The 72,089-nt window shown below is 37.6% G+C and overlaps 1 protein-coding gene across 1 annotated transcript; it reads right to left on the bottom strand.

Annotated features, from left to right (window-relative positions):
• Window positions 1-30,462: 30,462 nt before the first annotated feature.
• Window positions 30,463-65,456, bottom strand: LOC122801326 (vomeronasal type-2 receptor 26-like). The gene is made up of 4 exons (XM_044070867.1): window positions 65,436-65,456; window positions 56,208-56,331; window positions 49,011-49,017; window positions 30,463-31,384 (listed from the first exon to the last, which is right to left on the bottom strand). Exons 1-4 carry the CDS (start codon window positions 65,454-65,456, stop codon window positions 30,463-30,465), a joined length of 1,074 nt encoding a protein of 357 aa, XP_043926802.1.
• Between the last annotated feature and the right edge of the window lie 6,633 nt (window positions 65,457-72,089).

The raw sequence follows: 72,089 nt of genomic DNA, 5'->3' as shown, positions 1-72,089 counted from the left end.
CAGAAAGTTCTTATTGAAGTATCACCGCATCTCTTAGTCTTTATTTTTACATCTCTGTGGTGTCTGAGGAAAATATGGATCACAGAACCTGTAATGTATTGGTAGAAAAAACACTGATAAAGCAGGTTATTATATGTTCCCTGATTTAAGGATCATAGCACAAACATTGCTTAGCATATATTTTTTAAGATAATCATTCCCCTTCTCATTGTATGGCATTTTGAATAATAACCCCATAGCTAATTTACACCTTGGCAGTTATAACCTGACTGGAAGGCATTTCTCAACAATCAAAATACAATAACTATTCATTTGTACCTTTTCTGCAACTTGGTCATGAGAGAAGATACATTAGTTACTTGGTATTTAAGATGTTTTGCAACACATGAGTTCAACATATGCTCTTACAGCTAAGTAACAGAATTTTTCTCCTCCTCTTCCTTTTCGTATCTGTCAGTCATATATCAAGTTGTAACATTAGGTCTTATCAGGGTGCCCTAAGATTTATAATTAGCACATCTCCACTGTTCTGTTGATGTTGCAGAAAAGGTTTAGATCTCTTGTCTGCATATTTTTGATGCCATTTGACTTGCTGACATGCAATGAATCCATCCGTAACGGAAGAGAGAATGCCTTGTATGCCAGAGTAAGGTCACCTCTTAGCAGTCTGTAGGATACTGAGTTTAGTGACAAGGCTTTGAGTTAGTGCATGCAGGACATGTTGTTTAGGCCTTGTATCTTTTTAGTAAGGTATCTCTGTAGGTGTTTCAATTGTTGCACGTGCCTTGACAGATATATGCCAGATGGGCCATTCTATTCAATGACTGACTTAATGATGGCTGACTAAAGGGGGGGGTGATGACATCACTAGATCTAGACACAATCCCTTTGTTTATAATCTTTAGTTGATACTCTATGGATTTGAGAAGAAAACAGTATATTATAGTCATTAATAATGTTCCCTTAATTTGTTATACAGAAGCTAATGACTTGAGGTCTTATGTAACGTAACTGCAGCAGCTGAATGAATGAGCAAGTAATGATGCAGATATATTTAATGTAAAAAGTCTTACTCAGTACCCTGATATACTATGGTACAAAGACAAACATTCACTTGCCAGCTTGGCATCTCCATTAGCATCTCAAATGCATAACAGCATTCAAGTTCTGAAGGCTTTAAAACTACAGTGGGAGGGCTACTGTGCTATTTGCCATCAATGTTGTTTCAGATAATTCCAGCAGTTCATTAAAGGGCCTAGCTGGATCTGTAACAATCATGCAAAAAAGGCTCTGTGCTTATAATGCAGAACTTTGCAGTTCCAAGACATGTTAACACAATGAGGAAAGACCTTGTTAATGGCTAATTTTCATATCTCTGAATTGTATCTAGTACTGTGACATGGTAGGTAACTGCTGCAGCTGCATTATGTAGCCATAGGCATCCTCACCTTAGTCACTCTCCCACTCGCAAACAAATACACATTCAAACATATACACATCAAAGTCCTGACCATTATGGCTTAAGAATTTACAGCACTCCCTGGAAACTAGTTCCCCCTCCTCCCCCACCCTGATCCCAGTACAAGTTGAAGCACCATTATAGCACAAGTGTAGTCTGTCCAGTGGCTGTTGTTTCCTCCCACCTCCTATCCCTGTTCTGCTTTAGGTGCCGATAATTTACAATTCTATTACCACTAGTGCCTAGGGTTTCCTCCCATGTCCGATCTCTGTTAATGCACAATTCTATTATCCCCTGATGGCTAGTGTTTCCCCACACCTCTCAATCCTCATACAGCTGTTGGTATCATTAAGACACAATTGTATTATATCTGGGAACTAGTGGATTGCCCCGCCCCTGATCCTTGTCCTACTTTCATTTTGGTCATTTTTGCCAGCTGCAACATGGTGGGGCTGGCCATGCTGATTTACAGATCCAGGTGATTTCTTGAATCATTCAGCATGTAGATGCCTTACTGTAGTCGATTTTAGGAGTGAGGGCATATAGCTAATTAGCATATGCCTCTCCCCCTGACTGCCTCATTACCATACAGCATGTGGAACCAGCTCTACTTGGTACAGCATGTCTTCATGCTTGAACACCATGTAGCACAGTATTAGGGCTGTTTTTGAATTTCAAAAGGTTGCAATGATGTGTATACAGAGGTGTACACATGGTGGTACCTTTATGAACCCCACCCCCATGTTATTTTCAACAGCAAATGCTCTTCTCTATGTTAATCTTTTCACATTGCACTCTCCTACTTTTGACATGCTTTTTTCATAGCTGCATCTGTGCATCTGTTTGAAAATGAAAACCTGCAATTCTTGACCCCTGAAATCTCATCCTCTACTCCTGTTTAAGGCAATCTGGTATTGTATTAAAATTAAAAAAAAAAAAAAAACAGAGATTACTTGGGTTATAACCCCTGTCTTTAATGCAGTCACAAGTGCTAGTAAAAGATCAGTGTCAATCAAAATCCTTTATTCATGTCAGCAAACCTCAGCTGAGGTTACAGAGCCAGTTACTGATACTGCTCAGCTCTTAAAGCTACTGTCTTTTACAGTGAGATTTGACTGTCCCTCTCTTGAAGGTAAAAATCCTGCAGCACTGCATACTGATTTGCCATTTTCTACTGTTATTTGTTATAATATTATACAAAAATAACATTTCAAAAGAAGCTCCAAGAGTCAATGAAATGGCACAAAGTTTGTACCGCATTTATTTAATAAAGTGTTAGCTGCTTAAGAGTAGCACAATTAGTAATGTTTTCTCCTGGAACTACCACAATAAATAATTTAACAAAGACTAAGAAACCATCAAAAACAGCTTCAGTCCCATGCAAAACCAAATTGCAACAACAAAGCACAGACTAACCACCACAGCTAAAAACATATACATTTAATATAAACTTGAATAAAACCATGATAAGGGCTTTTGCATATTCATGGTTATCCTGGTTTTATTCAAGTTTATATCATATTTATATGTCTTTAGCCATGGTGATCAGTCTCTATTTTTTTGTCACAATAAATAACTTCCATGGCCACAGTTATTCTGGTGTACCCATCAAAGTCACATGTGATTAGAGTAACAGTTCAGACATGCATAAGTGCATCAGTTGGCATGCATGATTGTAGACACATGAAGCTTATGGGGGAAGTGCCAAAAAAGCTTTACCTGCTTTCCTTCATTTTCTATTCTGTACAACTGCATTTCTCACCAGCACCGATATTCTTTTTGTTCAGATACACATATTCAGGCATGCACCCTCCATGCACTTACTTACAAACATACATACATAGATACATACATACACATACATACATAGACACTTGCACACACATACCACTAGCACATCCTGCATAACTGTTTGCGCAGATTGGGTAACTACCCCTACTTTTTTGTTAGGTGTCATAGAATCTTTTACACCCAACTGAGTTATCACTAGTTCAAGTAGGTGGGTCTTCAGTTTAACATCTCATCTGAAGGATGACACACTCAGATATGCAGTGTCAGCAACTGATCTACTTGGTGTGGGACTAGAAACCACAGCCTTCTTTACCAAAAGCACGTGTGCTACCAGTTGTGTCACTGACACTGTTAAATGTCTTCAAGATTCTGCTCTGGAAAGTGCTTTCCTTACTCTAGACATAGTATAAATTTTCCAAACGTTCTTCCTGATTTTTTTCTACTCAAAACCAAGAATCTGACTGGGAATTTCTCAGGATTCTGGGGCACATGGTTTCCATAATTCTTATGCTTCACCTAACCAGACTTCACATGAAAAGAATTCAGTGGTACCTTAGATCAGTTTGTACTCGGCACCTGAATTCTTTATCTATTTGGATCCCTATTTTGGGGTTTGTAAGGAGTTAGAGTTCTGTGGTGGGTAGATCATTTTTCTCAGAATCCAGATCTCCCATTCACTCATCTGCCTCCTATTCAGTCCGGTACAACAAATGTTTCAGACATGGCGTGGGAAGCAGTTTCAAAAGAAGCAAAAGTGCAAGATATGTAGAGCAAACAAGACAGACAAAAAATATAAACGTTTGCTGTAATAAGTGCTTTGAGATACCTAATCTTCTCTGGTCTCCAGGGCTACTGCAAGTTTTTACAGACAATACCACAGTGATGTGGTGCATAAATAAACATTAGAGTACCAGATCTTACCCCTTTGCAAACTTGCTATGATATTCTGGGAGGTAGGAATTCTGCTCACTTTGACCATTCAGGCAACATACATTTCATCAGAACAAACTCAGGCTTAGAGAAACTAAGAAGGATCAATACAGATCTTCAGAAATAGGAACTGCACCCTGGGGTCTTCCAAGAATTTATCCAACTATGGGAAACACCTCAAATAGATTGTTTCTCTCCACTCAGAACAGACAGAAAAACTCTGCTTCAAGATTCCTTCCAAACATGCCCAGAAGAGAGGTGCTGTCTCATTCTCATTGGCAATGATATTCTATGTTTTTCCACCCTTTCCACTGATATCTAGGGTTCTTAAAATATTCCAGAAAGGCTTTCCAGAGATTCTGGTAGTAACTTCTTTTGGGCCGGGCAACAATGGTTCTCCTTTCTTCTGAAACTGGTCATGAGAAATTACTACAGATGTCCCTACATCTTGATTTACTCATACAAGAGAGAGGTTGTTTGATACACCCCAACATGAAAACTCTTCAACTGATTGCCTACAATATAGAATCATGATGTTTTTTAGGCACTTTTTTCCTGTGGATGTAGTGCAGATATTGAAAAACTTTAAAAAGGATACTGGGAAATCATTCATTAGCTAGTGGAAAATATTTTATAGTCAGTGCCATTCAAAAAAACAAAACCTTCTTAAGGCTTGTTTGCCTGTTCTTGATTATTTGTATGAGTTACTGTTCTCTGGCCCTTTTTCTCCTCTGTCAAGGTTCATTTGTCAGCCATCTGCACTTGTTTGCCATTGGATACCCCTGTTCCAACATCTGCAAATCAAACAGTTTTTGAAAGGGGTTTTACATATCGTTCCACTAGGAAAATATGTGGTTCCTCCTTAGGATCTTAACTATCTGCTTGAAAAGCTCATCAAGCTGAGCTGAGGATCTTAGCATGAAATACAGTTGTACTCATTGTTCTGACTTCAGCCAGGAGGGTATCTGAGTCATAAGCTCTTATGGTGAGTCAACCATACCTCAGTTTTCATAATGACAAGGTTTATTTGAGTACTAACTCTTCTTTTATGCCTAAAGTGGTCTCAGAGTTTACCTTGAGCCAGTCTACTACTATACTCTGGATGGCTGCAGGCAGCTCAGATACTACCTTGACAAAACTCAGAAAAGCTGATCAGCTATTTTCCCCTTGTGAAGGAAAGCGTAAATGATGACCAGTCTCAAAGCAGACTGTGTTTATGCAGTTTTCTTGTTATTTGCACCATAATAACCCACTTTAAGGCAGGGTCAGGGCCCTTTCCACTAAAGCTTTCGCTTCTTCTGTGGCTTTCTGGAAAGGGGTGTCCTCTAGAAGTATTTTAGAAGCAGCACTTTACATACATACATACAAATATTTCAAGCATGGGCAGTAATGCCCTTCTAGCTTGCCAATATGCCAAAACATTTGTTCCCATAATAATTGTCCAGGCTGTTTTTAAAAATATCTAAACTAGTACTTGTTTTAATGTAATTTGTTAGTCAGCTCCATGCATCATCTACTGTGTCAGAGAACCAATTAGTACACTGTTCATTCCTATAAAATCTTCTACATAGGTTGTCTGATGATTCAGTAGTACTGTTTGATAACCCCAAACATTCCCAGAGGCAGTTATCTTTAAATGCCCTTTATACTTGAGTAAGATCTCCTTTTGGATATCTATAAGAGACACTGTACAACTTCAGATATTTTAGTCTTTCATAATAACTTAATTTTTCACATCCATGGATACCCTTGGTATATTTCTGCTGTACTCTTTCCAGTTTACTCATGCTTGTTTTCTTTTAAGATTTCCATATTGTTATTCCATACTCAAGTTTGGGTCTAATGTAGCTAACAAGCAATGATGTCATCATTTTTGATTTCCTAGACTTTATAAATCTTTTTATATAACCTATAGTTCTATAACTATTATTAACCGATTAATTGATATGATTAGAGAAACTCATAGCTGAATCTACCCATATACCCAGGTCCTTAAATGAGTCTACAGTTTCAATCACTGTGTGCTGTATTAAATATTCACCTTTTGATTTATGTCTCCCAAATCACATATGCTTATTTTTTGATGTATTTATTAGCATGTTATTCTCCTGTGCCCAAATGGTTAATTTAGTCAAGTTATTTTGTAGACATACCTTATCTCTATCACATGTAACCCAATTTCAGATCATCTGAATATAGATAGGAGAACAGCTCAGATGAAAGTGTTAGGTTTGGAGGACACAATCTAAACAAGTAAGGGCTTAGGACAGAGCCCTGTGGGACAATCTTACTGTAACCAAGGATTTCACCTGTCCAGTTGCTGTATGATACTTGCCATGTCCTATTTGTAAGTCATGCAACTATCCATCTTATCAAGAGTACATCAACTCAGTTGTACTAATTTATTGATCAGTGTTTTATGCATGACCCTGTCAAATGCTAAAGTTAAATCTAAATAAATTACATCACAGCACACTTTTTCATTCATAGCCATTATTATATTGTTATAGAACATCATGTTACAGGTGGTAATAGATCTATTTTCAACATATGCATGCTGATATATGTTTTCAAGTCCCAACCTATCGATTTCTGACAATAACCTATCTAGTATTACCTTCTTCATTATTTTTCCACAACATGGAAGTAGACTTAAGGGTCTATATGATTTTGGGTTTGTCCTACTTCCCTTTCCCTTAAAGACAGGTTTAATAAGTGCATGTCTCCAATCTTGAGGAATCTCCTCATATTTATATGACCTAGTGAATAATAGATATAATGGTAGTGTAAGTTCTTGCTGAGGTGTTCTCAGGTCATTGTTACTTATTCTGTCTCCTCCCTGCACTTTGTTTGGATCCAGTTTGCGCAGTTCTTTTTCAATGTAATCTAATTTGATTCTAGTATCTTGGGTTACCTGGATATCACTAGGACAGCTTACCACCCCTTTTGCAGAGCCAAACTGTTTTGCATAAGATTTTGTAAATATATCTATAATCTGTTGTGTCTGAGAATAAATTTTAGAATCTACACACAGTTTATCAGTTTGTATATCTTTACTCCTTCCACATCTTATGTATCTATAAAAAGGTTTCCTATTATGCTCAATATCTTTATATGAATTTTCTTCAAATTTTTCTTGAGCTTGTCTCACACTATGCTTAAACTGTTTGTCCAGTTTTATTTCAGTTTTCAAAGTTGTAGTTTGACCTTTGCTCCATTTTTTATATTTTTTGGCTTTCACCTTAATCAGATATCTTGTTCTTATGGAAATATATTCCCCTAACGTTGCATTCCTAGATCCTGATGTTAAACATTTTATTTGATTTTTTTGTATTCAGTTTCTCTTTCAAAACTTTTCACATTCCATCTGCATTTTTTTCCACTGAACTCCTTACTCCATTTAGTTTTGCATGCTAACTGTTTTGCTTCCATATAATCTATAATTAAGCTTCTGTGCATTTGGTTTAGATTTCAGTTTGACAGAATTATCTAGCAACAAATTAACCTTTATAACCCCATGATCACTGCACATCAATGTTGGTAAAACTTTTCTTGAAGTAGCAGTAATTTTTTAGAAACACAAACAATGTCTAGTATGTTCAGTCCCCTGGTAGTTTTTTTTTTTTTATAATTTGAAACAATTGTTGTTCCTGTATATACATCATGGATAATTTCCTTACTAACATTGTTGAATCCATATTATTCCGGTCTGTTTCTGGTAAATTTAAATCCCCAACTAATATTATTCTTCCCTCCTGTGTTTCATACAGGAAATGTATGGATTCCTCTAGGTCGTCTGCACTTGGCTTTGGTCTATACACACCATTTGTTATATGTTCCAAGGTTGTCTTTATTGTGACAGTTACACAGTCTGTAGTATTGGTGTTATCACTGAACATGTAATAATCATAGGTCTGATAATTATCTTTAATCCCTATCATAATACCTCCACTTGATTCTTTTGCTAGAATGTCTGTTACAGTAAAAACATTTATACCCTGACAGAACTAGTTTCCAGTCATTGTTTTTTAACCATATTTCACAAACAATAACAACATCAATCTTGTGGGAATGTAGTAAATTTTTCAATTTAAAAAAACTTTATTATTAACGCTCCTGGCATTGACAACAATCACAGATGCATGAAATATTATCTGTGAACTGTTAAATGTTTGACCTGGCAAAAATCCTGCCAAGTGTTTGTCAAATATTATAAAATATCTGCGGCAAAAACTCTCTTCTCTGATCTTGACAAATGCAAGCCATCCTGTCTAAACATGTGTGCACAAAACTAGGCTTGGATGCTCTACATATTTCCATTTTTTTAAAACAGAACATTTTTCCATGTAGGTATTTACCCAAAAAATCTTTTCATTGACACTAATCTGACTATCCTTTCTATAGGTTATTTGTGAAAAATACGTCCTAACACCAGTATAAGCTCTACTATTTAAGACGGCTGTCAATTCCCTACTAGCAGTCAAAGAATGCTTGGAGATGACATAATTTGTACCAAGAGGAATAAAAACGGCCTCGTACTTCCTTACATTAAGGCATTCCAAGGCTTGTTGCACATCTTCTGTTTTTCTCCTGGCAAGCATAACACTATTCGATGTTTATTATGTTCTCTGCAAATATAAGTGTCAGTTCCTCTAATAACTGAAACTCCAATTACAAGAATATCTTTGCTGGCCAGCTCTGAAGAATCTTTAGCTTCTAATGCAGTAATATCTACTCTATCACTTGTTACGCAGGATAGATGTTCATCACCATTAGTCTTATTAATCCCACTGTTTTCATAGGTTCATAGGTTCATAGGTAGGTACTAGGCTATTGGTCCAAGGGCCTACGTAAGCCTAGCCAACAAGGTTCCCTGGCTTACGCCACCCAAGAAAGTTATTTTCCTGTGTCACTGTCGAGCAGAGACACAGAAATGATCCCCAGGGTGTATTTCCTATTTCCCTTTCACTCATCAAGATTTTTCTTGAAGAGTGCTAATGAAGAACTTTGCTTGGCATAGATGGGTAGCCTGTTCCAGAGTATGGGAAGTCTCTGGGACAGGAATCTATCCCTCCAGCATGTCCTATTTATTGTGGTGACAAGGTTTAGGTCCCTAGACCGTGTAGCTCAGAGGGATTGGTAATTCTTTAGTGTAGCATGTCCAACAGCTCTGGGTTTGACATAGCTTTATATGTTAGACAGAGATCACCTCAGAGTAGGCGATATGCTACAGAGTAAAGCTGGAGTTTTTTGAAGTGGTCAGTGCAGGGCATTTGTTTGAGGCCAGTAATCAACTTTGTGAGGTACTTCTGTGGCCTTTCCAGCTGCTGCAGATGTCTTGTGAGGTACATTCCAAAAGGAGCATTGTACTCTATAATGGGTCTAATGAGTGTCGAGTAGAGGGGAACAATGACCTCTCCTTTCCTGGATGAGAACCCTTTTATGATGAGGTGTGCACATAGAAGGACTTCCTGACTACTGTGGCGTTGTGACTATCAAAGGAGAGACTACTGTCCACCTGGGTCCCAAGGTCTCTTATCACACATTCGCTGTTAAGTAGATTGCTGTCTATGTGGCAGCTCATGGGTACAGAGTTTTTACCAAAAGGGATGACACTGCACTTTTTGGCATTGAACTTGAGGCCATGGCTCTGACACCAGGCATCTGTCTCAGCGAGGCCCTTCTGTAGGATGTCCACATCATTTGGGGACCTGACTATGGCTCCTAGTTTGCAGTCATCTGTGAACTTCATTAGCCAGAGGCCTTCTGTGTTTACCTGTACTTCAGAGAAGTAGATACCAAACAGGAGAGTTCCCAGGACGGAATAGTTACTGCTTTGAGGTCAGATTTGGAGTCTGCAACTTTTACAGTGTGGGTTCTGTCAGTGAGCCAGTTGGCAACTCATCTTGTGACGTAGGGATTTATAGCTAGTTTAATGAGTTTAGCTATAATTCCAGAATGGGGGATGGTGTCAAAAGCCTTGGCGAGGTCAAGATAGGCTGTGTGAACCACCTTACCCTCATCTACAGCTTTAGTGACTGCCTCAAATAAGTCAATCAGGTTCAGGAGGCATGATCTGCCTTTCACAAATCCAAACTGGGTGGGATCCATAGTCTGGAGGTTACCAATGTCTTTGTTTATGAGTTCAATGATGATACGTTCCATGGCCTTGCAGACCAGGCTCGTCAGGCTAATAGGTTGATAGTTCCCGGGATCAGTGGTGGCTCCAACTTTGTGGAGTGGGATAACTGTTGCTGTGTGCCATTCAGTGGGCATAAAGCCTGATGTGAGGCTATTATTGAACATTTTGCTTAAGTGGGGAGCCAGTTCATTCTGAAGTTCATGTAAAACACAGCCTGGGATGTTGTCCGGTCCCATTGATGCTGTGTTTTTGGCTTTAGAGAGTGCAGCTTTTACCTGCACAGTTGTGATTACAGGGACTCTGCATTCTTCCTGTATAGATATGGGCCCTTTAGGGGGTATGGGAGGTAGTATGTATTATTATCATTGTGCATTAAATTCTCATCCAGCTAATATTGTAAATCCACAGCTTGAGCCATGTAGTCAAAATCTATCTTTCTCTTCTTATTCTTACAGTAATGTTCTTCAATCCTTCCACATTCAGTTTTGATTTCTTCCTTTTCACCTGCCCCCTTGCCTCTTTTCTCTACCTTCTCTGCTGGAAAAATATGCCTTTTTCTGTAGACTGCAGGTTTTCTGATAGAAAAATATCATCATTCTTTGTAACCTGTGTGTTACATAACAAAGCAGTATCCTTTTTACTACGTATTCTCTTTCATTTACAATCATTAATCAGTTTCTTTTTCTTCTTTTATTTGTTGTGAACTTTTTCCTTTCTTTCTGTTTTTGTTTCCTTCTAAACAAATTGGATCCTCAGATTGCTGAGTACTTGCATCTAGAACTCCAAAGTTGTCAGGGGTATTGTCTTTTTTCATAGGGGTTGAATGATCTTTGCACACAGTAGATGCATCATTTCCTAAATGTATTCTATTTGTTGTATGCCTAACATTTAGTTCATTAATATATGAAGCAACAGTTCTCCAAGCCATGCCAATTGCACAAGTACAATCATCATCAGTAAGTCGAGATTTGCTTCTAACAATGGTAAGCAAATCATCCAACTTTTGACATGAGGAACACAGATCACCAGTGTTATCAACTGTTACCTTTAAATATGCATCGCATTTATTACACTGTACAAGATATTTGTGCATTAGCTAATCGTTAATTGCATACTCATTTAAGGAATCCATATTCAGCTTCAAACGAATAAAATATTGTAAAAGAAAAGAATAATCAAAATCAGTATCCACAGAATTCAAATAGTACTTAAATCAACTTATATGACAAAAATCACACCAGCAGTATACAACTAAATAATACAGTAAGTACAGTAACGTTTTTCTTACCATACATGTTTTGTAAGCCAGACAAAAGTTGCAATTCCTTTACGTTGAGAGCAGTAGCTTCTGCTCACTGTCGCTTCCAGTCGCACTTCTTTTTTTTTCTCAAAAATGTTTTTCTATTTTTAGTTAAGGACAATAACAGTAACAACATATTTACAAGCATAACATAGCGAAAACTATTTACAGAGTCCATAATGAGGTTAAACATTTATATACATTCAGGAAATCAATTACATTTTTTGCAATAACAAGTGTATCTTTTCCCAAGCAATTAGTTTGTGTGTTAAATTTTTTGTTCTGAGCTTTATACTAGGGATTTCTTTATCACATAGAGCTGTGGCTAGTCACACTTCTTTTTAACAGTTAAGATCAATAAAATCACAAACCAAGGTAGGATTGTTTAGATACGCTTCTATGCCATTGTCTTCTGTACATACCATTACAAAACACTATAAACAGGATTCCTTTTCCAGGTCCAGAACTGACTTTGCTAATGCAATTCTCCAGATGTTTGTGCATTTTTAATTCATTAACTCCTCCTTACTTGTTACTTGTTAAGCTACAGTAATCAAGCCATAAAGCTTAAGCTATTGCAACAGTGATCTAATGCTGAACACAATATAGCTGTGTAAGTAAACTTAGCATAACAGTAGATATTTGAATAGATCACTGTAGCATAGCTGTACACTCCATCTCCCCACCCCCATTTTTTTCTGCTTATTGTGTTGTCAGGGTATATATGTAAACACCTTTGTATATATAGTTTTCAATTTTAGTTATGTTTCTTAGCATTTTTCTTTCAGGTCTATTGCCTCCATTTTTGGGGCAAGAAAGTTCTGAGGATTTTTTTTGCCCTCTAACTGTCCTTTATATGGAGATCCTCCCAAGTTCCCGACTATTAGAGTATGCGGATGGCTCCCTTTAACTTTGAAAAGCAGGCCATTTGTAGTGGGGGTAGGATCGATATAGCTTAGGCTACTACAAAGATTTCTTGATTAGGATATCTAGAGTTACAGTAAGCTTACTCACAAAGCTGTACTTTCCTCCCCTGTTACAGTCCAACATGCTTTAAATATAAATCATTTCAATTTAGATCTACCTAAACTGGCTGGCACATTAGCCAAGAGGTTTAAAACTATGAGCTGCTAAAAAACTATGAGCTGTGAAAAAGTTTCATACTGTAGTTCAGGGATTGATTCTATCACCCTTCACTTACTTATTTTGTGACACTGAGTGAATCATTTAGCCAGACAGTACTTTCTGGTCACTCCTGAAAAGAAAAAAAAAGAAAGAAATATATCCATTTCTTGAAAAGATGCTAGGAATTCAACTTTGTTCAAATGGTTACCAGAAAAAAAATGTTTTACACAACCATAGCTTACTAGACAAGGAATTAACCATCATTATAAACTATCACCTCACTGTATACTCAACACATACTGGCCTTCAAGAAGCATCATTACTTTATTGCCTTAAATCCATGTTGATCTATATGTACCATGCTGTAGTTGCCTTTATATAGCAGTCTGGAATAGTTCCTTGCTTGCTGTGAACTTTTCAGAAATGTTTCTCTCAAGCACATTTGGTATCTTCTACAGCTTGATGAGAACTTCATTATTTATTTATAACACGTTATATTCACAGTTAGTATTTTTCAATTTTTTGATATAATTCATTAAATACATTATTACTGTTTTTAAACTTTGAAACCAGGTGGAGTTCATAGTTAGAGCTGGAAGATGTGCTATGCTCCCTTAATTATTTTACCTGATCATATTATAGCTTCCTTCACCTTCCATAGCTGCCCTTGTAAATATGACTGATGTAATCTACCACTATGGCAAGCTCTTTACTTTTTGTTTGTGCTAATTACTTTGCAGTTTGTGATTAATTATTCTGCATGTGTAAATCATCTGAATATAAAAATAATCTTATGTATGTATATATTATATTAAGCTTTTCGTCCCAGGCATCAGCTGAAAATGGGCTTTGAATAAGTCGGACTATCCCAGTAAGCAAACTAAAATATACAAATAAAACAAATAAAAAGTAAGTAGTTTCTGCGCTTTATTTAATATAGAATACTTTCACAACTAATGTAATTTTTGAGAGCTAAGTAGTACTTTTTTGCATATTTAATTATTTTTCTGATTTGTTGAACCTGCCTTTTTATTTGTCTCTTGTAGGTATGTGTTCATTAATGCAGAGGTAAATAGAGCATCATGATCAGAACTACGTGGGTCACTGAGGTTACTAGCCCAGTCTGGTTTGATAAGTATATCATTTACTTTATCATAGTTTCCATTAGTAAACATTAGGAAGGATGATTTATTTAGAACAAGTCTGATTTTACTCTTAGGCTCATGATGATGGTATGACATGTTAATAACAAAGGGTATTGCCCTGAATGGGTTGGAGTTTCCCTAAGTTTCTTAATATGATGACTAAGATACAGCCATTCCTTATTGAATTCAATACCGTTTGGTCTAAGCTGTTCTAATTAACACAGACAATACGTTGACATAGTTATTTGATATTGAAGTATTTATTCATGCAATGCTTGTAGAGTTAAAATCCCTTATAAGTGTGTTCATCAGTGAACACTGTCCTGTGTTGCACAGGTGAATCAGAGTTTCATGAAACCCCCAGAATGCATAGCTAATGTAGAACATTTATCAAAAAACTATGAATGCCCTCAAGTGATAGGCTTACGTTTAACAAGTGCCCCACTGTGTTTAGCAGGATAAATGCAAATGGTGCCCATAACATTTATTAAACTTGCATCTACCATTTCAGAAGAAAATATTCTCCCTGCATTCTAGGTGAGTTTAAAGAAATTAACAACCAAAATTCCCTGTAGATTTCAGTTTCTGTCCATTAAATAAATGTACAGAGCTAAAATCCATTAATTTCCAAACACTATATCCCTTACATAAATTACTCAAACTTTGTACATCATTATCTGTGTGGAGACTTCTATCCATCAGACTCAAAGCATCCCTATATGAAAATTTTAAAGTTACAATGATCTAAATAGTCAGAATTTTGAAGAAATATTGGTATCTCATACAAAATGATGAAGTTTTAGAAAACTTTGTAAGTTATCAGAATGCATTTGGAATGCATTTGTTTAATGCCTGAAATGTCCTTGTGAGCTACAATATATAGGTCAAAAGGAACTTCCAGTGAGAGCTCGTATTTTAGAGCACTTAAGGGACATAAGAAATGTTTCACAGGTTAATCCTGTAGCTATTTATTTTAGTGAATATAATGCTTCAAATTTTGAATTGTTTTTTTTTTTTGTTTTATATATTTGCTCCATGAGCACACATTTATTCCTTTTTTTTGTCTCTCTTCCTTCATCCTGTAGCACCTTACCCCAGTATCTCACATCCATCGTTGAGTCTACCAGCCTTCTCTGCATGCTACGACTTTCTCTATAAGAGAGCTAGGGTCAGTGCAGAGCCTGAGGACATCCTGGGGTGTCTATCCGTCATACCATCTATCTGGGGTTTTATTTTATTTATGTCATAACCAATTTCTTCCTTTCACCTGTAGTCTCTTGGTTTTGTTCAAAGGGTGGACAGGCAATGGGGATGTGCTAACATGACACCACACCACCACAGCAACTCAGCTAATGTCCACTCCTTAATGCTTTTTTGGAGTACACTCCTTTCTTCACACATCCCCAGTCTTCACCATGGATTGAGTGGAGAACAACCACCCTTCCTCCTCTGCCACTCCATCAGTCACTCAAACCAGTAATTGAACCTGAGTCTGCTGGGCTGTAGTCAGGGTTTTATCCTTCTGTGCTGCTGGTGGCTGCACATATCTATTTCTGACGTATAGCTTGATGAATAAATTGAGTATATTACAATCACTGATATATGAATACATTTTCCTATCACTATTTTTTTGGATCTTGGGCATAATTTGCTTCCATAGGTTTTTCCATGAAAGAAGAGCCCCCCCCCCCATTACACAGAAAAATATGCACTAATTTATAGGAGACATAATCTGTAACTGACTTACTAATTTGAAAGTATATTAGGAAATATTTATTTTAGAGCATGAATGAATCCTGCTGCTAAAAGAAAGATTATTAGTGGCTTCAGTTATCTGTAGAAGAACATTGTATGATAACTAGCAGAGATATTGCAGAATAAGAAATACAGTCTTCACATGGCCAGATGGAGAAGCATTATTTATTTATTTTACATTTGTTGACCTGGTTTGTCCAACTGAGCTGAGTAGCCCTTTTTCAGCAGAGGCCTGGGGAGAAAAGCTTCACAGTTTTTACAATTTTAGAAATTAAGAGTGTCAGCTGGTTACAATGTATGCATACAATGAAATACAGTTTTACAGAAAATGATAGTGGAAAATCATAAAAAGAGTAAATAAAAGAAGTTATTCAATACAAAAGTTTTTAATAAAATAGCGAAAAAGAAATTCCATAGTGTTTGTAGTTATTTCATGAGTTATGAGACATCAGAAGTGGAAATGAGAGACGGAGAAGTAGAGCGATATTTTAGGGGGGTTAAGAGCTAAACGATTTGTAGTTTTGGTGATTACATACGTTTAAGAAGCTAGAGTGAAACTGGCAGATTAAGTAAGGAAAAGAGGACAGATAGTGGAGCGACTTGTAGGACAGTAAGGTGGTTCAGGGAGGATGAGTGCAGAACAGGACCAATGAGTTTGTAGGTATGCTCTAGTGGCAGTTTTGAATTGGTTTGGATGTTTGAGGGACTTGATTTCTAGTGATAATTTGTTCCATGATATGGTAGGATTGTAGGTGTAGAGGTTGCAGCCCATTTTAGTCTTAGGTTGGTATATTTGTAGCAGGTTTAGGTCAGAGCTACGTAGAGACCTAGTGGGGGAATATTGAGAGATGAGAGGACATAAGCTAGAGCAGAAGGATTGCAGGTATAGTATTGAGGGAAGAGTAAAAGCTGGTGAGGTAATTCCAACTGGTTTAGGTATCTTAGTGAAAGACAATGATGCGATTTATAAGTTTGGTGAGCAGCGAATCTGGCAACCTTGTTGTAAGTAGGTTCTAGTTTAGTCAGTAGTGTGGAATTAGGATTGGTAAGACTTTGGCAACTATATAACAGGCTAGGTTGGAGGTACACATGAGAGAGGGTTATTTTTGCTTTGTTTGTTAGAAACTTTTTATTTTAATAAAGAAGGCCAAGTTTTTGGTGTGTCTTTTTAATGCAGTTATTTACATGTAAATCAAACTTGAGTTGGTTATCTATTGTTACTCCTAGAACTTTTGTACTAGGTTCAACATTAATGGGAGTGTTATTGAGTTATTGAGGGACAGTACAGAAAACATTGATTTAAGGTGGGTGATGTTCTTGGGAAGAAATAGTAAGAGTTTTGTTTTTTTGGGGTTAAGAATTAGCTGGTTGTCACATAGTCAGGGTTCGACTGAGTTAAATGATGCTTGAGTTGCAGAGATAAGGTCAGAGGGAGTATCAGTGATGGTGATGATGGTGGAGTCATCTTCATATTGTACAAGGGATGACTGTGAACAGGAGGTGGAGAGTAGATTAGTGAATATATTGAAAAGTAAAAGGCCAAGGATAGATCCTTGGGGACACCCATTTTGACCGGAAGAGGAGGGGAGAGAGCTGAGAGCCATCTCACTGATGCAGATGGTCAGTGAGATAGCTGGAAAACCAGGTAACAGTAGAAGCAGAGATGTTTAGGTTAAACAGTTTGTTCAGTAGAAGAGGGTGAGAGACAGTATCAAAGACTTTTGACAGGTCAAGGACTAGGCAAGAGACCAGCTTATTATTGTCTCTGGCTAGAGAAATAGTATTAATGAAGGATATAAGGACAGTTGTAGTACTATGTTTAGGGCAAAAGCCATGCTATGTAGGTGTAAGCAAATTTTCCTGAAGAAGGTATTTCATGATTTGCTTATGTATGCATTTTTTCAGTATTTCTGAGAGTGGTGAGAGCACCGTGATGGGTCTGAAGTTTGTGATGTCAGTAGAGTTACCTCCTTTGTGAAAAGGTATCATGTAGAATTCTTTCCAGATAGAAGGGACCTTTGATTCTGAGATGGAGTGATTTATTAGGATTGATACAGGGAGAGCAAGGGATCCTGCAGCAATTTGTAGGAAATAAGGAGGCAGATTGTTAGCAGAAGAAGAACAGAGTTTAAGTTTAGAGAGCAAGGATTTTATATAGTTAGTGAGTAAAGTTGTAAGAGAGAAAGTGGTAAGAGATGAGAGTAGGAGAGGATTTGGAAGCATTAGTAGTGTTGGTAGTAGAGGGGAAAGAATTTATCATCTTAGATATAGATTCAATGAAATAGGAATTGAATACGGCAGCTGTTTCTTCTGGTGAGTTGTTTGGGCAGGGGCTAGGAGAGGAAGGGTTACCAGGGTGCAAGATTTGGTTTATAGTGTTCCAAAATGTCTTGGGATTTGTTGTTTGGGCAGTTGGGAAGTTAAAGTATTTTACAAATGGGAAGGGAACTTAGTTTTTACCCACATTTTCCATGCCCTGTCTCTAGTTTTTGTTAGGGTACAGGAGGCATTGCAACCCAAGGGGCTATATTAGATTTGATGTAAACAGTGTATAGTGGAGCAAGTGAGTTAAGGATGTTAAGGAAAGTAGAGTTGAAAGAGTGGACATCTTCATCAAGGGGGAAAAGGGTTAGATGTGTCCAGTTTATCCTGAAAAGGAGGGCATTAAAAGTGTCATGACAGAAAGAGGATAGTTTGTGACAGGTTAAATATCGGTGAGGAATGTATCTAAGAACTTTTACAGGGGAGTGATTACTTAGGGAGTCAAGTAGGGTCTCAGGGTTATGGTATTTGTGGGGATATGAGACTAAAATCCAATTGATGAGAGATCTGGGAGTATGTAATCTGTTAGTTTGGGTGGGGGTTGAGATAAGTTGTACAAAGCCATGTAAGTTGATGCATGAAATAGTGATTGGGAACTGAAGAGTTAGCCAGTTAATATGTACATCCCTGAGAAGGATAGTTTCATTGTGGATGTTTTGAGAAAGGTAAGAGAGAATGTTATCTAGAAGGGTAATGTTATCTCCGGGGGGAATATAGACAGCTATAACTGTGATACTTGTATAATTGTTAAGTTTAAAGTTAGCTGTCAGGAGTTCTGCAGGTGAAAAGGAAGGAGAAGGTTGGTTTAGACTTGAAGGAGTAAGATGGTTTGAATATACAATGGCCACTCCACCCCCTTTCTTTTGTCTAACTAGTCTAAGAATATTATATCCAGGGAGAGGATATCGTATCATGGTTTTGCGGCTTCAGCCAGGTTTCTGTCAGGGCAACTATATTAGGGGTGTGATTAGCCATCCAGGCATGGAATTCACAAGTTTTATTTAGGATACTTCTAAGATTTATAGAGTAAAAATACCTGCTTTTTTGGAGGAGTAGTGTAGGGTTGGTTTGGAAAATTAACATTATTGACTGGGGGAAGGGTTTGGACCTGGGTTGGGGTGAATATCACCTGATAGTAGCAGAGACTTGGGGAGGAACTTTTGTTTGTATAGTAGGCACTTTATTTTATCTTCTAAAGAGGTAGTAGGGAAAGGGGGTGTTTTGATTCTTGGGAGGATAGTATTTAGAAGAAAGATAGATTAACACATAGGGAGGCATTGCATAGGATGTGTGTAGACATTGGCATTAGTATTTGCAGGATAAAAATAATTTGGAGTTAGGTGAAAGTTATAGGAGGTAAGAGTGCATAGGAGGAGAAGCGGAGGCAATAAAAGAAAGGTTTGGATTGAAAAGGACATGTCAGCAGGAGGGTCAGTAGGTAAGAGGGAGGTTAAAGTTGGGCCTAAAGAAAGGTTATATGAAAAATTTGGAATAAGTTACTAGTAGGGGGAGTCAGTATATAGAAGGGAGAAAGGAGTGACTAGTGTCAAACGTTTGGTGAAGGAGAGAAGGGACGTGTGCAGGAGTGGGTTGTGCCCAAAAAACAGGAAGGGGTGGGATTAGAAGAGGGGTCTGTGCAATGGGGATGAGTATAAAGGAAATGATACGGGGGTGTATGGAAATGAGGATGGGTAGAGGAGCGCAGTGAGCCTGAGTGCAGCGAGGGCGAACTGATCAGGCCTGCACCCAGTTTGGAAGCCACATACAAATTCCAAAAGAGGGCAGTCAGCCCTTTACAGCGAAGGAAAATAAAAACTTTGTACTAGAAAAGTAAGTAAGAAGGAAGCTTTGAAATGCATAACATCTAAAGGTGCTCATGGTGCTCATGGCTGCAGCTAACTAGACTTTTGCTGTCATGTTTCTTTCATCTCATTATCTGATACTAATTTGTCAAGTTTCAAACTTCAGTTAGCTTTGGCAGTTGAACATTCTATCACGATAGAATTTCAAACATGCAGGAACATCATTTTTACTGTGCACTGCTCTTATGATGCCTTAGATTATTTATTTTTTTTTTATTTTTAATTCAGAGTACCTAGGTTCCAACAGACCAATAAGTTAACTTGAAGTGAATTAACAAATAAGTTATTGAGTCTATCATGGAATGCTTATCTCTTGAAATCTGTACATGCACAGTATGTTAGCTGTTTATAGTTTATACTGAGCAGTTATAGAACAAAGCCTGAAAATAACACTAGACACATTTAAGAGACTTCTTATCAAGTGCATTTCTTTATTTATTTGATTAACAAGGTAGGCATGTGGACTGCAAGTTGACATTTTCAGATAATAAAATACAACTGTCATTTGCACACATAGAACAAGAAACAGCCAAAAGTCTCAGAAAAACAGGGCATTAAAATAAACTAGATTGTCGCAGACATGCAGAGTGAGCAGTAGGATTTACATCAAAGCAAAAATTAAGTGGATGCTATTGAAGCAAATCATTGCCATTGCACTAGAAAGCAGTTCTATAAGCCTATATTAGAAATAAAAAGGAACATAATGTCCCTGTTCTTTTTGAGGAGACTGATTCAGGAAGTCAGAGGAACACAGGTGTAAATTTTGTCTCCCAGCGTCACTGTTATTTGTTAGACAGAAAATGATACAGGACAGGCCGATGCTCAGAATGAGATGCCATCTTCCTGTCACATAAGCTTTCTTCTCATAGGTTCATAGGTGTGTACTAGGCTTACGACCCCTGTGTCCTGTTTAAGCATAGCCATGCTTCACAATCTCTGACAAGTTCTGGTACCCTTAATAAGTGTAAGCATGGGCTTGGGAGATGAAACATTTACAAGCCTGAGAGATTAACCATTTACCAGCTGTCTGTGTCCATTAGAAACACAGGTGCCAAACCAGAGATGAATTTTTTGTTCCCTATCCAATGGTCCAAGTTAAACTGAAATTGGATTAGGAAGGAACTCTGCTTCATGTGGATAGGGAGCCTGTTCCAGAGAAGGGGTAGTCTCTGGCATCGCAGCCAAGGTTTGAGTCTTTAGAATGGATAATTCTGGTGCTGTTTGATTTGCGGATATGAAGAAGCTCCATCAGAGTGGGGTTTGAAGATGCCTTGTATGCCAGGCATAGATCTCCCCTCAACAGCCTATAGGGGACTGAATACAGGTATAAGCTTTAGAGGCAGTCTGCACAGGCCACGTTATTTATACCCTGTATTCCTTTAGTGAGGATCTTCTATAGATGTTCTAGTTGTTGGATGCCCATGGTTAGGTGCATAGCATAGGGGACATTGTACTCATCGATAGGTCTGATAAGTGACAAATACAGTGGAACATTGACCTCCTTGGACCTAAATGCTATACCTTTGTTTATAAATGACACAATGTAAGATGATTTTTCTCACTACCATAAAATGTTCGAAGGCTAACTTACTGTTTATGTGAATTCTCAAGTCCCTTATTATTGTGTTGACTCTTAGAGGTGTGTTGTCAATATGGTAGTAACCAGGTGTGGCTGACTTCTCAAAGGATAACATTATGCATTTCTTGGCATTTATTTTTAGTCCATCACTCTGACACAGGTCATTTGTCTGTGTCAGACCTTCTTGGAAAACATTACGGTCAGTGGGGGATTCTATGACTGCTCCTAATTTTCAATCATTTGCAAATTTGGTGAGCAGAAAGCCCTTGATATTGACCTTGACTTCAAAGAAGTAGATGCCAAAAAGGAACAGCTCTTTGTACAGGTGGATTCCCCAGTTCTAACTTCCTGGGTCCTGTCTGTGAGCCAGCTGGTTATCCATTAGGTGACCTCTTGAGTTTGTCAACAATACCCAAGTGGGGCATTGTGTTAAATACTTTGGCTAGATTAAGATAGGCAGTGTAAACTCTTCTGTCCTCATCCATTGCTTTGGTGACCTTCTCAAAGAAGTCTACTAAGTTAAGTATGCATGACCTGACCTTGACGAAACCAAAGTGGATTGAGTCCAGTGACTGTCTAAGTGGTGACTAGGCTCCTTATAAAAGTAATTTATAGGCACAAGTACCAAAGTAAAATCCTTCCTCCCTTCTACTGGAAGCCTGCATCTTTATTGATATATTTATTTCATTTTGCATAAGGCACAGTGGTAGTGCTGGTAAAGGTATTTGTAATGGATCATCTAAGTGACATGAAATATAAGACAATGAAACTGAAGATGTTAGAAACATTACTAAGAAAAGTTAAACTATGTGTATTTACAATTAACCAAACCTTCAGCCAAACAACACAAATGAACAAAAGAAAAGTATTTTATGGGACTTTCAAGATGGTGGACAGACTTTGGACACTCTGGCTTTGCAGCTCCACATCCCTCTATTTCAATCTTCATAATCAGGAAGTATCATCCTGCAATCTCATCAAAATTGGGTTTGATATATGACTAACTAACCATCTGGATATTTTAAATCTCAAAAAAATCAAGATTTATTCAACAAAAAACTATTTTTCTTTAACCTGGTTACTTCTATTGCAAAGCTACATGGCATTTTGAGGCCTATCTTGCTAGTGGAAAGTACTGCTTAAACTAAATTCCAATCACCTTGTTAAAATTCAACCATGCCAAATGACTTGGACCACATAGAACTACAAACAGCAAAATGTAAGCTTTCACAAATAGCTTAACCTGAAAAAGAAGCTTTATCGAAAAGGCAGAGAACACTAAAGCAACAAGATGTAAGTAAATCTACTTCTAAAGCAAAAACAGAAGGGGCACATACCATGGATGACCTGAAATCTCTTCTAATGCCTATACAGTCTTCCATTCAAAACTTCTCAAACCAACTTACAAATTTTGGAACTACACTAGATCAGATTGTTTCTCATCTAGAGCAAACTGAAGCTAAATCAACAGCAAATGAAATGAAAATTGAGGAGCTCCAAAAACAACAAAAAAAGAAAGATGCGATTTTAGAAGATATGCAGCAGAAGCTTACAGATCTTGAGGCTTGGAACAGGATAAGTAGCATACTCATAAGAGGGATTCCTGAAACATATGATCATACACAACTTCAAGATACACTACAAATGATTTTCGGTGCCTAACTGGAAAATCAATCCACTGTCAAATATATTGTGACAGAGAGAACACACAGAGGCCTTTGCAGATCACAAAACCTGACTAATCCCCAACAGGTCTATGCTAAACTACTGAACTACCAACATGTTCAAGAAATCTCTTATGCAGCAAAACAAAAAGGAACATTAATCTGGAATGGTCACATCACATTTGCCTAGGACTTACCAATGCAAATTAAGCAAGCAAGACAACTGCTGTCACCCTTCTGCACCTTCCTTATTACCAAAACAATCAAATTCCAAATGAAATATCCTAACACACTCGTTTTCTCTAAAAATGACCAAAAATTATTAGTTAAAACTATATCGGAAGCCAAAACTGCCTTCCTCAAAGCCTTTGGAGAATGTCTGAAACCCTAAAAGAGAGAATAAAGTGAGTGAAAATTAAGTAATTAAAAAAATAACTCACCTAACAGCAGCTTCATGTATTTTTCCACTTAATCCATGGATTGCAGAATAAAAATGCCCTAAACAGTTTGTTTCCAGAGCTGTTTTCTTCCTCCATTGCATTTTTTACTGTGTTTATTCTGTTCTGCATAGTAGGAGTCTTAAACAGCAGGTCACGAGCTCCATTGCAACATTCAAAACTGCGGATATTAAATGCATAGGGCCATCTTTTTGGTCCTACCTGCAGATTTTGACTGCAGTACCGTTTTTCCTGAGGCAATTATCTCGAACTTACTTCCTGTACTTGTCTTCTCAGTGAAATGAGCTTATGGAGTGGAAAAATGGCAGTTATCTTCAAAATGGAAAGAAAAGAATAAATAAAGAAAGGAAATTCTGGGACTTTTACCTAGGTAAAAGCATTTACAGGCAAATGTGTACTTTCCAATTAACTGACTGAATAAGAATAATTTTGTAACCTTTGGTAGCTGCAAGACATTACTATCTGCTAATGTAGTTAGACATAGCAATATGTGATTTGTTCCTAAATAACTGGATTTAAGGTAGCTATTAATATTTACATGATGTTCTCTGTTACAGTATATACTGTTTCCCTCTCTAACCTGCTGACTTGGCAGCATAGCACAATATTGTATGATGAGCTAAGGATAGTAAGCTTGCATTTGTAATCCTTTCAGCTTTTGTGAAATGTTTGGCATTCAAACCATCTGTTTACCACAAGTGGGTATAAAACCTAATAAATCTCTGTTTAACTGTACAGTCAACCAATGAAGCTTGCGTTTGTAATCCTTTCAGCTTTTGTGAAATGTTTGGCATTCAAACCATCTGTTTACCACAAGTGGGTATAAAACCTAATAAATCTCTGTTTAACTGTACAGTCAACCAATGAAGCTAAATATTGTAACAGGCAGGAAAAAGCATAAGATAAGTTGGCTAGTTATTTTAATATCTTTTCTCCTTGTTATTAGATATATATACTATATAAAAACGAGGTGAGGACTCATTTAAATTCTTAGTTATTACATAATTAGCAATAACATGGAAAGTATGATGGGTTACCTCCATGCCAAAAAATTAACAAGAATTAACAAGTTTTTTTCTCCTAGGTGAAGCACATAAAAATGACTCTGTTAGTTGGCTATTATACATGAATGTACATAACAATACTTATGGTATTTGCCACAATGAGACTGAGTATCCTTCTTAAGAACATAGTAATAGATTCTTCTTGTTAGACAGCAATTGCAATCACTGGAAGTCAGTTAAAGAAGCATAAATTGTCTCCGTATGAAGTAGAAGTACTAATAACATATCAAATGGAGTGCAAAATGCACTTACTTAATGAAGATTGAAATGGGGATAGATATAAATCATGGCTACCTTCAATTATTGCCTCTGGTAGTAAGACTAATTCTTATTGAAAAAACACTCAAAGAGACTCTTCTTGATTTTGGATCGGATAACTTGGGGAGGTGGTTTTACTTTCCCTGTACAAACTCTATATCCTGTAGACCTGTATTCTTTCTAAACATATATGGTCCTTGCTCAAATCAACACAAATTTATTATGCAAATCTATAATTTATTATTAAAATTCCCTAACCATAAGTATATAATGGGGGGGACTGGAATACTGTCACTGACCCCTTAAAAGATAGGTCGAGCAGAAACAAATCACACAATGCCCAGGCGTCACAGGCTTTGAATGATCTAATTCTAGACTTTAATTTACTTGACCCTTTTTACTCAAGGGGTCAATCTAATCCTAATGCAAATATACTTTCTACTCCCCATGCTCTAAAACATGGTCCAGGATTGATTTTTTCTTAATCTCACACTCCCTACTAAATGAAGAGATCATGTATTCAACCAGCCCTAGATTTTTTTTCGGACCACTCAAAAATAACATTGTGAAGGCTGCCAACCTAGCCAAATAGAATTTTATAGATAAGTCTGTCAGTTGTAAATATTAATGTGAACCACAGGCTTGTTGTCTTAAATGGAAAAATGCTGTTACAAAAATGTGGCAACGGTGCACTCTGCTGGCCAAGTGAAGCATGTTGTGACTCTTTGATCTAAAGTTGGCTCCAGCCTGTCTAGATGAAGATATTCTTACTATTGTTTTAACCAGGAGTTAAATTGCTAGATTTAAACATGCAAATGTATTTGTGTTGCCCTGCTTCCTGACCAGCTTCAAGATAACACAAGGAGATGTTAAGAATGTAAATGTAGTTTCCGTTAGCCTGAAGACCCAGGGAAGTGTGAAGAATGATGTAATGTGAACCAGGAATGTGATTTTAAAAACAGATAGAATCAGATGGCATTAAGCATTTTTGTCTTGACCATCCAACTCATCAGCACTCTGCCTGTGTTCTATATGTAAGTTATCTTAGACTTGTGTTTTCTCTTAGAAATAGCTAGAAACTAGAAATATTAGACTAAGTGTTTTCTGTGATGTCACAACTGTACTACTGAATTATTTTAAGTATTTCTCTGTGATCTCTGAACTCTTGACTAGCACTGTGTCGTAGAAAGTATTGCCTTGTGTTTTTATTATTTATTATTAAATATCTTTAAACCTTTCAACTGTGGCTGTTTTGTGTAGAGATAATTTAAGCGCTTAAGAGTACTTGCATGCCTTTGGTAAAATTGTACAAAGCCACTCCTATAGCTTTAGCTCTGGGCAATACTACCAATTGGATAATATTATTGCACAGTAATAATTGGACACCTTTTTAAGGGCCTTTGGGTAGCTGATAAATATTAGCTGTGTGGTGGCAGTGATTACTACCGTATACTATAGGTAAAAGGGGCACAGCTGGAGAACCTGTGCCAGCCTTCGCCAGAAGTGTCTGTGTGGTTGTATAAACTCTTATCTCAAAGTGTGTGTGTGTCAGCTACTTGGGCATGGACATTAAGCACTGGTTGGACAGATAGGGTGCTGGAGATTTTAGCTTGCCCAGCTGACTGAGATATGACCCTATAGCTGTGCCAGTGGGGAGTCTTATTGGGGACCTGGAGAGCAATGGAGCAACCAGCCCCAGACTGACTGTGATCTATGTGTGCTCTTAAGGGAAATTGCACTTTACTGTGTGTATTTGTTATCCTTTCCTCCTATATGAGATGCCTCTCACTGGTGTTAGTGGTGAGGATTGAGGGTCCTTGATTGCTGGGCCGGGGCACGGGCGTCACAAACCTTAAAAGTTATACCCCTGAAAAAAAAACAAAATGTTAATAACTTCCAGTCTTGTTGTTTGATCCCAAATCTCCTCGATAAAAAAAATGTTGCAGAAGCAATTAATAAGGATCTAGAAGAGCTAATAAATAGTCTTCCAATCTCAGACATTACACTAAATGTTTTATGGGCGGCTAGTAAAGCAAAAATCAGGGGTCTGCTGATGCAAAAAGCCTCATACTATAAAAAACTCTCTAAACAAAAAGAAAATAGTACAATATACAAAATCCAAGAAATCGAAAAATCACTTCAACTGAATTCCACACCAGAGTTAGAAAGCCAGCTGTTGAACAAACAAAAGGAGTTGCATATGCTTCACTCACAAAACCTTTCTTTCCTGGAAAAGAAATTCCTCGCTAATTACTCTGATTGGGCACAACAACCCTCAAAACTACTCGCTAGACTTATTAATATATATCAAAACCCACCAGTAATTATGCAAATTACTTATAATAACGAACTGTTTACTACCAACCAAGATATAGTACTTGTATTCGAAAGGATATACAGGAAACTATATGGACCACAAGATTCAATCTCCTCAGAGAACTATAACACTCTCTTTGATAATACTAATTTCCCAAAAATAGAAAAATATCAAATTGAGTGCTTGGAAGCCCCCTTTGCATCAGAAGAAGTTACGGATGCAATTAAAAGCTTACACAAAAACAAAGCCCCAGGTCCTGATGGCTTTACTTCAAACTTCTTCAAAACATTTGCCCCTAAACTGATTCCTATCCTTCTTAAAGTCTACAATCATATTAGCAAATTTGGTTTCAAGGACTTATACCTGAACAACACCAAGACTATCTTTATACATAAGCCCAACACTGATAAAACAATTCCAACAAACTACAGACCAATATCTCTTATAAATGTAGATATAAAAATTATTTCCACAATACTAGCAAATAGACTTAAAAAAGTATTACCTACAATTATATCCTCAGAACAAGCAGGCTTTATGAAGAGGAGACAGACCTGGGATAATACCGTTATGCTGGATGCAGCCATGCACCTTTTTGTTGAAAGAAAACCTCTCCAAATATCTTCTAGCACTTGATGCCATTAAGGCATTTGACAGAGTTAACTTGGGCTTCTTATTTTTGACTTTACAGCATTTCAGTATTTCTAAAAAATTCATAAATATAAATAAAATACTTTATAACTCTTCATTTTCCACGTTATTTATAAATAAATCTTGCTCTAGCAGAATAAAATTAATTAATGGTACAAGACAAGGCTTCCCCCTTTCACCATATCTCTTTAACATTTATATTGAACCGCTATTTATGTATCTGCCACAGAAAACCTTTCATCATATTCCCAGGATACTAACAACCTGCTGTTCTCACCCTTTGCTGATGACCTCAACATATACTTCCAGTTACCTAATTCAGATTTAAATAAAATTTAAAAAACTATCAATATCTTGAAAGCCTCCAATTATGAATTTAACCCCTCAAAGTCATTTGTCTTTCCCATTAACCCATTAAAACGCAACCTGTCTCACTTTCCAGACACTGCAATTAATTTAAAATATGATTTTAAGTAGTTAGATATAAAGTTTGTGCACAATAAAAAAAATTCTTTTTAAAATAACCTTCTAAAAAGTTGGACAAATATCAAACATGATCTAGATAGATGGAAAAAACATGACACTTTCTGTCTTGTCCAGAAAAGCAGTATTAAAAATGAACATTTTATCCAAAGTCTTATACCAATTAAATGCAACCAATTCTATTATTCCTATGGCCCTTTTTAAGAAAATTAATAAAACCTTAACTAAATGTATCTGGTTTCCGAAAACCCCAATAATTGCTATATCAAGACTAATGCTCCCAAAAAATAAGGGAGATCTGGGTTTACCAGATTTTAACTTATATTATGATATACTATGTGCCAATCAAATCCTTCTAATTGCCGAACATAACCCTATAAACTTAATTCACACTCCACAGTGGATCAAGCTATGGCATGCTCATATCAAAATACATAACATAAACCCTATATCCTTACCTTTCATGAATAGATTCATACTAAAGGATACCAAAATACATATTCTAATCAAACATAAAATCAAAACATTTCAAAATCTATTCTCCTCTTTACACCTTGAAAATACACTTGTCCTTCTACAACCTGTCCACCTAAACCCAAACCTGAAGTTAGGCAATAAAATGGTAAACTTGAACCAGTTTCCCTAAATCAAGAACTATACTGTCTGAGACTTCTATAGACTTAAGGACAGTTCATTAAATGATATTAAAACTAATCTAAACCTAAGCAACAAATATTCCATAATACTGAGACAAATAAAAGAACTGGTGTCTTCTATTAGAGGTATCCCAGATGGAGTTGAGGAAGAAGTAAACCTTGCACAATCCCTAATGAAATTTTTAAAACTCAAAAACAAGATGCTATCGGCGTCATACAAATTAATTTTGGCTATTAAATTCCAGTCTTCACTTACCTATGCTCAATGTTGAAGGGATAAAAATTCTAATTTAACTGATGTTCAACTCACTCTTGCATTGAATAATGCAAACAAATTCTCCCCCTTCAAGAAGCTTGTTTACACCCAGTTAATGGTTAACAATAATGCCTGTTATACCCCAGAATGAGTAAACAAGTTCTTCCCAAGTACCTCCCCCCTCTGCCCTTTTTGTCCATCATAACTGGCGGACCTTTTATATATTCTCTGGTACTGCAAATATACACATAACCAGTGGAATTCATTAAAGGTCAAACTTCAGAAAATTGGCTATGGGAAATCTACCCTGTCTTGGGAGTTTGCTATATTGCATGTGAGTCCTATTGATATACCCAAGTATGACTTGAATATCTTGATTGCTCTATTTGCAATAGTCAAACTGTACATCACCCAAAACTGGCTTGAGAGGTCAAAGCTAGAGTGGAAGGGCTTTATATAGCCTCTAAATATATCATATCTCACAAACTATTTATAGGTAATAAGAATAAGCACATGAAATATCTCTGGAATCTTATCTTGGAACACATTTTGAAATGAGCTATAACAAGAAAACATCTATCATCCTATCCCTATGCTGATTCTCAAAGTCACTTCCTCATGAGATTCTAACAGATAATAGTCTCTGATGATTTCATTTATGACTGTCATTGTAACGAAGTGATCACTCACTAAATTCAATAATTGTAGCGCTATATGTAAATAGCTGTATATAGTATGGGTAAATTAATCCTGCCATGTACCACTTACTCTAAATGTATGCCTGTATTACTCCAAACATTCAATTTAATTGTATAAAAAAAAATTTTCTTTAGGTACTAGAACTTTGTCATCAAGACTAGTAGTTAAAAGGCATTATCTTGTTAATTGATAGTTCAGGGTTAATCTGTTCATGAAGATAGGTCATGTTGTATGTTTTTGCACATTAAATGTTGAAAAATACAATAAAATAAAAGTTTGAAAAAAAAGAAAAAAGCATTTTTATAGGGGCAAGGACTCCTGTATCCTCCATGTGGAGAACTTTGTCCTCACACCCTCTCCTTACTTATTTATAATGAATCCAAGACTGTTGCAGCTCACATAAATTAATTTGCTGAGGTGAGCAAGTTATGAAAAATACACCTTTTAGAAAACAGAACCTGCTGAAAATGCATAAACAAGGATTTACACTATTTTAGTTACGGAGATCTAGAAGGCAAACTTTGCAGCATTTGTTAGTTTACATCCTTAAGATTTTGAATTGAAAATCTTGGAGGCATTAGTACCTCCCAGCAGTTGTCCTCTAGTATTTAAGTTTGGTCTTATTAGAATAATATAACACTTAGGAAAAAATATGCAAATAACTATTCCGGCACCAGAAGCCATGATGGCAAATATCTCTACAGCTACCATATACTTTCCGGTTGTGCTGATGTAAGCTGGGATGAAAGACAACCAGACACTCACAAATACAATCATGCTAAAACTGATAAATTTAGCTTCATTAAAGCTGTCTGGCAATGCCCTTGCCAGAAATGCAACAACAAAACAAACACTGGCAAGAAGGCCAAGATATCCTAGCATGCAATAAAACATGATCTCTGACCCTTCCTTACACTGTAATATAATTTTTCCTTCTTCAAGTTTCATATTCATCTCAGGAAATGGAGGAGATATTGTCAACCATATAATGCATATAGTAACTTGCATCAGTGTGCCAATGGAAACAATATAGCAGGGTGTTCTATATCCTACATATTTCCTTAAATTGCTATAAGGATTTGCTGCTTTAAAAGCAATAACAACTATAATGGTTTTAGCCAGAATCCCAGAAACACACAAAGAGAACAGCATACCAAAACCAGTTTGTCGAAGCAGACAGTTAAGTTCTGTGGGTTTGCCAATAAATACTAAGGGACAGAGAAAGCAGAGAAATAGAAAAACAAGGATAAGATAGCTGAGTTCTCTGTTGTTGGCTTTCACAATTGGAGTGTCTCGGTGCTTAACAAAGGTACAGAAGGTGGAGGCAGTAATTATGGAGAGAGCCACTGCAGATCCTGTTAGACCAGCACCCAAAGCTTCTTCATAAGATAGAAAGTCGAGCAATTTCTGTATGCACATGCTCTGTATTTCATTTGGCCACTGCATATCTGGGCATCTGAAACAGTTACTTGCATCTGACAAAAAGAAAGGTTAAAATATTAGAATAGCAGTAACTCTAAAAGGTCATATAAATCACATCACATGGACTTGTGTTTCTAGTCTGAGCTTTTTTTTTTACCCAGAAACCTTTAAATCTGGACACAGAATTTTCCTGTATCTAGAGATTTTAGCCAAAGATGCCTTGGCTATGGCATCACTAGGACTGTATTTCCCAGGCACCAAGACAGCTCAGTGGGTTATTTCTTCCTTTCATACAAGGTCCAGCCAGTGGGCTGTCCATGTACCCTATTTATGATGCAAAATAGAACATCTCTGCAATTCTTTTCTATCCTATATGTGAAAAAAGCTTAAACAGTTTCCCAAACAATAAGTTTTCTTGTCATCAAGTAATTTTTTGGTGACAATTTAAAGGTGTTTCCCATTAGGCATTTTATTGTCTTAGTCTAAAATCAAGATAATTTTATTTTTATTTTGTTTGTGTTTGTAATTATACATTTGATAACTGTGAATGTGAGTAAGTCAGAAGACCATTTGTTTCAATTATGTGCCCAATCCCAGATGATAGGCACACACCATTATATATCAAAATAAATCAAGATCAGAAGCCAAATGGGCACAGAATCAATCAAAAATAGATAAAACATGAGCAAGTCAAGCATGCCTGTAGAGTAATTATGAAGAATTATGCATGGTGATCAGTCAGTTTCACAGGTAATCAGATATGTTAAAGGCACATAGAATGCATGCACAACAGGAACTTGCCAGGGAACCTGTCAGCTGTTCTCTCCACAGTGCAAACCCATTAAAAAAGTATCTCAGCAAAACTCTAGATAAAACTTCTGCATCAGCATCATCATCAACATCTTTGTCATCATTTTTTGCAGGGACAGGCAAAATAACCAGCACCACCCCTCAAGTGGAGTGACTTCACCTCCCTTACTTAAATATACTAACTCCACTGACACAGATCCAATTTGGAAAGGAAAATACCTCGGAAGGCTGACTACATCATTTATTTGAATTGTAGTGCCACAGTACAGCAGAAAATACACAACACATTCTGGGACTAGCTACTTCAGGGAATCAGTAACTGTGAGATAACATTCAATGACAAATTTTTCATCAAAGGGTAGATCCTTTGCTTACAATATTTGCAATGCTTCAGTAGTCTTACAATTAGTTTTGGTACCCATTTGGATGGCAGTGCATCATTCATTATCTCAGTAGCAGTTACACATGTATGCCCTGTTTTTAATGATTTAGCAGTGATGACTGAATCTGTGAAAGTTATTGAAGTTAATTTCACACCTGATAGCCTTTGGTGGAGATTTCCAAGCTATAAGCACTGTTCTCTAGAAAGAGTTTTTCGCAATGACTAGACCAATGTGAGCCTTTTTATATCAGTTGACTTCAGTGTGTAGCATCATTCATTTCTCATCTGCTGGCTAATGGGGACTACTGCTGTAGAACTAGATGCTTAAACATCATATCTAATGCGTTTTGTCCATTTAAAAAAAAGCTTACCTTGATGTATGGAACATCTCTGTGTTTGCAATCACTAATTTAGTATAAAACAAAGCATTTTTAATCCAAATTGAGATAGAGTATTAGGTTTTAATTTCCCATGGTGCACAGAAGTGTCACCGAAACAGCTTAGAATACCTTGTTTCAGGAAGTGTGTTCTGCATGGATATACTGCCATCATTTTGGGAGAGATTCCCTCATTAGTTGAAGTTTTAATTGATAAATAATTGTAAGCAATTAGTTTTAAAAAAACTAACTGCTGTACAGTTTCTTTCTGTTTAGTACTCCTCCTCTCACACATTTGTTTTAAAATGTCAATAGGAAACAATGAAACTAATAAAATGATATTGGGGCTTATCATTCAAAGAAACAATCATTAGTTTCCATGAGACCCCAAAACAGCATCACTAATATGCAGTGATCATCCTTAAGAAAGAACATCTTAAAAACACTTGGCTTTGCTCCTGCACAAGTCTCCTGGTTAGCTGCTCTAAATACTCTGATTCCTCCTATCCCTCACTTATCTCTCCCCCCTTTTTTCTTCACATAACTTTCTCCTTCCCCTATACTCCTTCTTTCTCCTCCTTAGTTGCCTTTTTTATCTCCTAGGCAACAGTTTCCTTAGCCCTTGAATTTTTTCATGCAGTTTGTCACAAAACTTTATTAATGTCCTATTTAAATTAGTTTCCTTTTTTATAATTGTCTTGTCTTCCACTATTTGTTAGTTCATATGTATTTCTCAACGTGCATTCTATATGTACATTGTACAGTTTTCATTATATATTGTTACATGTTTCTTCTAAAATGACAACATTGCAATCTGTGGGGCATTTCTCTCCCAGCCTCAACTGAAAATGGTCTATTTTTAGGCCCAGTCAGATACTCCTGGTAAACAAATGTAAATAAAATAAAATAAATAATAAATAAATAAATAAATGGATGCTAGGTTAATCAAGCTGGACTTCCATGTACTATGGGAATTTTAAAACTTAATACTCTATCTCAGTTTAGATTAAATACTGATATACTGTCTCTACTGTCGTTCTTGGGTGAAATAGAATTTCCAGATATAGGTTTGTACATACAGGCATTAACACAAGAATGGTTGCACATTATTTTTTCACATTTTAAGGACATATTGCTATATTTTGCTGATGGAACATTCATGACATAAGACCTGCCTGCACTGAATATTCCATGAGAAATACTTCAGATTCTGATGTTAGGAATCTGTTTTAAATTATTTTTTTTTAAATCAGGCTAAGTTAAAAGTATGGTGGAAAGAAATGGCTCCCATAATTCTAACAAGTAACTACTATAGACTTTTCCCTCATTTTAGAGGAAAACTTAATAAATGTAATGGGTTACAATATTGGAGTCAATTAATGGTAAACAAAACTCTTCTTATTTGGGCTAGCTTTTCTGATACATATAATGTAGATAAATCCTATAGAGAATTTTTCAATTTGTTAATGCAGAAAGTTAGAAACCTTAACTTATGCAAGTTTAAGCCTTGATGAGCATCCCAGTTTTATTACCTGGACATTAGATGTGCTCTAGACATATAATAAATGTTCTATTAGTAAAGCTTGTAAAATACTTATCAGTCATAGACAATATAAAAGCAGAAAAATGTAGACTTATTTGGGAAACAGAATTAAATACTCCTATCTCACAGAGAAATTTGAAGAAAATCTTGTCAGTCCCAAGGTATGCATCAAAGTCAAGAAAATTAAGATTTTTATATATTTCCTAGGATTTCACGTATAATTCTGGGGCTCCTGTACAAATACTGGAGATGTTATGGGTTAGAACCTGAATACTGGATGCCTGTATGTGGGAATGCCCTCTACTTTACTTATTTAAGGAAGATCTTGGTAATTTAGTTTGTACAGTTATTGGGACCAGACATCTCCCTTACTTCCCAGAATTTGTTGGTGGTAGGAGCAGAAGAAACAGTTATAACTAACATACAAATTGCAGCATTTAATCTCCTACTCCTCCTAGCTAAAAATGTATTACCAAGAAATGGAAAAAGATGTCTACCCCAGTATTGTTAGAGCTTAAATCTCTTTTACTATGGCTTCATGAACTGGAAATGGGTACATCCCAAGCACCTATATGCAAGTAGACAGCATATATATATATATATATATATATATATATATATATATATATATATATATATATATATGGCTTAACACATAGTACATGAATTAAACACACCTTATAAGTTCTTTTTGTAGCCTTTCTTCTTTATGACTTTTTTATAAAATGGTATAGCTGTAATTCAGCTTTAAATAAAATTCTATTATTTTTATGGCTAGATCATTCTTTATTTCTTCATTTATTTGATCAGAAAAATTGAGTGTAGCTTGTTTCCATCTATTTAAAAAAAGTGTTATAAATAGTTATAATATATTTTGTTTCTTATGATGAAGATTCTGTTTATGTTCATTGTTATTTAGTTTTTAATAAATGCTTAAATTTGGAAAAAAAGCTCTCTGGGGTCTGACATCAATTGCATCTATTCTGCTTGGGGCTGAAGCATGAAATCTCATCCCATTTATTCCAGAAATACTTGAATAATGCTACTCATCATCACTAAATGGAAGAACTCCATGGTTCCTGGCAGAGGAGAAGTTCTTTACTCTACAATCCAGGATGACAGAAGATATGTTTATATGGGGTCATAGACTGCAGAGAGTACTGGTAAAATAATCATGATTTCAAGACCAATAATCATCTCTATGTCCTCATATCTGGTTCTGGCACATGTGGAGGATTTGTTGTAGCTGATATTTCCTTAACTATTAGGAAAGCTGGCAATGCTATATCTTTATTCCAAACCTTTCCAACTGAGGTTTTAATTCATGAACTGGACCAGTCATTGGGTGTTGAGATCCATGAGTGTGTGTTAGGCTTCACTGTATTGCTGCATCTTCCTCTGCCAGTCTGTAGGACACATGGTCTGATTCTGGTTTCTTCTGCTCAGGTAGGTCATGGCTTGTTGCTGGTTGACATGCTTTGGATGCATCACTTTATGCTCATTAAATTAACAGAGTAGTGATCAAGGCCAAAAATATTAACATTCAGGATCCAAGTGTAATGGCAAGTGTTAATTTCCCTATTGCCATCTCTAATGCCACTGTCAATGTCCCTTCCAGTAACACTTCACCTAATGCAAGATACACAAAAATCTAGCCTGGCATCAAGCTTCTCAGGTCAAGACTTAACTGATGTGGCTTGGCTGTTAACATCTTTCACAACCTGAAAAAGCAACAAAACTACAAACTGACGTAAAAGCCACAAAAGTTCAACAGCTTACAAACCCCTATCTGTTCAGAACAAAATGCAAATCTCCAGAAAATGCTGTGTAATAGGTAGGACCATTAAAAAAACTATTTAATAAAAATTATTTAAAAGAAGATAAGTGCTTTCATTTTGTTTCACCACAAAACTTCATCAGATAAATCAAAGGAAGTAGGGCTAAGAATTTATGTAACAGTTCATTCCTCAGCAGCCAATCAAAGTGTTACAACTGAGCCAGAACCCCCTTAAAGGGATACTTGCTTTACCTTCTTGAAGCATTTAATTTTAACAAACTCGAAATGGAGATACATTCATTAATAGCTGGTCAAACATCAGCTTGAAACACCAGCTGCCAAAATACTTCCCTTCTTTCGAGACATAAATGCCATGGCCCTCCTCTAGTCCCTTGATGGATCTGCTCGACAACTACAAAGTAAAAGTAATGGTCGTGAAATTTTTAGATTTTTAGCCAGGGCATTCGTAATTTTGCCTTTTCATATACCATAAAGATGTTCATACATCCTTTCTTTTAAGGCATGTTCAGTCTTTCCAATATAAAATGATGGACATACCTGACAGAGAGCAGCATAGACCACACTTTTGCTGTTACAATCAAATTTTCCTCTAACTCAAACATGGCTTTTTATCCAAAAAGAATCACCCACTTGGATCCATTTACAGAACGAACATTGCCCACATTTGGTCATTCTACAAACATTATTGGTTGTATTAAGCACTGTACCTTCTAACATCTTCTTTATGTTCTTCCCTCTTCTGAAAACCACCAAAGGGCGCTGTGGAAGTAGTTGCAAATGTTCCCTGTTTTCTTTAAATAAATCCCAGTTCTTCTTCAGTATCCATCTTATAGTCTGATGGTCTTGGTTAAAATCGGTAATGAAGGCACTCCCCTGATGACTGGTTCCATTGTTATCTTCTTTGCCAGTTTCAAATGTAACCATTATTATTAAGTATCGGGATGTAGTGATTCCTTTTCCTTTTCATCACCACTTCCTTCTTGATGTCTGTTACAAACTCTTTTGGGTAACCACTTGCTAGAAACATGTTTTCCAAGGTAGTACACTTTTCCCAGAAGTGCTATTCTAGGGTGGCTATTCTTGTGGCCCTCACAGATTGTCCCTGTACTACTGATTTCTTTTAGGTGAGGGGATGAGCACTCAAAAAATAGAGGACCATTGTTTGAGTCCTTGGACAAAAAAATCCAAAGTTATTCTATTTATTTTATTTTACATTTGTTGACCGGGAAAGTACGACTGGGTATATGGCCATTTTCAGCGGAGGCCCAGGGAGAAAAGCTCCATATATTCAGACATATGACATTTACATAATATAAGAGTACAATCTAGCATATCAGATGAAAAAAGAAACAGTATAATTATAGTAAAGACACAGTTCAACAGGAGAAATGACCTATATGTCAGAGTATAATATCACAAGGAAGGCTCCATATATTCAGACAAGCAAAATTTCACATAATATAAGAGTATAAGAGTATAATCTAGCATTTCAGAGTGAAAAAAAATCAGTGTATTTATAGCAAAGACACAGTCTGACAGGTAATGACATATGTCAGAGTATAATAACAATATAAGGTGCAAGATATTTGCCTAGTAGTATTAATTTCTAACATAGAGAAAAGAGTAAACATCGTACTGCAATCATCTGCTAGTTAAAGGATATGAAATAGTAATGAAATACTGATAACCTGTTGACAGCTAATAGTAGAGCTGGCAACTAATTAGTGGTACAGTAGAAAGGGGGGGGGGTTAGTTAGGATATGGACAAGGACATGGCCAGTGAGATTTTAGGTGTGCTTTAAGAGCATTTTTGAAGAGACTGCTGGAAGGGAGGGTAGTTATGTCAGTAGGAAGTGAGTTCCAAATGTTGGATATGGAATAGGAGAATAGCGCTTCCCCTGCAGAGTTGTTGGGTTTGGTGACTTGGAGTAGATTTTTGTTGCAGGAGCGAAGGGATCTGGAGGATTGGTAGGGTTGGAGAAGTGTATAAAGTAAGGGAATTTTAAGAGGGTGGTTTACAAGTTTACAAGCAAAGGTAAGTTGGGTTAGGTGTAGGAGTTGAGGGAGCTCAAGCCAGTCTAGGTTTCTAAGGGTGACACAGTGGTGACTGCGGTGGGAGTCCCCTGATGCAAATTTTGCAATTTTATTGTAGCAGGCTTTGAGTTTCTTTAGGTCTGATTGTCGAAGATTTGTGAGTATGGGTGATGCATAGAGTAGGGTTGAGATTAGTTGGGAAGTTGCTGTAGAGATTATGGCTGGTTTGGTTAGGTATTGTTAGTTTCTATACAAGACACCCAGTTTTTTGTGGACTTTTATTATTGTGAGTGATATGTGAGTGTCACATTTGAGTTTGTTGTCAATCTGTACACCAAGTAGCTTAGTGTGGGCTGTTGGTGAGATAGAAGTGTTGTCTTTGGCAAGTATGTTGAAATGGGGGATGTTTGGGGTAGATTTTGAGGGTTGAAAGATGAGAAGTTTGGTCTAATTTGGGTTGAGGAGGAGTTGAGCATTTAATAGTCAACTTTCAACAGAAGAGAAAGATGCTTGAGTGGTCTGTTGTAGTTCTGCTAGAGTAGGAGCTGAGCAGATGAGAGTGGAATCATCTACATACAGTATGAGGGAGGCATGTTTGGTGGCAATGTGCAGGTCATTGGTAAAAATGGAGAAAAGCAAGGGGCCAAGGATGGAGCCTTGGGGAACCCCGAGAGTAACAGGGAGGTGAAGGGATAGATCGTTATGCCAGACAACTGACTGCTTGCAGCCGTGTAGATAGCTGTGGAACCAACTGATGACAGGTATGGAAAAGGAGAGGTTGGAGAGTGCAGAGAGTAGAGCATCATGTGATACAATATCAAAAGCTTCTGATAGGTCAAGAAATACAGCAGAAGAGAAAAGGCCATTGTTTCTATGCTGGAGAATGGTGTTAATGAAGGAGAGCAGAGTAGTTGTGGTGCTATGGTGTGGTCTGAAACCATGCTGTGTGTATGAGAGGAGATTATTGTCTAGGAGATAATAGAAGATCTGTGAGCTGATACATTTTTTGAGTATCTTGGAGAGATGCAAGAGGATGGCAATGGGGCAGTAGATGGAGATGTCTGTTGAGGGGCCACCTTTGTGTAGGGGTATGATGTGGGACATTTTCCATAAGGTTGGCACATAGGACTCAGATATGGAGCAGTTGATTAATATGGAGATGGGATTAGCTAAAACATCAGCTGCTATTTTTAGGTATTCTGTAGGCAGGTTGTCAGCTGCTAGTCTTGTGGGTTTAAGTTTTGTCACTAGTTTTTTTATGTTGGAGGTGGGTACTGTGGAAAGAAGAAGGGAGGGAGGGGTGGAGTTGATTTGGGTGTGGGGGGTTGAAGTAGGGAAGTGTTTTTTAGTTAGGGATAGAACGGTCTTTGTAAAATGTTTGTTGAAAGAGTCAGCTATGATGTAGGTGGAGAGAGGGGGGGTTGGTGGGAGATATTTACCTTCCCTGGGCAGAGGATAGAGTTAATTGTGGACCAGAATTGCTTTGGGTTGTCTTGGGAGGAGTTTAGGGATGTCTGATAGAAAAGGGCTTGATCTGCTTTTACTTGCTTTTTGACTTTGTTATGTAGTTCAAGGAATAGTTGTCTATCTGAGGGGTTTTTGGTTGTGCGCCATTGTTCCCATATTTTATCCCTGGATTTCATAAGGTCTTTGATGTTTTTTTGTAGCCAGGGGGATTTTTTAGTTCAGATTTTGGTGCATCTTTGGGGGGCATGGGAGTTAAGGATGTTGAGGGAAGTGCTGTTAAATTAGTGGACTGCTTCACCTAGGTTGAGGTACTTTAGGGGTGACCAGTTTATTTTTTGTAGGGAGGTGGTGAAGGAGCTGGAGTTGAATTTAGCTTTGTAGCAAATGTGTCAGTGGACAATGGGTTTACTGCTATTTATGTGGTGTTTTAGTAGGAAGGTTGGGGAGTGGTCACTTAGGGAGTCAGGTAAGGAGCCTGCCAGGTAAGAGTGAGGATCTTTGTTGACTAGGGCCCAATCAAGAATGTTGTGATTATTGGGGTTTTTATTTATCCTGGTTAGGGATTGTATAAGTTGTGAGAAGCCATGGAGATCTAGGTGGAGTGCTGGGGGTTTACTATTGCAGGATAGCCAGCTGATGTTAAAGTCACAGAGTATGATGGTTTCTTGGGGTAGGGAGAGATTGGCCCAGTTTAATAGGTTTTCAAGGGGGGGGGGTAGCAGCCTATTAAGTCGATTGCTTTCTTAGGATTTAGTTTTAGGGTAGCATAGAGGATTTCTTCCTTGTTAAGCTGGGGAGATGACTGGGTGAGAATTTGGATATTGAGGTGATGTTTATACATCAGTGCCACTCTTCCTCCTTTTCTGGATATTCTGTCCTTCTGGAGGATGTTATATCCAGATGGGAGTATTTCTTCACATTTGATGTGAGGTTTAAGCCAAGATTTGGTTAGGATAAGGATGTCAGGGGGATATACAGGTATATGTATGTCTGGAGGTCTTGGATTTTGTTACAGATGCTTCTGATGTTAAGAAACATAATGAGGAGGTCTGTTGGCTTTTTATTAAGTGTGATTTGGGTGATAGGGGAGCTTTTTGGAGGAGGTTTGAGGAGAGGTTGGAGAAACTGGGGCCAGGGTTAGGGTGCACGTCTCCACTGAGAGTAAGTTTAGAGAGAATGCGGAGGGTATATTTTATATATGCAGTGAAATGCTTGTGGTATTTTAAGAATAATTTGCATTCAGATGAGGTGCGGGCTTGGTAATTAGGTAGGTGTGGTGGAAGGAGGCATTTTGGGGTTGGAGTAATGAAATTGTGTTTTGGGGAATTTGAGAGGGGTAGTTGACAGAGTGCAATGGAAGTGGTTGGGAGAATTGACTGAAATGTCTTTGTAAGATGTAGTATATGTTAGAATAGTGCAGCAAAAGATTATAATTGTAGTAGTTAGTGACATGACTGTGTTGGGATTAGGATGTATGATAAGTAGGAAGGAGGAGTAGAGGGGTGGAGATTATGGGAGGTATGAGTTGATTGGTTGGATATTAGTGAGAGCGGTCTTTCACTAGATTTAAATTTGAGTACAGCTGGGGTGGGAGGGATTTGGGGGTAGGGAGGGGAGCGGAGTGAACAGAGCGAATGGAGCAGGCTAAAACCTTTGGCAAGGATTGCAGGGTAAGTGTTAAATATAGTCTATTTGGGCTATACTTGATTTCTGTAGCCAAATTCAAACTTTGCTACTAGGAATGACTGTAAAGGAAATTATTAGGCAGTGGGACTAAAGGTGGTGTTGGCTAAAGAGGGTTTCAGATGGGGATAGCGTTGGTCTGATTGAGTGTATGTTACCCTACATATAAGGAAAGTTGAACACATACACTGGTTTTTGCAGGGTAATGTTAATGGGAGTAAGTCAGCAGAAACCCAAGATTACCCAAGTAGAAATAAAGATTTAAAGTCCTGCAAGGAAAATGCAGGGGGGGGGGTGCAGGTCCTAGAGTGCAAGTCTCAGAATGGTATTGTACAAAGTTTCAGGAATACAAAGATATTTAAATGTAAACCTACACAGTGTGCTTGTAAGACACCAGAAGATAAACTTTTAAAGTATCCTGTTTAACTGAGAGGCAGCTTGCAGATAGGTCCAGAGAACAGGAATCAGCACACTGTTGCGGTATAACTCTAAGTAGCTGGTAGGTAGAGTAACTGCAAAAGAAAAAAAGAGAAAATAAACATATAAAACTACAGTTTCTTAGCAAAGAGGGTTAGGCTATAGCAGATAAGGAACGAAGACACTGTTTGTTTTTTATACTTAAAAACTAGTACAATGATTAGAGCAGTTGAGAGGTTTTGCCTATTACAAAAATTGACCAATAATCCTTACATGAATATGTACTTAGCAGTAAAACAGTTGTACTTAAACAGAATTAGACATAAACCTTGAAGCACAGAAGTTATACTTTCATAAACAAGGTCTTTTAACCACCACATACAGTTATATGAAAATGATCTAAATAAGAAATATTAAAGTTGTCCTTATTTATTGTAAATTTCAAAAAGTGTTGAGTTGATGTAGTCCATGAATTCCATCAGCTTCTCCTTAGTATCCTACCAGATGATAAACAAATCTTCCAGGTATCTGGTGTAAAATCTCACGGACATATAGAAGGGGCCTTTAAACAAGAAGGCTTGTTCCCATTTAGCCATTACAATAGTGGCATAAATGGAGCCACAGTTTGCCCCTATGGCCACACCTTGGTTTTGATGATATAATTGTCTCTCATAGAAAATATAGTTGTTGGTAAGGACAGTTTCCAACAAGTCTTCCAGTAGACTAGTCTGATTGTTGTTCAAGCCTTTGTTTTCAAGAAACTCACGGAACCAGTTTAGTCCTACCTCATGAGGTATCACCGTGTATAAATCAACCACGTCAACAGTGACAAAGTACATCAGTCTCCAAGTAGGTGGTGTTATTGATGTTTTTAAGAACTCACAGAAGTCTTTGCAAACTTGTGATTCAGTCTTAAGTATGTCTTTTAATTTACAATCCACAAACTTAGTATATGCCTGAGTGATAGATCCCCGACTGTCCACAATGGGACACATAGGAGGGTTATTAAGGTCCTTGTGGATTTTGGGGATCCTAAAAATTGTAGGCATCACAGGAGATATATTGTTACTGTACTAGGCTAATGACCACTAGGGCCCTTAAAAGTGTAGCCATGCAACCCCATTGTGATCTACAAATTTGATTTATATTTGATTTTTAGGGGGTGATTTACTGACTGCCTCTGCCCATCAGAGATGTAGCAGCCAGACCACGGGGTGAATTTCTGATTACCCATCTATAGGTCCAAGTTGCACTTTAATAGGGATAGGGAGGAACTCCGCTTCACATGGTTGGAGAGTCTGTCCCAGAGAACTTCAACATTTTCAAACGCAGTTTAGGTGCATGCCTAAACTGCGTTTGAAAATGTTGAAGAATATGCTGCAGAATTACACTAAGGGTAAACTTACAGAATTTAATGTTAAGATCATAATCATGATTTAAGACCTCTAGATACATGCATTAATCAGTATCTGTTGACTAGACCATGTGGAATTTTATCTTTACCAGTTAATATTATTAAACTTATGGATACTATATTGGTTTTTGCTAGGAAAGCCCTACATCTGAAATGTTTTGATTACTATAATCCTTACATAAGGTTTTAGCTCCTCAGTTGAGGATACAGGCAGTAGTTATTTTGATCTTTTTATTTATTTGTGGACCTGGGTTGAGCACTGATCTTGCTTTACCCTTTTCAAGCTCAGCCTGAATTTACAACCATGAGCACAAGACTTATGCAAAACGTTAAGAGAAATATTTACACTACATGAAGTGAGTCAACAGTTTAGGCAATAAGATTATGAATCCTACTACAGAAATTACTTTGTTTTTGTTTTGTTTCTAATACTAGATCCATGTAATACTTGTTATACTGAATTACATGAATCAGTACCCCATTTGGAGGATTACAATATCTAGTTGGCCAGAATTCTTCAGATTTATCCTTTCTAGAGAGAAATGGCAAAGCCCAGACATGCCCCTTAGTACAGAAAGACTTATCGAGATACTTAACAAAGGAAATAATAATAAATCTCCTGGTTCACATGGTCTGTTATTATTTACTTAAAATATAAAAATATGTTTGTTCAGCACTTTGTTAGCTTAGCCAAGCAATCCAGCAAAAGGAAAGACAGTCACTTGGCATGGAAAAAGCCAATAATTTCAGTTTACCTTACGACATGCAATGATACCAGTTTTATTCTTTGTACAGACCTGTTGCATTCTTGAACTCTGACTATAACTTATGTATGGCCATATTTGCCAATTGAGTTGCCAATTTTCTTCCCATCTTAATTTGACATGCATATACAGAACTGCTTAAGAAAAGCTCATTAAAAACTAAGGATTCTGTGTAGAGCCAAAAGCTTTCTCACTGATGCAACTAAAGCTACGTTTACCACTACTCATCTCCTTCCCACACTACTTTATTGTGCTCCCATCTTTACTAATCTTCAGACATCACAAAAATCAAAAATTTAACAAAGTTATAACAAAGTTCCTAAATTTGCATCAAATACCCCTTTCAAAACCCACCACTGAATAGCACTAAAAAGCCTACATTGGTTAAAACTACCCCATTAACTAACATATATACAACTTCTTACCACCTATAAATTTATCCAGCAGCCATCTGCCTGTCCAGCATTAAAAAACATTCTACACAACTATATTCCTAGTCCGTCATTATGATCCAATGACCAAAAACTCTTGTCTGTCCACAAACCTATCATTGTCTGTACTCGTACCAGGTTGCTAAGGCCTGGAAGTCCTTATCTGTATCCATTAGATCTAAACCTTCCACCCCCAACCCCCCATTCTTCAAAACCATTCTGAAAGACTTTCTAGCCAAAAGCTTGCTCTATTTTTGCTAAACACCAGGATAAACTACATCCCAAAATGTGAACAAATACCTATTCATACCTTACTTCTCCTTACTGTCCCTTCTTCTCTCACATCCTGACTTCTATCAGTTTCTCTCCCTTGGCTTTTTCTCTAAGTATATCATAAGCCTCCATTCTCTCACTTTGTATTCCAATTCCTGTTTGTATTATACTAACTTACCTTTAATTTCTCTATAAACTGGCTACAATTTCTCTAACTATTAAATCATTGTCATATAATTTGTATCTATTCTTAACCATTGTTTACATATTATGTCTAATTTGGTATAAATATTTAAACTGTATTTGTTTTTTGTATTATTTTTAAAGACTGTAAAATTATCATTCTTAAAATGTTTTGTAATACTATAGAACTTTTCTCCCCTGCCCTCCACTAAAAACTGGGCTCTCCCAGGTAAACAAATGTTAGTAAATCAATAAATCAGTAAATAAATAAACAGTAGTTCACTTGGACCAATGTAGTTTTGAATTAAAAAGGTAGACTTTTTAATATCATTAAGTAATTATTGGCAGGCAACTGTTTTACTTTTGATGTTGGAACTGCATTTCCTAGAATTGGCTGGAGTCATATAGTTATCATATTAGAAAGTTATGGATTCCTTACTGATTTTGTTCTACTGTTAAGCAACATAAATGAATTTGCTTCAGCGAGAGTTAAAATTAGAACAAAACTCTTAGAAAGACTTGAAATCACAAGGGGTACCTAGGAGGGCTTCCCTTTCTCTCCTATAATCTTTGCATTCTAAATAGAAACTGTAATGATTAGACTTTGCAATTTCCTAACTAAATATTCATTGAGGAAATATATAAAATAAGGTGTTGCGATATGCAGATGACCTCATTAAATATATGGAAAACACTGATGCTCACCTTAGTGCAGCTTTTGATATGCGTCCTCTTGCTAGAAGTCTTTTTTGTCATAATTCCTTGAATTACTTAGCCACTTATCTTGATCAGACAACCTAAATGTGACATTAGAACTTGACTATTCTTTATCTGGGTTTTCCTCAAATAAATGAAACACTATGTATGACAACTCTCTATCCAGTTTTATATATTTCATGATTCCTAGCTCCCCTAGGAACATGATTCTAAAAAAAGGCTCAGAACTCAAATACCTATAACTTTCTGTTGAGTGAGGACTCACAAATGATGATGCAGAATGAAATAAGCATTCCTATTAGTATGGGTGGTGTGGAAATGTCAGATTTAGTGCTGTGTAATGTGGTGATTGGTTTCAGAATCCTGAGTGATATCCTTAATAACAACTATCAGGCTACATGGAAGACATAGTTGCTCACAGGCGAAGGAGCACCAGATGGATTTTTTTTTCAAACACAAATTTAAAAGATAATGCAAAATTAACTGCTGAATCCCTTAACAATTTAGCTTGATTTTTCAGAAAAAGAAACATGGCTTACCAATGTCAGATGTTGACAGACAGATATATAGGACTCTCTAGTATGACTTCCAAAAAGAAAAAGAAAAAAGAAAAGAAAAAAAAAACACAACAGCTTGTGCTGCTTTTTCAGAAGCAGCTAACCAGATTTAAAGGACTGTACAATTTGAAAGAAGAGGAATGGATTTAAGCATTTTAAGTTATTTTGTGTCAAGGAAGATTAGTGACTGCTGTTGGTGCAATGGGTGTTGGAAGCAAGAGGTCCCTCTCCTTCCCATAAACATGTGATTAGTATAACATGTACACTTTTGATTGTAGTTAATGTACAAGGAAGCTGTGGATCTTTGGAGAGAATGGAAGACTATATATGAAATATTTATTCCTTGGAAAAGCTGTGGCACTCTAGTAACATTTTACAGATATGTTGCTAAGTCTATAAAGTACACATTATTTTGAAAACAGTACCTTCAGACATATTTTATACTGATGCACTCATAGTCTACATAATGGAAAATTATACAAAGTCTTGCATACTTTGGAAACCATCAAAGGTTATGCCATTTCTTCCTACACTTCCAGTAGCCATTATCAGGTCACCTTCTTCCCAATAGCAAAGAGTTTTTCATGGCATCTAATGCACCCCTTAAAACTGTCACTAAAGCTTTTTAATTTTTTATGTTACTTATATGTTTACTAACAATGCCCACTAGACGCAAGTGCCACTTTTGTGGGTCAAGCCAGGAACATTGCTTAGTTTAGTTACTTGTTTACAGAGTCATTCAGTATATAATGGTTAATTAAATGAATCACACTGAAAGCTAAAAGACAAAGCTCATAACAACTTTCACTGCCTCTATCAGCACCTAGTTCCAATTTTCAGTCCAAGAGCATTTCCTTATCAACTGCAAATATATGGTAAGGTATTTTATACCTAAATGAATAAGGAATTATCTTGCAGCTGGGGCCAATTTTCTAGGCCTGTCAAAAACACTACAATATGTCAAAACTAAATGTTATTTTTAGGCATTGCAGGCAATAAAAAGTGCAGTTAATTGACTTGCTAAAATTGGAAGAATCAGATATATTCTTCATCCTCTTTACTGACAATATTTCAAAGATGCTTCTAGACACTCAGCACATCTAAAATCACGTAATGGCTTATCTTTTGTTTCAAGCATCACAGTCATATACAATAAGTCCCCATGATTGCAGCCAACTACCATGAAGAGAATGAAAATAACCCCCATCATGGTCAACTAGCATGAGTACTATGAATGTACTTATGGTTATAGCCAGCTGCCATGAGTTGTGTGAAAATACCCACTATGGTGGTTAGCTGCCAAAAACAGAATGCAAATTGTCACTTTCATGATCTGCTGCCAAGAGCAATATGAAATAACCCATTAATATAGCCAGCTCCCATGAGCCATGTGAAAGCACCACCCGTCTTGTCTCTCTGTCAAAACAGATTGAAAACAGGCATACTCGTAGTCTACAGAAGTAACTCATGTAATGAAATAATAGGGGCTTTTGAAGAAATATTCCAAACCATTTACGGTCCACATAATCATATACATGACAGCATATTCCAAACCTTTGCAGATAACTTAGAATTCCCTTAGATTAATGAATCACAATCTAATAGTCTCAAAAGTCCATTAACAGAACAGGAAGTAAAAAAGGTTATTGAGAGGCTAAAACCCGGGAAAGCTCCTGGTCCTGATGGGTACATGGCATAATTCTATAAACATTTTAAGCAACAACTAACACCAATACTTTTAAAACTATACAACTTTATAATAGAAGCTGGAATATCAGACCTTTATCTGAACAACTCTGGGCATCAGGCTGGCAACTTGGCACCATATAAATCGACTGCCAATCATTAGCGGACCGGAGTTCCACTGTGGTGACCCCTAACCGGGAAAAGCCAAAAAGACAAACAACATCTGAACAACTCTAAAACAATACCTATCCCAAAACCAAATACAGACCACAAATCCTAACAACTATAGACCCATAGCTCTGATAAATATAGACTTAAAGATATTTTCAACAATTTTAGCACACAGGATACAGAAAGTAGCTCCAGTAATAATTGCATCTGAACAGCTAAGCTTTACGAGTCAAAGACAAGTTTGGGACAACACACTGACCATAGATGCCCTATCCCACCTATGTGCCAGGGACAAATCCCCAAAATATGCTTTATCAGTGGATGCAACAAAAGCATTTGATAGAGTCAATCAAAAATTCCTCCTCTTTATACTTTTTCAATTTAGTTTCCCAAAAGAATACATAAAAATGATCGAAATTCTATACTGTAAAGCAACTACAACTCTTTATATAAACAAGAAAACATCTAACCCAATACAAATTATTAATTGCACCAGACAGGGATGCCCACTCTCACCAAATCTGTTCAATTTCTATACAGAAGAATTATTGCTACTAATCACTCAGAGAACATATCACCACCTTATTTCAGTATCTAAAACCTAAATAAAATACACAGCTTTTGCAGACGATCTCAATATCTACTTCCAGTATCCCAGCACTGATTTAAATACGATGTTATTGTTCATTGATACGTTTTCTCTAGTATCAAATTATGCAATCAATCCCAATAAGTCAATTATATTTCCAATCAACCCCCTGGGACATAAGGAATTTTATTTTCTGGAGACTAATGTTAAAGTGCAATATAATATGAAATATTTAGGTATAATTTTTAGCCATACACAATCAGATATGTTCAATAATAACATAGCTAAAACCTGGACATATATAGTAGTTAACATTAACAAATGGCAAAAGCTTAAACTCTCTACCTTATCAAAAGCCTCAATTGTCAAAATGAACATACTGCCTAAGCTTCTATACCATTCGAATCCCACTTTCATGAAAATTCCAGTTACCGTCTTCAACAAGATAAAAGTTCGACTAGCAAAATTTATATGGTACCCAAAAAGTACAAGAATTAGCTATAATAAATTAATACCCCCAAAAGAAAAAGGAGGTCTAAGCCTTCCTGATTTTGGCAGTTAGCACAGAGGACGAATGCTCTGACTTATTAATGCTTTCTGTACCAAGGGCACTGGGTCTGAATATTTTCATCTGCATTTGCTTACTCTGTGACCTTTACCAATTCACTTAGCCAAACAGTGCTTTTAGACAATTGAGAATTTGGGCTAGGCTCTTTAATGGTCCCGTGGACTGCGTATCTGGTAACTACCCTTCAACCTATTCTATAAGGTTAGAAACTGACTTATGTTTTATGTTTCTGTTTACTGTACTTTCTAGTTTTATTTGGATGATATTATGTATTAGGTTGTATCTGTCTGGTGTATAATGAGCAATGCAGTGGTGCAGCAGTTAGCATTGTCACCTCACAGCAAGAGATTCTCTGGTTCAGTTCTCAGCTGGGGTACCTTCTTTGTGGAGTCTGTATGTCCTCCATGCATTCACATGGGTTTACTCCCACATTCCAAAGGACATGCATCTGGAGCATTTCTCCCCAGGCCTCCACTGAAAATGGGCTTTGTCCTAGTCAGACTTTCCCAGTAAACAAATGTTAAATAAATAATTCATTGTTTTACTATTCTTGCTTTTCACATTCTAGCTTTTTGGATTATCCTTAAAAACATACATAATGGTGTCTAGTCCACATACCACGTCAACAAAATACTAAAGAAAAACGCATATTTTTCAGCTGATCTCACAATGAAGTATGGAATGGTTTCAGACACATTTTATTAGTGCCACTTGTATAGTGAAAGAAAATATATACATTAACCTTGGTAGGGTTCTTTTGGTAATGTGTTTATGTATGTGTTCTGGCTGCATACTGAGTTGGTTGATCTTGTATTATTATTACTTTTATCAAGCTAATCATAAGTACTGCATTTGAAGGATTTTGAAAATGCAGATAAGTTATGTTGTGTCTAATGGCTAAGATTTTCCCCTTATAAACACAAGGTACAGAGTTTGATTCTGATGTTGGATTATTGGCTAGGCTTAAAATGGCCCTTCAGGGTTGATAGCCTAGTATGCACCTACGGACCTATGAAGCACTGCTCCTACTGCTGCTTTTATCTTGTTTGTTAGGCTTTGACTCCAACAATTGTTCTTGACTTCAAAGTTCAAACACCTATGCATCCCATAAGGGAAGGGTCAAACTATCTAGGCCCAAACGTCTCAGCTGTCCAATTTTTTGACTCATATTTTTTGGTCTGTATCTCATACAACCTGTGGTTTTCTAGAAAGATTATTGAAGACTGAGGTCAATAAATAATGACAGACAGAGTTATAGACTTCATATCCTTCAGGAAATGTGTGCTAACACAAAACCTATAATTCTAGCAACTTTCTAAGTTTATAAGAGCAATATTTAAAATCTGTTCCTGTTTTTGGCCTTTGTCCCCTCATTATTTTTAGCTATGTCCAGATTTCTTCTACTAAGAGATTGAGAGTTATGTCTGTGGACAGTCCCAAAATACTAGACACTATCTCAGTATCAGCGGCAAAACAAGTAACTGGCTCACCTTTGATGCTGGAAGCTCAGAAGACTCTGGATTCTGTTCCTGCAATATGTACTTGGATTCATGTTTCAGTACTGCCGCTGCAATGTAGAATATGGGGGATGCTGCACTGCTGAGTGTGCCATCCTTCAGGTGAGACATTAAACTGAGGCCTCTTTTGTCTGAGTTACTGGTAGCCCAGATGAATATCAAAGATCCCATGACATTTATCAAAAAGAACAGGGAAACTTCCATGGCTCTGTGAAGAAATTCTCCCTAATTAGTATCAGTACAACCTCATGTCTCCCCTGAAATGAGACTGCTAGCATAGTGGGACTAACACTTTCAACAAAGCATAAACAGATAAATAAAATATGTGCACAGCTGAGTGGAACTCTTGAAAGCCCACTCGCATTCCGCCCAACAGTATGTTATTTAACTCTAAAAATAAAATAAATAAATAAATCACTAGGCACTAAAGAAGAAACCAGCTAGTAATGTAACTCCACAATGAGCTTTAATAGTGACAAACACATTAACGCTTTAACAGGAACACCAGGATTTTGCCTACACAAGTAAAGACTACATCAGATGCAAACACAAATCCAAGATACATTCCTTAAATCTCAAAAGCTCCCTGACAACCACCAATAAAATGAAATTTCTAATAAATCAATTAACCACTTAAAAATAAAATTAATTAAGCTAAAATGAGTTAACTTAGATGAATAAATTCCCTAAATTAAGTACATGTACAGTAAAAATTGTAGATAAAAATATATTAATAAATAACATCAGATGGATGAATGTAAAACTCAATAAATATGTATAAAAATATATAAAAAAAATGCAAAAAGATGTCAAATTTCAGGTAATAGACCAGGGCACACTGCTTCACCGGGAACTGAGAGGGTGAGGAGTGACGAAGTTGACAAGATTTGTAAAATGATTGGTCAGCTAACACAGGTGGTGGATTTACTCACACCAATTGGGCAATCATTGGCTTCTTTCATTTCCATGGCTTCTCTGCCTGCTAATCAGGAAATTACATCACAGAGGATTAATGGTGGCTTATCTGTACATGGAGAGTGCTGGGAAAATGGAAACAAGCAAATTTTTCATTCTGTTAAAGACAATGAATCAGATTTGGACTGTCAAAGACTACCCAATATTTTTTTTAATGAAAGAAATGATCATGGAATGACAGAGGATCGGCTATTGATACCCAGACAATGACTGTCACAACAGCAAGGTGATTTTAGGAACACTGATAATGAACACAATAATTTAAGTACATGGCTTTTTAAAAAGCTTACATTTAATTTATGTGAGCAGCCAAGCAGGGACAATGTCTATTCCGATACATATTACAACAATGCACCGAGACTTTATGGGTTTATATTGAAATATAGGTTGCTTGATATTGATAACACATATTTAAAGGAGTGTATGAATTTGGGCATAGTCCCAAAAAGACTTAGAGTGTATAAATATCCAAATAATGTTGAGAAATGATCGGATTTTCATAAAGAACTGTAGGGGATTTTTGATCGTTGTGACATGTTTGTTATGAAAGCTATTACTAAACAGAATGAGAAGGACATGTTAGCCCTGCAAAAACAGATTGAATGTGTTAATCAATGTATTTTAAATGATCTTATGTTTACTGTTGGCATTGAAAAGGATAAGTATTTTGACATTAGGATTAAGATTGATGAAAAATGTACTGTAATAGTGAATAGGAAAATGAAGAAAATGGACAGGGATATGGTAGAATATAAGGAAGATAGGAGTTACCTGAACCTAATACTAACAGAAATATTCGTGACAACCCCCAAGATGTTTATAATCACTATAGTGGTCAAGAACAAGTAAGTGAAGAAAGACAAGGGGTTAGGTATAATGAATAGAATGGATTTAACACACAGGTGGATATTAAAGACCCTTTGGAATTCCCTTCCCTCAGCAGGTCAGGAGGTTAAAGAACAACCCCCCCATTACAATTACAATCATATTTACAACAGAGGAAGGATGAGGGACAGGGGGAGGAGTGAGGTACTGATTGAGAGGGTAACCTCTACTAACCTAGGAATTTTAAAGGATAATTATAAATATAGCTATAACAACTATAATATATTTAACTACAATAGTGCTGACCTAAGTAAGGGACATTTTTAATTTATTTTCTAAAGGGCTTAAATTCATCCGAAAAAGGAAATGTGATCTTAGCAAAGTTATTATGGACTTTAAGTTTTTGTGCAGAAATTGAATTTTGAGGTTATGTCCTAAGGTAGCCAGTTGATTAGTCACAGTGAGGCCTTAAGGAGGAAGAGTACATATAATCCCCCTACACTTTCAATTAAAAAACTTTGAGACTTTAGTTGAGAATGAATTATTAAAAAGTATTCAAAATAATAGGTGTGGATTGAACCTTACTTCTAAAGAAAGAAGGGTGTTGGATGAGATTAGATGAAATAAGAATTTGAGGGTGCTGAAACCTGATAAAGGCAGGGGAATAATTTTGATCGATAACATACTATATGAAGAAAAATGATAGATATCTTAGGCGGTAGTAGTAAATACACTACAGTGTCGTTAAATGAGATTAATGTTGTTTATAAAAAGATTTAGCTTTGAAAGATTCATTAAATGATGGATTAATAGATTTTGATACTTATAATTATCTAATGAATGAAAGTCCTAAAGTCCCCTCTATTTTTGGTATTCTGAAAATACATAAGAACATTATGGAACCATCTTTAAGACTGATTGTATCCACAGAAGGATGTAAAACTGCCCCTTTGGCTAAATATTTAGATTATAAACTGAAGAGAATATGGATGGATGAGACTGAAATTTTGAAAGATTCATGGGACTTCTTAAAAAAATGTTAGACCTGAATTATTTGATGAGAACATAATTTTTGTCACTGTAGACATGGTTGATGTGTTCACCGTTATACCCCATGATACAGGTATGAAATGGTTTGAAGAAGCATTGATTCCGAGAGGGGACTTACTAATAATGAGTTTCATACATGTCTGGAACTTATAGAATTGGTTTTGAAAAACAAATTTATTTTTTTGAGGGGGAGTTTTTTCAATAGATGAAAGGTGTAGCAATGGGGCATGTTGTTCCCCCACTAATTCAAATATTGTATTGCCCATATGGGAGCAAAAATATGTACTTAACTCCAATAACATTTCATGCTGGCGGTTGTACAAAAGGTACCTGGATGATATCTGCTTTTTTGGGGGTAGATACGGAGGATAAATTAAGAGAATATATGGAATATATTGTTAACATACAGATTTCTTGAAATTTACCTAGCATATTAGGATGAATTATTTAGATGTAATCATCTACAAGTTGAATGGTGAGTTTAAATCCACAGTGTATCAGAAATAAACTTTTTCTAATTTTTATTTGTATTTTACAAGTGCCCAGGCCCTTCATCAAAAAAGAAGTATTGTTATAGGGCAATATGACAGAGCAAGTAGGATGCCCTCAGATGATATAGATTTTAAAATAGAATGTAATTTATTAGAAGGTATGTTTAAGGAGAGGGGGTACCCCCAAAAACTTATTAATGAAGTCAAGGATGAAGTCCTCAAAGGTAGAAGTGATAAATTTTCATCCCTCTTAGGAAAACATATGATGGTAACAAGGATAACTAAGGAAGGGAATGATTTTAGTGAGCAAGATGATGATTTTAAAAGAGCTTTTGTGACAAATTATAATGGTGATGCTCATGTTATTAGAAACATTGTTGAAACAGAATGGGAAAGGTTTGCGAGTTTAACTGATTTAGTTAATGTTTTTGGAAAGCTCAAAGTTATTTTTTAGGAAAGGGCAAAATATAAAGGATTTACTGAAACATAAGTATGGCCAGATTAATAATAATAAAAAAGAAAAGGGACTTTTAATGTGGCACTTGTTCTCAGTGTTTATGCATTAGTCATAAGGAAGGGATGTACATTAACAGTAGAAATAAATACATTGAGGGGAAAACATATTCCAATTGTAACACAGTTTGAATGGTGTATTTAGCCCATTGTGAGGCATGTGACACATTTTATGTTGGTAAGACAGAGCCATACACTAAGGAGAAGAATATACTAACACTACGAAGTCCAGACCAAAAATGAAAAAAAAAGCACTTTATAAACACACTCTGAAGTGCAGGAGTGGTAAGTTCTTATTCTTTGTCCTAGAAGAGGTACCAATTGACATAAGATGAGGGCCCTGGGAGACAAAGATTGAGTTTAAAGAAGTTTATTGGCAGATAATTTTAGAAGCTAACAAACCACTGTGGCTCAACGAGAATATTTCTTTGGCCCCTGTACTAAAAATGAGGGCTGCTAGGTTGTGAACCTAAAGGGTATTATTTATTTTTTCCCTTCAAATGGTTGTTATTTTATTATTTTTATATGTTATTTTTTTAATTTATTTAAGAGGCTCTGATACACTAATGGTTTCATGCCCATACATAAGACATAATATAAATATATTTTTTGTACGTTCTTAAATATATTTGTTATATAATGCAATCAAAGTTTTTTTCACTAGCTAAGGCTATTTATTACATTGAAAATATGACCTGGTATATTACCTGAGAATTTGCCATCTTTTTACTTCTTTTTATATAGTTTTATACATATTTATTGGATTTTGCATTCATACATCTGATGTTATTTATTAATGTATTTTATCTACAATTTTTACTATACATGTACTTAATTTAGGGAATTAATTCATTTAAGCTTAATTAATTTTGTTTTAAGTGGTTAACTGATTTATTAGCTATTTCATTTTACTGGTGGTTGCCCGGGAGCTTTTGGGATTTAAGGAAATGTATCTTGGATTTGTGTTTGCATCTGATGAAGTCTTTACTTGAGTAGATAAAAACATAGTGAGCCAGTTAAATAATTAATGTGTTTCATAGGTTATTACTAAGCTAACTGCCCTTGTGAGCCATTTTAAGCCTAGCCAATTATCCCTTGCAAGCCTTAAACCCTGCACCTTGTGTTTGTAAGGCAAACACCTTAACCATTAGGCCACCCGCCCAACCTCTTGTGTTTGTGACTATTAAAGATGTATGTGGATTTACTTTACTAGCTGGATCCTTCTTTAGTGACTTTTTTATTTTTTTGTTTGGTGCTTATACTTTGGGCACTTTCCCTTCATTTTCTGTGGTTTTACCCTAAAAATAAACAACTCAAATTTATAATGTGAAGCATTAAAACCTTTAAAAATGATTATGAGCCTTGGTAATGAACTTAACTGCGTATCAACTAGTACTGCTGACTCAAATATCTGTCACTATCTGAATGAAGCTTGTATGTTCTTCTCATATTTGCCTGGGTTTTCTTCAGGTATTCTGGGTTTTTCTCTGCTCCCAGAAAGATGCTAGATAATTTGTTACTTGAAATGCACAGGTATATTTCATTTGGTCTGGGTCATGTCTGAAAAAGTTCACCATTGATAATTTCATTTAATCAGACAAATGTTTAAACAACCAAAAAAAGACATTGCTTACCAGTCTGATTGCTAATCTCCCCTTTAGAACATGGGACACAATCAAAGCAACATATTGGCTGTCCTCTCCGAGCAGCTTTCCTTGTTCCAGGATTACAGGATTCACTGCAGACTGATTGTGGGATCTAGTCAAGAAGAAAACATGAAATATTTCAGGCTGGCCTTATGTAGTTGAATCTAGAGTGACAGTCTGTGTAACATTACTCTATGGCTTAAATTTCAAGTTCAGCAAAAGTACAAAAACCAAAAAGGTAACATTTCTGCACTTTCACATAGATGGAAAACATGAATTAAATCTGGACAAATTCAAGAAAACGTAGTCCTAACTTTCTGGAAAAAATAAGCCACTCAAACAGAAACCTATGCCATGATATGCATTGTAGCTTGGCAGCAGAATGCCTCAGAATCTACAACTTAAGTTGAACTGTGACCTGTGTTTGCTGTAATATGACACAGCTCATATATTTTTCAGATAAAGACTAATATTAGAAAGTTAAGTAATTTTGGTATACACACACATGCACGCATGCATGCACGCACGCACACACACATACACATTCTCTCATACTGAGTTTGTTTTTAAGGGGCCATGTTCAAACTGAGGATATTCATGACAGAAAACATGAACCGCATCAATATTAGAAACTTCAAATCTTTGAAACACAGATATAACAGATATAAGGGAAGGAGATCAAAGCACAGTGTACCCAGGTATGTTCTGACAAAGGCTGCCATTAGAGAGATTGTAATAATTCAGCTCAGACTATAAAATAGGGATGAGAACCTGATGTTTGAGGAGGCTTTGGGTTTACACTTAGAAGGCCAGCATATAAAATGCTGACATGCATGGACTAAAGGATTTCAAACCCTGTAAAGGAAGAGGCAGAGGAGGACCAATGCACCCCCTGACATGAAGAGCTGTTCCATCAACATACCTCCAACGTAATTATTCAGAGAGGTCACACACCCTTGGGGAAAAGCATATTAATTTCTTGAGGCAGTGGGAATTGAAAGAACAAACAGTGAGACTGTTTGCTGTTGACTGTTTTTTTATTCAGCAGAAAATCTTCATTTATATCACATCATCTTTGCAGAGGAACCTAAGACAGTGGGTAGGCTTCATAGTCTGGAACTTCATAGCAGCATAGCAGTTACCCATGAAAAGTGCTGCTACACATACATGCAAGTAAACCCAGCACATGTTATTAGTGCCGACTAAGGAAAACAAAGGCATTTGAAACACATGCGCACATATGATAAAAGTACAAAGTACATAAAAATAATATGTGAAGAACTACATGAGCACTGTAGGCTTCACATCACTTCATATGTACTTAGATACTGAGGATGAACATGGCTATGCGCAGTCACACTAGAAAGACTTAAGGCAAGTGTCAGATTGTTCAGCTTTTATTATTAATATTTAAAAATTAAAATGGTTTATTATGTTTTCTGTAGGGGTATCCTTATGTTGACAACCTGCTGCTTGCTTTACAGAATGGAAAGGGAATAGGAAAGATTGAAGAAGAGGACACAGCAAAGATGGAGACACAGCAAGAAGGCATCAAGAGGCTTGTGCTAGAGGAAGTGGAAGAGGATGGGTAGTATATTTTGGCAGAAGATATTCTACTACCATGTTTTCAACTTGTTTTTATAATAGGGTAATGTGGGAGAGAAGTAGGTAAGAGGGTTTAAGAGAGAGGATAAGGGAAGAAGGGGTGCTGATGAGTGGTGACTATCAGGATTCCCTATTCCACAAAGTCTCAAACATTTCCACTGCCAGATAATGCTGCTGCAGTGGAAGACCCCAATACTGATAGGGCAGGGGCCTGTTGTGGCATAGTGGTCAGTACCCACTGGCATGCTAAACTTCAACCAGCTGAAGAAACACCTCATTTGGCTGAAGTTATCTATCCATGATCTTTTGCAGCATGTCCTTAACAAAGTCCTGAAGCCCCCATTCAGTCAGACTTGTCAGGCTGCCACATTCCAGAGTACCCACAGGACCAGTCAAACCATCCCAACCCTGTGAGGACATTCTGGACAGGTGAGGGTAAACTCCCTATCCTGGGAAGTATACACCTGGGTTGATCCTGGGAATTTGGATCTGTAAAATAATAAACATAATTGGGAGAGGAAGAAAAGAAAAAAATAGACAAAGGAATGCATAACTAAAATACAAAAATGAGAGAGAAAAGGGAGGGGTGCAAAAGAGAAAATACACATAATACATTTACACATAATGGTACACGACACTCAGCTGCTTACTTTAAAACAATTTTATTTTTAATAAATCTTTATTGAAGTAAAACAGAATGTATGGGAAATGCTTATGCACAAATAAAAGCACTGATATTGGAAGTGCTTATGCATACTTTTGATCAATGATATGGGAAGTGCTTATACATATTTGGGAAGAATTGATTGCACTGCTATCACTTTTTGGTGGGGTTTACATTTTGCAGTCTACTATACTAACAGCTGAAACTGGGTCTATATTATGTAATCGAACTTTTAAAAGTTTGAACGTCATATGGTCAACACCATATGATCGAACTTTTAAAAGCTTGAACGTTTCACCGGAGATCTCCGTACAGTGCAGAATGGGAAGAATTCCCTTTCCTGCACTGTAGTGCGATCTCAGAGTTGGTATATTTAAAGAGTGGGGGCTGTGGGAGGGTCCAGGGTGCCTTGTTCCCCTGCTTAAATCATTCAGGTAGGTTTTTTTGAAGTTCAGTTTTTTATTAGATTTTTGAACTTTTAAATGTTTGATCATATGGTGTCGACCATATGACGTTCAAACTTTTAAAAGTTCAATCATCTAATACAGACTGGCTGAAACCACTCTTTATATGGACTTACATATAATAAAATCCCTTTAAGACAACATACTGCATTTGAGTATTGATATTTATTTTACAGTTGGTTGTTGCAATGTACTAAAAGCTCTGTCGGCCTTCATTTACAATGATTTATAAATACTTGCATATATACAGTAGTGAAATAATTTAAGGACAAAATGCTCATTTACTAATTCATTCATGGTTACCAGCAGCTTTAACTAATCTCTTGGTCTCCCTACTCTGCTGGCTCCTGTTATAAGCTATCTTATCACCCTCTAGAGAGAGAAGACATAAGACAATTGTTGTTAACCTGTATTTTACCTATTTTTCCTTAGACATATAACTACTAAAACTACTACTAGGAAAGGCATTTCATTCACTGTTGTACTTGCTTAGTATCTACTGCTTTAAATATGCATTAATATCTGAATCCTCATACTGTGCTAATCTTTCTTTCTTTTAATGCAAATAATAAATAACTTTACACTTTTATATGTCTGCACAGCTTCTCTGTTTGGGTCAAATATGTTGTCTGGAATGTTTTCATGCACTTTTAGTCTGGGATCTACTTTAAAATATTGTGGATTGCATGTAACAGTCTGTGAGTTGTTTTCAGGCAGAAGCTGTATACACACACACACACACACACACACACACACACACACACACACACACACACACACACAGAAAAAATGTGGCAATTCAAGGAACTTTTCCATTCCATTCAATTAAGAAAAAATGTTGCAGATGGATACAATGCACACACTTCTGTACAATAATCCCCAGGATTCAGCAAGCTCTGCACAGTGTGCAGGAATAGTGCAGGAGCTGCTGCAAGCAATATGGCCGACGAACAATCCAGGAAATAACTCCCGGGACATGTACGAGCACTCCAACACTATTCTTCCATGGAGACAGCTCCTGTATGCTAATTAACCCATTTGCAGGTGAAAACCATACAAATGAGGTGAATTACTGATCCAGGAAGCATGGAGGCATCTGTGCAGGAATAGTGTAACCTGCAGAAATGTATTTGGTTACTAACCGAATACATTTCTGCAAATTACAAAACGGAGGCATAACAGCTCCAGAGAAAGCAATGTAGTAGGCATGCCAATGGCCAAATATATGGCCATTGGCATGGTAAATAGTTGCAAAATTATAAAAAAAATAACTTTTATTTTTTTGGCTGATTTTGGCTGTTTAAGCGTAGGGCAACATTGCGCAAACATGATTGGCCCGAAAAAAAAAAAAAAAAAAAAAGCTGGAAATAAGCTTTTAAACCAAAATCAGCATTCTGCCATAATAGTCAATGGCATGCAGAAGACAACAATACCATTGAATAGTGGTTGCTAAGGGGGAAGGCTGAGTGTCAGTTTTGTAACCATGCATTAGCAGTCAGTTTTATGCAAATGAGGGGATTGATACTGAATCACAGATTTTCCCTCAGTGTTAGCTAGCACCAACCATGTAAGTGAAGCAACACCATGGTGCAAGCCTAGGAGGTAGCTGACTTCATAAGGGGGAGTGTCATGCATGCTGTAAGCTTATTGAAGCTCTATGGCCCGTGCTTGCCCTTACAGCTAAGGAAAAGGGTGTGTCTGAGGCTGCCTAGCAGTGTTTACATTGCCTAAACCAGTGAGCACACTGTGCACCAGGTTTTAAACAAAAAAAAAAGAAAAAAAGGAAATAACAGCTCTATACACATCTGAGCACTGGGTATGAACGGCATGCCTTGAGGCATAAACAGGAAGGGAATGGGAAGGGAAAACAGCAGTAGAAAGGCAATCAAAGAGAACTAGCATAGCTGGCATGTGAAATGTATTAGAATCAGCCAATTACACAGGCAGCATCTCAGCCCAGCCCAGCACACTACTATAAACTATGCAAACAACTTTCACTCTGTTTTTTCCCACAAACTCTACACCACCGGTGTACACAGATGGGGAAATTTTATCAGACAAAACTAACAAAATGATAGGGGCTGCGGTCACTCTCATACATCAATATGTGAAAGAGGCTGAGGGTGGTGAGGATGTAAATGCTGATGACCAACCCACAGTAAGGAGAAAGAGAAGAGTGTACAGACCCAGGGTAACCTACTAGGGGCTACATGAGCTGGAGATAGTGGAGCACTGCAGGGTGGACAGGGACCTCCTACAGCAAATTGTTGAGCTATACCGGCCATGCTTCACACACAGAACCAACAGAGGAGAACCCATCCCAGTGGATACCAAGGTATGTGTAGGCTTAAGAATACTAGCCACAGGTACCTTCCAAAGGCCAACTGGGGATATCATGGTGATCTCACAGGCATCAGCATCCAGAGTACTCCACCAGTTCCTGGATGCCATGTCAGCACATGCCAGTGAGCACATGTAGTTCCTCAAGACCTGTGAGGCATTGACCAGCAATATGCATCTCTTCCACCAAAAAGCAGAATACCCTGAGGTAGTGGGTGCTATAGACTGCACGCACATACACAACAAAGACCACCGGGTGAGCGGGGTAGGATCTACATAAATCACAAGGGCTTCCCCTCCATCAACTGCCAGGTTGTGTGTGATGCACAGGACATTATAATGAATACATGTGCTGGCAGCCCTAGAAGCTATCACAACTGTTACATCTGGCATTTGACACAGCTGTACCAGAGATTTGCCAGTGGGGGCATCCCATATGACCACCTAGTGGGGGATGCTGGTTACGCACTGGAGCCGTGGCTGATGACACCCATCAGAAATGCACACACACACCCAAACCAGAGCTTCATAATGAGGCACACGCAACAAACCAGAATCATAATAGAGCATGTGTTTCGGATGTTCATGTCATGGTTCCTGTGCCTGGACATATCTGGTGGAGCCTTGCAGTACTCTCCAGCTACACGTACACAACTTTTCATTGTATGTGCCATGTTACACAATATGATCCTGTGGAAACAGCTGCAGCAGGCACAGCATGGGGCAGAGCCACACAGCCCCCTACCATTGCAAAGGCCAGTACAGGCACAGAGTGACTTGGAAGAGGAACAATCTGAGCCTGCCCCTGTAGGCAGAAGGAGGCATGCCCAGTATGCCCAGGCATTGGCAAAGAGGCAACACATATCACATACACTGACACGGTAGGAACCCAGGGAATGACACCTCTCTCTAACTTTCACATACAGTAAAAGGGATGCCAAACATGAAACTACCTGTGCTTTACCATGTATAGGGAGTGTACTATATGCATCCGACATAGTCAGCCCTCCAGCACCATTCTCAATACTGGCACAGGCACAAGTGACTCACTCTTCCTATCAATTGCTGAATGGAGTAGTATGTTCTGCTAGTTATAGCTATAGTATGGATGTGTGCATGCAAGAGAATTGGGTGGCTGAATGGGATGGCAGCAGATAGTGGACAGCTATATGGGCAGCATAGAATCCATAACAAATACTGGTGTCAACAAAGTAGGCAGTACTAGACAAAGTGACAAATTCCACTGCAGTACATGTGGTGGCCCAAATGTGTGTCAATAGGACACACAAATGCATGTCAGTGAGGTTCACATACCCAACAACAGCCTCAGCCAGCAGGACAGGTGTAGATGACCATAAAGAAAGGCTGTGCTAAGGCCTGCAATTAATGACAATGGATAAAAGCCCCCCTCCAGACCTACACAGACAGACTACAACAGGTCAGGCAGTTGTATGTTAGTTCTGCAGGGTATGAAGTCTGAAAATGAAATGTAGGTCAGTAAAACCTAAGATCTGTACTCTACTGATATGCCTCTAGTCTGCATGTTAGGTCAGAATACAAAACAAAATGGAAGCCACCAGAGTACTTGAAATACCAGTAGAGTCATAGCAAATGTTTGTAGTTGTCAGGTGTAACCCCCCACAATCCTATGTAGAAATGCATTAACATGTACGAATGGGCTTAGTAACAGTGGAGCACAGATTACCTGAGCTGGCCCAATTTACAGGATAGATTGTTGCATGTGTACAATATGCAGGGCTCTGTGTGTTAAGTTGTTGTGTGCTATACATTGTGTGGAAGTGGTCAGCATGTAGCCATGGAGGGTTGTGTCCCGGTGGCCTATGGCCACTACTGTCGATGACAGGGCCATGTTCTGACAACTGCACTGCCAACCACAATGCATCCCAGCAAGACCTGATTCAGCAGTCACCCATACTCATTGTCAATATCTGTCACCATCTGAAAGATGGACATGCCATGCACGTGGGCCCAAACATACAGTACACAGGTGGAAGTACCCTAGACAGAGTACATAAAATGTAACTGTCAGCTGCACATACCCTTGGAATTGTACATACAGGTTAGCAGCACATTAGTTGTCTGTGTAGTATGGACTACTGATGTATTCTGCCAATCATTGGCAGACCACAAAAGGCACAATTATGAAGTAATGAGAGAATGCCTATGTCCCCACACAAGGCAGCATAAGGGGAGTGTACCAGGTATATTTGTGAGTCAGCAGCAAGATGCCTCCATATCACACATGCACGCAGCTCACCCCACCATCATCCACAGGTTTATCACAGGTCATATCCCTGCTATTGGGAATGAGTATAGCATGACCCCACTTCTGTATGGGAATACCTGCAGAATGCAGCATGCTGAAGAGGTGTCCTATGCAGGTGTGTCCCTACTCCCTAGCTGTAAGGAGCACCCTGCCAGCACCCAGACCAATGGATTGATATATACAGGAACTATTGCCATTAACACCTTGCACACTTACCCTGTCACCCCAGGGAAATCCAGTGGCTTGCAGCCTGGGACCGTAGGAGTAATAGAATGCACTGGCCTGCTACAGATGGCCTGCATCTGTACCAAATGCCCTACAGTCCTTTGTCAAAGGCCTGTGCCTCACCCGTACTGCCAGTGTAAATCTCATGGGGTCCCAAATAACGACATAACACAGTCCTCAGAACAGAAATGCAAGGCCATGTTGACAAATCTGTCTGACTGTAGGAGTGACAGAATGCACTGCCCTGCTACAGATGGCCTGCATCACTACCAAATGCCCTACAGTCCTCTGTCAAAGGCCTGTGCCTCACCCATACTGCCAATGTATGTTATCTCATGGGGTCCCAAATAACAACATAAGACACTCCACAGAATAGAAATGCAAGGCCATGTTGACAAATCCCAGTAGCATGCCCACCATGTTCTACTGCATGAACTGTGGAACAACCCCTAAATAACGCTGGGATGAAGGGTCAACTATAGGGACACTTTGCAGATATCACTTGCATAACGTTAGGAAGAGGATAGAATAACAGAGTGGGGGTATAAAAGCATGAACGCTATGGAGTGTCTGACGTCTGAAACTCTGATGTGTGCCTATACTACCCCTGCCTGTAAACCCAGTAATGGGTGGCTACAAACCCACTCATAAACCACAATGTAAAGGGGAACTGACCAGATATATGAGCCCTGTCTCTGGGTAACCTGGGTGAATCTGTACTGCTGATATGGCCACAGCAGGATATGGCCATTCTGTTATACTGATAGATGTACAAGCAGGGGATCCTCAGCCACCACAGTAGCAAGGTGCTGGACCATTTACACAGATCCATCAGCAAGTGTCTGCAGCTACCCCTCTAGAATGGCATGAATGTCCAAGAATATGTAGGCTGCAGACAGCAATACTGGACTCAGCTTCATTCATCTTGTATTTCCCAGGAAATAACTGTGAGCAAATAAGTATATCTGTTGGTAGTTGATGATATAATACATCACAGTGTAAAACAGTACATATGTCTGAATATCTCTACTAACACCAACCATGTAACACAAGCAGCACAGACAACAATAGTTACAGTATCCCACTATCTGTCGCCCATTGTGACTCCATATTGTTAGCCTATCTACAGATATCCTGCAGAAACAGGTTGTTAGCTGTAGGTATAGAACACAAAATCCTGCAATGGAGTACAACCTACCTGGAATGGATTTACACACTCAATACAGAAGGTTATACTGGGCATGATTCCAAATGAAGCCCATGTCTGACCACAACACGCCCTGCATGGACAGACACCACCAACTTCACTGAATACCTGTACCATGCTGTCAATGTAGGTGCAAGCATGACCTCAGTTCCATAGCCAGGTTTTCCCAAATGAGGTCAGGAATACTACATCAGAAGATAACAATCTGTACACACAATATGCCCCAGGGACCTCAAGTACACTCCCACATGTCAAAGAACATGTGTGTGGGACATGTGCACAACCCAGACACTGACCATGTTATGGAATATAGCTCACATACATGGGAAGCAGTGCACATCACTGGCCACCCACAATAGTAACCCAGATGAGTGGATGGTGAATACAATATCCACCTGTGGGGACCACTCCAGGGACTACTTACCTGAGCCCCACTAGAGACCATTGTCATGTGGCCTAATGCCAAGGTATTTCCTTTGCCTAGCCTTGTACAGCTGTCAGGCTGATCCACCTACTACGCACCTGCGAAGCAATGAACCTATGTATTTCAGGACTAGCAAGTGTGTGTGTGTGTGTGTGTGTGTGTGTGTGTGTGTGTGTGTGTGTGTGTGTGTGTGTGTGTGTATGTGTGTGTGTGTGTGTGTGCATGTGTGTGTGTAGATTAATGATTTTAAAGACATTCACAATCACTGCACCTACCATTGGCCTACTTTAGCACGCCTGCTGATGTCATTCACCTTGACATAACCTTTTGGCCATACATCAGCCATATAAGCTCTATGGCGCTTGTGATAACTGCATAATACTGTAGTGTAGCAAACTAGTTAGGTAGGGCTTCTAATCTTGATCCTGCCAACTGTGATGACGTGTGTGTTTCCATGACAGAGTGTGCATGTGTCTCCATTAACACCTTCTTTTGTGGACATTCACATGTACTACACTTCCCTTATCCCTTCTTTAGTACTGTTGCTGATGTCACTCACCTTCAAAGATACCTTTGGACAACTCCAACATGTACGCTCCATGGCGTGTTCCATAACTGCATAACACTGTAATAGCAATACATAGTCAGGTAGGGGTGTACTGACAAGATCCATTGCAGTGTGGGTTTTGCTACATCATTATATTGAGGACCTATATGTCCTATTGTCCACATTACAAGGCCAACAGCTTTCAAACACTGTAGAGATTGTTGTAGACAATCCTCAGCCATAAATGTGTACAGCCATATGCAATTACTATGTGACAGTATGGATTAGTAAACAATATAGGCAACAGTTATAATACCCAGATACCACTCTCTAATACCCAGATACCACTCTCCACCTACGGATCATACACAGACATGCTTGGCTCTAACTGTCTTACTCCCTTCCTTTCTTACTTTGTCTCTGTCTCTCTCTCTCTCTCCCCCCCTCTCTGGTGAATGTGGAAAAGTACATCTGTTTTGCATAGGCAACTGCTTGAGTTTGGTAATGAATACTCATGATCAGCTGATGGCCTGTGCACAAATTGCAGTCCTCCACTTGGTAATTGGATGTACAGCTGTGGTATCATTCCTATAGCCAATTGCATGGAAACACACTCCTATAACTAAGCACTTCATGTGGGTATTGATTCTTTTTCTTCACTGTGAGCAGGACTTCATGTTGGTGTTTGACAAACAGCATCACAGAGGATAGGTGGAAATACCTCTTACAGCATACACTGTGGAGACAGGCCAACAAACAGGAGAGGGATGTTTCAGACATGGGGACAGAATGTAAGTATTGTTGTTCTACATTTGAAGTAATGTTGGTTTAACAGGGTTTGTGTGGATATGGCTGTTCTGCATGATTTAAAGTCTGGCATGAGAGTGTTATGTGGTTGAGGAAACTCTCACCTGTAGGGCTATCTGCAGACTGTCCAGAGTTTGGAGTCTTACATGTGCTGTGTTACTCACACATTTCCTATCTTTACATATGCAGTAGCATACTCTGATGATTGCAGTCAGTACATGGTGACATCCATGTGAGTTACTGACTTCATATCTCTCAGAAGAGATATGTCACAACAAACCATGTTACACCAGGAAATTTCTCATATTATTACAGTAATATGTCAATATTGATACAGTGTTTGTGCCTCTGTCCCCCAAGTCTGTCACCTTTTGTCCATATTTCATGCAGTAAGAGGTGCATATGTACAGTGCATCATTATTTACTGACATCATACCTGGTAACAAGCCAGACATGTTATGTATAGTAGGCCTCATATTTGAGGACAAAACCTGGACATTCTGTTGTAGTGTGTACAGTAGTGAGGTCTGTGAACTTATGATGATTGTTGACAGAGTTTGTATTGTGAATATGTTACTTGGCCTGTGTACAGACTGTGGTAGATATCATGGTTCTTGGTCCTGTTCTAGCTGATTTTGCATGCTGCTCCAGTTTATGGTAACCTATCAGAGTACATGTTTGTAGGGCCAGACTGACACATGTCCCATACCACAGTCAGGCATCAGACTAGACTGTGTATTGGCCCAGTATATGTAGGGTTACTGTGTGAGTGTCTCGTATGAGGGTGGTGTTGTTCACACAGTACATATAGTGTAATATTAGTTAGGCTTACCATAATGTGACTGTGACTGTGTTCAGATTGGTTGTGGGTATGCACTTTCACACTGGTGTCCGTTACTCTGTGTTGCAACATACCTGTAGAGCCTGCTATATTTGCAAGTACATGTGTATTCCCCCATAGAAAACTTGCGTCAGTGTTGTGGAAGTCTGCCTGCAGTTTGTACAGTGCTTTGTGACATGCCTAGCAGCTCAATGTATTTACCTAGTGCAATGTTATGTCCAGATATTTTTTCAGATGAACTGTTGCATAGCCACCATAACTGTTGTGTATGTCTGAAAAAGCAGTGGGATGGTGTAAAGATGCATGTCACTAAGAAGTGGGAAGTATGTGGGCTTGGGACCTCTGCTCCTTCGGTTAATATGTGTTAAGACAGACAGGAGTGTGTGAATGCATCAGCTGTGTGAGCTTATCTATTCCAGTATTTTTGTGATATCCCCATTTATATGGCTGTAAACATCCACTTTGTCAGGTTTGGTCCACACATCTTGCACAAGTTGCACTAAGAAGTTCTGTGTATACCTCTGCACTGACTAAATTGTGTCAGACTGTCCACGTGTGTTGGTCATATCTTTGCTGTATTCCACAGGATCATTACTGTGATTTGGGTAGTACTTCACTATGATGATCTTATGAAGTCTGTCAGTAACTAATAGGCGTACATGTCAGTATCAGAAGTGACTTCCCACACAACATGTCTGTTAACACAACCCCTGTTACTGTAGCAACATTCCACATTTATACCTGCAATACTTACATGACATCCCCTTGCACTAAGAGGTTGTGATTATTGGTGCTGAGGTAAGACACTAGTACAATGAGTTAAGACACTAGTACAATGTTATTGCCATACAAAAAAAAAAAAAAAAAAAAAATATATATATATATATATATATATATATATATATATATATATATATATATATATATATATATATATATATATATATATATATATATATATATATATATATATATATATATGGTTTGCACTTAACAGGTCAAGGTGGGTTTGGTCGAACCCACTGTAGTCGATCTCAGGAGGTCGAGAGGTCGAGCAGTGACAATGTCGAACCCGACATTGTCGAAATGCAAATGTCGCCCCCATCTTGAACCATGTTAAAGCCCGTTCCAAGGTTTACTGCAATTTGTATTTCGACAATGTCGAAATTCGACATTGTCAGTTTCACTCAATGGGGTCGACTATGCCATCATTCGATGGTATCAGGTTCGACCTCCTGTAGATAAACACACACACACACACACATATATATATATATATATATATATATATATATATATATATATATATATATATATATATATATATATATAAATAAATAAATGAATATATAGATATATATATATATAAATGAATATACAGATATATATAAATATACATGTGCATATACATGTTACATATATCTATCTATCTATCTATATATATATATATATATATATATATATATATATATCCTTATCCTTATGCGTAGACATAACTGTTGTATATACCTTCCCAGATGTATCACATCATATTTATCTGATATGTGTATATGTAGTTATAACAACATACTTGATTCAACACTAATATCACTAACAAGTACTACACAATTGTAGAAGTCAAAGCAGTTGTTCAATCCAATTCAGTATGTGTTCTGACAGATATATTGGAAAAAACAACAACCATCTTCACAGCTGTGCTGGCTTATTGGTTAACTGCTGTGACTATAGTGGACAGGGTCGTGGGTTGAAGACCTGCAAGGGCTGTTTGTTTTGTTGCTAGGCAGAACAAGAACTGTTGGATACAGAGTGGTTAAGGCAGTTTTGAGCAGCTTTAAGTGGGTTTGCATGGGTTTGCCCGACGGTAAGTGCTGCTAATGTACGGTTAAACGAATAGGCGCTTACATTGTGTAGGCTTCACTTAACAATGCACAAATCTGCTTAGCATTTACATTTAAGCAATGCTTTCACCTGCTAACCATATCTCAGCCCTGGTAATCAGTGATCACATTCCAGTCTGATGAAATAGCATGGTAATGACATCTTTAATAATTGTATTCAATTCCATGTACATAACATGCTTCTATGTGTGCTGTCATCACAGTAGCAAGGGGTGTGAGTATACTGTCTGGGACACCTGAGTATATATGACTAGTGCAACATTCTTTTCCTTTTGTATATGTTTCATACATGGGTAGTATCCCAGGTTATATGCAGTCACACTTGCATGTATTGTATCATTACGTTACTACTGTTAACAGTGCTTTCCCAAATAAGAGTAGATTGCAGATTGTAGTACTGGAACCATACACACCTGCATGCAAAGCTGGGCTCTGAGAACTGACTATCGTGTTCTTGGTGTGTGAGCCATGTGTTATTAAGTACTTGCTACTGGATATTGATCTGATATGTGGATATTAACTTTAAGACTACTGTCTATAGGACATGTCATTGAGGGCTGCTGCCATGTAGAAATGGCATACCTATCACTGTCAGATGTCTGTCTATCAAAACATTAATCATAATGCATAACCTGTTGGATAGCTGATTTCTGTCTGTCCTCTGTACAGACATGCAGATGTCATGGCTGCTCACAAGCAATCTATGCTTGACTGACACAGACATGCCTGCCCAGCTGTGTTATGAATGCCACAGCTAGGAAACCCCACCCTTTATGCACCACATGCCATGGATACCTCAATTAGACTACCACAGTCAACAGAACATGCTTGGGTACAGGTCTCCAATCCAGACACTGGCCATGTTATGTAATATATGTTGCATACATGTCAATTGGAGCACCTCACTGGTCCTCTGTAAGAGACAACCAGATGATTGGATGTTGCATTTAACAGTTACCCTGAAGATCACTCATGTGGCATCAGTTGATAGATGGCCTGCTGACAAATGTCAGATGGCATGATACCACTGTACCTACATCCCCTACTCTTCTCATCTCTCCATGGACAATATCCTGGTACACACCTAGGAACACCTACACCTATGGACCCCAGTACTGACAAATGTGTCAGTGTGCATTGCTGAGAATAACAGTGTCTGAGTGTTTGTAAACATGCAGTTGATAATACCCTGATGACCTTCTCACACACTAAACCCCCAATTGTCATATTTAGAAATGGCTGCTGCTGTCATGGACATTAAATGTACCTTGTTACACTCTTCACCCTATGGGCTACCTGGAGATTGCAGTACCAGCACAACACTGTTGTACAAATGGCTAGATAGACATGGGTACCCCCTGAGTCATTGCAAGTGTATGTATGTGAGCAAGTGTGTATATTTGTAGGATACAGCATTCTGAGGCCACATTCTCCAAATACAACACACCTGGCATTACAGTATAAGGCATAGTGATGTTGCAGACATTAGGATAGCCATGACAAAACATCACCCTACTATCCCTGTGGCATGTGCAATAAATACATATCCTTGTAGTAGCACTGATGAGATAGACAAGGGGTTGTATTGCAGTCCTGGTCAATGTGTGATTGTGGGTATGTCATAGTAATATTATGGGCTTCAGTGAGTAAAATATCCAATGTGGGGTGTGGGTGTTGCGTATACTGTATTTACACCAAGGTACCACCAGTACATGTCCCAAAGTCCACTGTACGAGGACCACTGTCACCATCAACCATACAGGTAACTGGGTACACTATCCAGCCCAATGATGCATGTGCTGTGTGCAAATTATCTGTAACAGAATGGACTCACTGACAAGGTAGTTAGCACTGATAAACCCAGGTCTCTCAGATGTGTCTATGACTGTTATGTGTTTTCAATGTGTATATGACAATATGGCATACTATGTATTGTCCATTAACACTCCGTACATCCCGCATTACCATACTGTGCAAGCCCTGGTGATGTTCCTCATTTAACAAGAGACTCGGGACACACTTCATTCTAAAAGCTGTGTGGTGTGTGCAATTAAGGCCCAACACATTAGTAGCAATAAGCACCTAAGTAGGGGTTCTACACTCAGTGTTGCCAAGTAAGTGTATGTCTATGTGAAGGGATCTACTTCAGTTTGCAGAGTATACATGTCCCAGAAGGTGATCTATCCAAGAACTGACTGGCAAATGCTAACATTTCAAAGGAATCATGTCATGGAAATTCATTCCATCAAAACTAGTAGTAGATGTGTAAATTCCCTCTTCCCCACTGTATAGCTGTACAGCAATACTGCAGTTGGTATATATAGTTGGCTGTCGATGTTGTGGACACAGCCACCCTCATTGGGGTTATTATTGTGTGTACCCCCACGCTTAGTCTGCTGTAATACTGTACAATGTATGTTGACAGGTTAAGTAGTCATCACTCACACTATGTGCGGCTCTACACACCCCCACACCCTCCAAAGTGTAGGGCTGTGCTACCCACACCAGCACACCTATGTTTACCAACGCCAGGATTGTTCTACATTTGGGAAGGGGACATA

This window comes from Protopterus annectens, chromosome 4.part1 (genome assembly GCF_019279795.1).
Source record: "Protopterus annectens isolate FY-2018-M chromosome 4.part1, PAN1.0, whole genome shotgun sequence".
NCBI lineage: Eukaryota > Metazoa > Chordata > Ceratodontiformes > Protopteridae > Protopterus > Protopterus annectens.
The sequence above is the reverse complement of the archived record's forward strand: the minus strand, read 5'-3'. Positions and strand labels throughout refer to the sequence as shown.

What these genes read in the sequence shown, in the direction of transcription:
- LOC122801326 (XM_044070867.1), bottom strand. Translation starts at nt 65,456, where the DNA reads ATGGTCTCTAGTGGGGCTCAG. An exon ending in TGGTCTCTAGTGGGGCTCAG is followed by an intron (nt 56,332 to 65,435) that starts GTAAGTAGTCCC and finishes CTTCTTGACTAG; the next exon opens with ATCCCACAATCAGTCTGCAG.